General features: G+C 40.4%; 4 protein-coding genes across 4 annotated transcripts; 2 read left to right on the top strand and 2 right to left on the bottom strand.

Moving 5' to 3' along the window:
• Positions 1–28,272: 28,272 nt before the first annotated feature.
• Positions 28,273–29,862, top strand: ankrd34c (ankyrin repeat domain 34C; the record flags this gene model as incomplete). The annotated part of the gene is made up of 1 exon (XM_083917196.1): positions 28,273–29,862. One exon carries the CDS (start codon positions 28,273–28,275, stop codon positions 29,860–29,862), a length of 1,590 nt encoding a protein of 529 aa, XP_083773322.1.
• Positions 29,863–30,571: 709 nt separating this feature from the next.
• LOC310949343 (retinol dehydrogenase 13-like) lies at positions 30,572–34,317 on the bottom strand. Its single transcript, XM_083916771.1, has 7 exons — positions 34,221–34,317; positions 33,344–33,484; positions 33,067–33,258; positions 32,823–32,984; positions 32,602–32,718; positions 32,290–32,494; positions 30,572–31,126 (listed from the first exon to the last, which is right to left on the bottom strand). Exons 1-7 carry the CDS (start codon positions 34,291–34,293, stop codon positions 31,030–31,032), a joined length of 987 nt encoding a protein of 328 aa, XP_083772897.1. The 5' UTR covers positions 34,294–34,317; the 3' UTR covers positions 30,572–31,029.
• Positions 34,318–38,353: 4,036 nt separating this feature from the next.
• Positions 38,354–50,370, top strand: idh2 (isocitrate dehydrogenase (NADP(+)) 2). The gene is made up of 11 exons (XM_083917274.1): positions 38,354–38,573; positions 43,793–43,884; positions 44,344–44,509; positions 45,233–45,393; positions 45,524–45,667; positions 46,825–46,961; positions 47,225–47,376; positions 47,530–47,642; positions 47,920–48,017; positions 48,099–48,191; positions 49,963–50,370. The coding sequence occupies exons 1-11, from the start codon at positions 38,456–38,458 to the stop codon at positions 50,045–50,047; spliced, it is 1,359 nt and encodes a 452-aa protein (XP_083773400.1). The 5' UTR covers positions 38,354–38,455; the 3' UTR covers positions 50,048–50,370.
• A 211-nt stretch (positions 50,371–50,581) lies between these two features.
• On the bottom strand, positions 50,582–57,281 carry znf710a (zinc finger protein 710a; the record flags this gene model as incomplete). Its single annotated transcript, XM_083916187.1, has 5 exons — positions 50,582–52,149; positions 52,556–52,730; positions 52,832–53,023; positions 53,712–55,187; positions 57,237–57,281. The coding sequence occupies 5 exons, from the start codon at positions 57,279–57,281 to the stop codon at positions 51,980–51,982; spliced, it is 2,058 nt and encodes a 685-aa protein (XP_083772313.1). The 3' UTR covers positions 50,582–51,979.
• Between the last annotated feature and the right edge of the window lie 14,808 nt (positions 57,282–72,089).

The following is a 72,089-nucleotide window of genomic DNA, read 5'->3' as shown; positions in this document are numbered from 1 at the left end:
GAGAAGGCGTAATTAACAGCAAATGTGACACTGCAGAAATATTTTATTTGCGCATATAAATTAAAAGTCTGTCTTAGAGTTTTGAGTTAAAAGACCTGAGCACATCAGTTCTGCTCTACTGTTACAGAGCAATTCATAACAGATGTTGTATGCTTCAAGTGGAAGACGCTTCAAAAGATTACACAATGAGACAAGCTAATCCTTTTTATTATTTTAAAACCTTTGTGTTGGACATACAGCAGTGTGAATGCTTGTGTTTCCATTAAATTGTTATTCTTTATGATGATGTCCTTGGTCTGATTTTTGTAAAACTGTTGCTGTATGCTGTTTTTGTTGTACTTGTACTGTTTATATTGTTTTTATTCTTTATATGTATATTGTTATCAGGGTGTCCTTGAAAAAGAGAGCTTGCTCTCAATGTCCCTCTTGGCTTTAAACCCCCAAAACCTTTAAGTGTAATCAGCTGAAAAACCTTGGAAATAATTAAAAATCTCCATGAACACCATGAAGAAGGTCACAACAAACTGGCAGTGACATTTCCTTTGAAGATGAGATGTGATGTTGTTAGAAATTAACAACATTGATAACACACCTTGAAACCATCCATAATTGAATCCGTGATGAATTAAAAGCTGCTGCTGCTGAGCGGAGAGCCTCAGGGGTGGCTTTCTTATTTCATAATGACGTGTGATGTCCACTTGTGTTGAATGTGTTGCTACCCAGTTTGTTTCCTTTATGCCTCTTAAATATTCATCTCGTAGCCTGTATTTGCTTCTCTCCAGAATTGCAGCCTCATCATGTGGTAGTAATGAGCCTGGTGGCCCCAACCCAGCTGATGGTCGACTTGACGCTGCCATCTAGTGGTCATGCAAAAGGAGCAAGTCTTGGTAGGAATCAGCCAACAAACATGCTAAACTATTACTGTATCTAGCAGTGATTAGCAGGTTGTTAACAACTGGTTTATAACACACCATAATGTAGTTGTGTAAAAGGACATTTCCAGTGTTTGTCAATGTATTCGAAACTGTATGAAGCTTCCATAACATGTGTATGAGCAGTTAATGTTTACTTGATAATAAATTTGTACTGTATATAAATACATCTTGATGAGTGTAACATAGTTGTAAACATTTAAATGCAATGTTTATACTAGGCTAAACACATCATAAATGCTCATCAGTTATGGATGTGCTGACAAATGCAAAAGTTGAAGTTGGTAACTTTCTATGAAAAATGTTTTTTTCTTTACATTTGCTCTCACTATATCCTGACCGTGCAATGAGACAGATGATCTGTGAAAAATAAATGTATCTTTACCTACTCCTTCTGCTTCTTTCTGCTCCCAGAGCCTTCTCTGTATGTGTGCACCTAATGGCATCAGCTAGTTTCCACTAGGCACAGCCGAGGGGTAGCAGGATCAAGACTCCTCTGAACGCTGATCAACTGAGAAACTAGGCAGTGGTAATCAAATATGAATAAAGAGTCTGTTACTGTTTTGCCTACTTCTGTCATAAAGTGTTTTCAGAAACATATTTTAGTGTACTGTTTAGCTATAAAATTAAAAAGTTTGTGACCAAGTCGAGCAAAAAAAAAGCTCCATCGACCGGCTGAACAGTTAGTTTCACAGAATCTCATTGTGCTGTCAGGATATTGTGACAGTTTCAGCAAATGTGAAAAAAACATTCCTTACAGAAAGTTATCAACTATAGCTTTACCTTTGCTCAACTTTAATTGTTTAAAAAAGGGTGTTGTACTGGTGGTACTATATTTTCTAGAATGTACTTTTCTTTATTAATTATGATACCTTTTTTTTTTTTTAGTAAATATTTTTTTATCTTCACTGGTGACCCTTTATAAGCAAACAAATATACAAAGCTAAAACAGCAATAGACCATCATCAGGGATATCCCACCATCCCCCTCCCACTTCTATCCGCCTTCATCCCACTGTGTGACGAGTCAGTTTATCAGTACACATGCATGTATGTTTCTGATTGAACCGTCATCTATCACCTGGATCAGCGTAAAATACTTGTAACATAACAAAAATAATCAACGATAGTGGATGGTGTCATATTTTTACAATTACAAGTCTGTTGTTTCGTACTAATGAAGACATTACCCTCATTCCCTCTCTCTTTCTTTCTGGTCATGAAATGCATAACATTTCCTGTAACAGCCATTTCGTTGTCATGGACACAGATAGAAAAAAAAAAGAAGACAGAAAAAAGAAAACATCATCTGTGTCCATAGCAACTGAGTCAAGTTTAGTGCTGCCAAAAATGGTTTAGGCAAAAGTCTTCTCAGAGATGTGAGATATGTGTTTTAGATGCCAGCGCCTTGCATGGCACATTCAGCTGCCAGTAAACAAATCTTAGGCATTCAACACTGCACTATTATCACAAGCAGATATATTCAACAGCACCTTGTCTGACAGAACATAGAGATCAAATCAAAATACTGCTGTTAGGTAAACACTAACACTGTTAGGACACAAAGGGCATACAAATCTATCCACAGTGATAATGTTTTTTTAGTTTTTTTTTTAAAGACAATTATCACTGTTGCTTTATGCTGAGAATTGATAAATGGCAGCCTCCTGTTGGTGCTCAGTCAGAGAAAAATAAGCCTTTTTTCCCTAAAAAACAGAGCAAGGCATCCTCAGGAAGCCTCTATTCCCCTTTAGAAATCTTAGTCAACTACTATAAATAGAAAGCATCCATGATGCCCTCTGCTGGAGATTAATTTGAGCCACTGACGTGCACTGCACTGTATTCTGGAGCATCGAGCAATGCTGCAGGGCTGCTCACATACTGGTGATGTTCATGTACATAAGACTATGCTGCTTGTTTCATGCAAAATTAATCACAAGGCCAGCGCTTGTTAATTTCACATTGCCGCATTGATTGGCTGTGTCTGTGTGAATGTTGAAAGCAAGCTTGTTTCAAGATGAAGACATTTTCCCACATGCATGCCTTCATCGTCCTGTAGTCAGCCAATCCCCAAGCTTCCCCTGCTCTCTCTCTCAGGGCGTTATTAGTGGGAATTACCTGGTCTTGGGAAAGCCTAATAATCAAGCCTCCACTAAACTCTCTGCCTCTTTTGTTTGCAGACAAAATAGCACAATGGTCTGTCTTAAACTAATCATCTGTTGTTGTTTAACAACTGGCAATCACGACCCAGGAGGACGCAGCGGGTGTCCAAGGTCACTCCAGGCTCCATCCGTTGGGATGTAACCTCTTTAGGCCAGCTGAGGAAGAGACAGGGAAGATAAATAGTGATATGTGGTAATGGTTGGATGTGGAGCTAATTTGTTTCACCAAATGTGGTGGGAATCAGGAAGCTTCTGGCCTTTTGTTGTGGTCAGATTAGGACTAACACATACAGGTTCTAATAACATTTCTACAGAGATGAATTAAAAAAATGTTTGCAGATCATGCACTACCTATTCTGGTTGCAAATAACTACAATTCTCAAAAATGTTAAATTCAGAAGTGGTTGTGAGTCCAGAAACACTACAGCCTTCCAGCAATATGTGATGATGTGTGCGCTGACCTCTTGTTCATACATTGTGATCCATCGTCCCCAGGGCGGGTAAGAGGAGGGGAGACGGTCTTTGTCATGTCAGTGTGGGGAGGACGCAACCTTTAAAAAGTGTAGTACTGATTCAATACTGTGTGTGTGTGTGTGTGTGTGTGTGTGTGTGTGTGTGTGTGTGTGTGTGTGTGTGTGTGTGTGTGTGTGTGTGTGTGTGTGTGTGTGTGTGTATGTGTGTGTGTGTGTGTGTGTGTTCGTGCATATGTGTGTGCGTGTGTCTGTCAGTTAGTAAGACATAGAAAAGGTAAAACCAGACTGGTATAAAACTGTTGGAAACAGAAGGACAGACAAGAGTAAAAAAAATAATTTAAGTGTGTGTGTGTGTGCGTGTGTGTGTGTGTGTGTGTGTGTGTGTGTGTGTGTGTGTGTGTGTGTGTGTGTGTGTGTGTGTGTGTGTTTGTTTAGACAGACGACCCTGCCCCTCCCTACTCTGAATTGTGTGTGTGTCTGTGTGTGTGTGTTTGTGTGATGGCCCCGGTGCTGCTGATGGTGGGAATGCAGTGCAGCTAATCCCAGAGGAGAGCAGAGCACTGCAGAGGAGATGCTTGGCAGATCTCCTCTCATCCGTGTGACTGATGTTGGCGGCTGGTGTGGAGAAGAAATCCGGAACTGGATCAGAAAGCGAGCCAGCCGTGTTTAATTTGCACGAGACTTTTCACACCGAGGGGAGGAACTAGGCAGAGATAAGCAACACCAAAGCATACAGAGACGTCTGCTGTCCTTCCTCTGCCAACTGCATGCCCAGGAGAGACTAAAGATAACAAGCGGAGGGGTCAGAGGGTGTCAGTGTACTGGCTGGGAAGCCATCCTGTTTGATTCTCGTTTAAAAGCCTGTGTTGCACTGAAAGGTGACCACTAAACTTTAAAGAGACTTTTTTCTCATTTTAAAAGATAGTAGACAACTGTTGTATCCTGATGTCTAAACACCACTTTCACAGAAAAAGCTAGCTGCTTTTAAGATAACGAATAATGAACCTCAGTGAATTATTTGTGTATGATATTTAGGATGTACTGCAGTTTGGATTTAAACTTGATTGAATCAAGCACCTTAACGGATTCCCTGCATAGTTTATACTCATATTTCAACCTAATTGATAGAATTATTTTTGCGAATGTGTGAACAATTATGATATCAGGGCACTGACACGTCCATACTACACAGCATTTCAGAATATAAAGGGACAATAATCAAATGTTGTAGATAAAAGTTATGAAATGCTTCGCAGCTGTTTAAGAATAAAGAAAAAAGCTTCTTAAGGAACTGACTTTACCCCTAACAATATCAGTTGTATATCACCAAAGTGTTGTCTGAGATTCTTGAAGAAAACTTTGTTTTTGTCGCGTGCCTCCATGGTGAACAAAGAATCCAAAAACTGAGAAAATAGTTGATGAATTGAATAAATACGTGGCCACATTTAATTAGAGCAAAACTATATTGAAACATCTGTTTACAAACTCTCATACAACTCTTGCAGTTTAATCCGAATCTCGTTTATCCAGTCGCATTTTCGCTAAAACCTTACTTTTTATAACATTTCCACATTAACAGTCTCACGCTTGCACAGGTGTGCTACTTGCTACATATGTACAAGATGAGTAATGCATATACACATGATCATTTTTGAGGGTGACGTATTCCTTTAAGCAGAAAAAACATTATTTTCAACATTCATCTATAACTTTCTCTTCTCAGATTATTATTAGTTGTGTATGTTGTAAACATCTCATTTTATCTTTAACAAGTTGGGTTTTGAACCCATGATTTACTGTTTTATCCGTGCTTTACTGCAAAGCACCTTGGAACACTGTTTTTGAAAAGTACAATGAAGTTATTACTATTATCATCCAGTCAGCCATTGCGCCACAATGACTTGACAAAGCACAGACCAGGAGTGAAAAGATACTCATTTTCGACCAGTAAGAGACAGGACAGCGGGAGGGATGAGGTGTGGCCAGAGTGACATAAAACTGCTCATGGGACGTGTCCTCAAAGTTACTCAGCCTGTTGGACGAATGCTTAATGGACGCTGAGCTGTGTTAACATGAGGGGACAGACGGACAGACAGTGCAGCTGGATGCCATTTTGGTTCTGATGGTGAAGTGATGAAGCGATCTGCTTCTTCTGAGGACATTTGTGTTCATCGGCGTTAAACTGTGGACAGACAAAACTTTTTGGACGACCTTTACTGATGATAATATGAAGACTGAGTGAGACTTTTAAAAAAAGGTTTTTATTTGACCGTTGCTAAGGTCCCTTTATGTTTTTCATTATTGCTTTATTAAAAAATGCTGTTCAGGTTATAATGTTGTCGAGCACATCTCCTTATCACTTTTCCAGCCCAGCTATCTATCAAATATTTGTTGGACGGAGAACTGATAAGGGTATGTGTCTGACACTTTCCATCACTGATAACTGGACACAATATGCTGAGTAAAAAGTTCATTATATGAACAAGTACCTGGGTCATTGGGACGACCAGGTTGTAACCTTCTCAAGTTTCACTTTTAATCTTCAAAAATATTGCATCAATGAACGGCTTTATTGGGCCACCTTTGTTTCTCTGTTCCCCTTATCTGTCATTGTACCGTATCATTGCTGAGACATCATAAATTTAATATATATGAAGTTATTGTTTTTTTTATTTAGGAATACCATATGTATGGATATCAAACCATCTAAAAACCAGTTTAGAGTCCAATTTAAGAATCTTTTGTATTGATTTTGGCATTTAGGAGACACAAGAGTTCAGACAGAAGCTATTTGCTTATGCACGTTTGTTCAGTTCTAAACAGCATCCGTATATTGAGTATGTAGTTAAGTTCATTTCAGTTCATTTTGACTTAATGTTTCATGTAAGTATTTTTTTCTTCATCATCGAGGAGATTGACTAAACCTTCATTACTTGAGCCGCTACTCCTGAAATGCTTTCTATCAAGTAACCTTCTTATAGCACAAGTTACAGCAAGCTAAACAGGGTAATTTAAAGAAATAAAAAGTGGGTTTAGGGATTATACTTTGCTAATATGCACACTAAAATAAATAATTTACTACCATATTTAAATCCTTGCAAAGTGTTTACTGCATTTTTAATTTCAAAATGAAAAGTTTTTGTTCCATCTGGTCTAATGTAAATGATTGACTTACATATAGTATGTAGAAATGTACCACTATCTACCATTTCAGTGCATATTCTCACACAACAATGGTGAAGAAACAGCCACGATTAAAAGATGAATCAACTAAACATGTTTTAGAGAGCTGTACATGCCCTTTCCTGCCTTTCACATGCCCAGTATAAAGAAGAAATACAAAAAAATATGGAAACATTTTGAAGCTATGAAATGCACATTCTGTTTTTAGTTCCTTGTTTGAAAAAAATGCTGCAAAATGCTGGTTTGCACACACTGTAACAATGTTGCACTGCACCTTTAATTGCAAAGTCGAAACATTTCACTAAATCAAAATTGTAATTTAGTCCCATATTCACACAGCTTCAAACAGAATGCTTTCACCAACCTTTTTTTCAGACTTGATGAAGCCAAATTGTGGCTGAAACATTTTTGTATTTTTCTTTGTACATTTACAATAAAGCCCTGCGCTCTCTTTTCCCTAAACATGATTAATGTGATCAATATGCCGTGGCAATAAAATCTAAACATGTAATCATATGTCTAACATATCTGTGCATCACGTGTCTTATAATATGATGCTTAAAGAAATGCAACAATACACATATCATAGAAATTGTATGAGTTTTAGAAATACATACAGAAAGGACTCCTGTACTGATATCTGGATTTTAGAGCCTGCAGCTGCATCAGTCAACACAAGAGGGTATGGTTCCACTACTTTTGCAGAGCAGCTCATTTGTCATCAGATACAGGTGGAGTAGATGTTGAACACAACAATGATACACCCCAAAGCGTCTTTAATGACATCCCTGAGAGGAGTGAATGCAATCAAATTAGATTAAAAAAAGTAATACAATGGCCATTAATCATGTCAAATATGCAAGGTCAACAAATGTCACCTGAAGTTGATCTGTGGAACAGGGCGGACTTTAGGCTCAGGGATTATTAACCTGTGCTTTAAGCATCCTCATCTGTCAAGTAAAGGACCCTCCTGCCTGATTTGTTTGCAAAACCTATAAGGGAACACGCTGCTGCGCTTTGATGGGCAAGATATAGCTTTTGGATTTTCTAAGAATAGCCCTTATAATTATATTTACAATAAGGCCAGTGGGATATTGTGTGCAGCTTTGAAAATAAAACACAAAAATGAGATGCAAAGATGGAGTGCATGTTTAGTTATAAAAAAGTGGAGTAAAAGATTAAAGTGTAATACACCTTCTAATGGGATAAACAAAGACACCTCATTTCATTTAACGCTAATGCAGCAACACAAAGCAATGATGCTGCTTTGAAGTATTGTTTTTGACTCTTCTGCCATCCTGCTGCCATTATAGGCAATGATGACTGTGTTTATAACTGTGTTTATATAAGCATAACAATAACTGGGTTTCTCTTTTAACCTTTCTCTCAACTTTTCAATTACACAAAAGTATTACCAAAAACCCCGGTAAATAGATAGCCTGGCATATTAAAAACAAATAAAGGGATGATCTCAACTTTAAAAAGGTGATGCTGTCCCTAAACACCACTGCCACAGTTAACAGTCACATGCGACATAATGTTTCCTTTAATAGGAAAACATGATGTGAAAAACCGTGTTGGGAAGCGTCAGCTCATCCTTTTCCTATTCTTCCGGTAACTATGGAAACTATATATTTTAATCAAGAACTTGATTTTTAATTGCTGACACGTTCTGGGATACATTTGTGATTTTTGCATTTACAGCGATGTATATTTCTAAAAACAAACTTGTTTACCGACACTGTCTGTCAGCGAAGGTCACAACGAGTTTATTTGTGAAAGGAATAATCGCAGAAAACAGGATCCTCTCTCAAAGCGTGAGTAACTCAACGATAAAAAGCTGTTTCACTAAATAACTGCCATCTCTACCTTACTGATGGCTTTTATCCACATGTGTTCTGTAGGTTCTTTGCGGCTGCATGTGCGTGTTTCTAATTAAAGATTGACTGTTTGATGACGACATAAGGAAAGGTATTGGGAGAGAGGTGTTCTGTGATCTGAGGTCGTCAATACATCTAAAGCTCTCTCTTTAATTAGACACAAAGACGAAAACCCATCACCATGACGACACAATGAAAAAGACAGAGGCGAAGGAAAGATTGGTTGGTGTGCATCTTTAGAAGCAGAAAGGGCACTGTATATCACCATACATTTGGCTGTAATTTTGTGACACGATCTCTGTATCCTATTAATATCTGCGGCTAATTTATTTTGACATGGTCTTCAAATCAGCTGCGTGCCACATAGTGACACAGGGTGTCCTCTTGACGGGATGGCAGCTCCACACTGGTCAAAATATAGAACAGTTAATGAGATATGATTATGTCCAGGATATTGAATAGATGAAAAATGGCCTGCTCATATTTTTTTAAAGAGGAAAAGAGGGGGAGACATGAAGCGCACCTTAAATTGAGTGGGTAGCACATCCCCATCATCTCGAGTTATAACACCAGACCTCCCACTGAAGCTTGGAGCTCCCCTCCACCATCTGTTGCCATGTGCTGAGTGTTTACCCAGGCATCTACTGCCTCAAATGCCACAGTGCCACAAAACCAGCCCTTTCAGAACGGCATCATCCACACACCAGCCAACCACAGGGGACAGGCTGAATGACAGATCTCATTGAAACAATCCCGGGGTGGGTTCAGGACACCCGGAGAAGGAGCCCAGCAATTAATTTTTGGAGAGCAGCACTGTGCCTTTTGGGACTGGTTTGTATCCATCTGCTTGGTATGGAGCTCAGCAGTTACTATGGCCTGACACGCGGCAAGGCGACTCTTGGCACTAATTGCTGCAAGCTCTTACGTCAAAGTCTTTCTCACAGGAGGAATCTATGATACCGAAGATAATGCTGTGGGGCTGGGACTCTACGACAATGCAGAATGCCTTGTCCACCTCTCATATAAATAAAGTGAGGATACACACCAAACCAGGAATCAATCTATCATTCATTAGTTGAATCATCATTGGAAAACTGTGTACAGTAACTCCATGATAAATTCTTGTTAAAGTAATTTCCCTCAAATAAAATGGGAGATTTGGGGCTCCCAAGTTGTCCCCAGCTGCTCTGTGTCACTGTGTTTGCATTTTTCCCTCCTTGAAATGCCACAGGATGCTGACAAGACCTGTGAAGGTGGCTCGTGAGAGGTTCGCCAGTGACATCTTCATGCCTCTATGCATCAGCTTTGACAGGAAGTCGGGCAAAGTGCTAATAAGAGATGTGCTGCCATATGCGGGCATATTATTATTATTATTATTCATTATTTCATATTAGAGTAGATGGTATGTAGATCCACTACCATCAATTTGAATGTATGGGTGAATGTGACAAGTGTGAAAGCGCCTTGAGTAGTCAGATGATTAGAAAGCCACTGTATAAGTACAAGTCCATTTACCATTTACCACCAAAAAAGCAGTGGAATGGATAAAACAATTTAATCTTTTCTTACCATTTTTTTCAAAAGCCTACTCTCCATTGTGTTTTATTGGACAGTCTAACTGAGAGTAATTGACCAAAGCCTTCCCCTTAAGGTTACATGGCCTTTGTCATTCACCTTATTGATGTTTCACAACCCAAAAGGAGGAATCAAGTGACCTTTCAATTGTGTACTACAAACACAGGACAAGTGAACAAAACAGTGTAAGGCCTTCAATGTATAGAGAAAGATCATATGCTGAATATTTTTTTAAGCTGTGATACGTACAGTTTCAACTCAGAAATGTAACAGAAAAGTCACATGTCACTTATTTCAGCGGTGTTACAAAGGTAGCTGGGACTGCATAATCAGTAGGTGTTCTTGCTGAACAGCAGCCACCATGGCAACAAGTGGTGATTACAGGATAATGACAAATGCTAAAACATAATGTTACACTAGCAAAAAGAAAGAAGATAGTGGAATCAGTGAACAGGCTCAGTAACCCTAATGTCCTTTACAGAGCACTATGAATGTCTGCAAACATTAGCTAACATTAGCCCCCTTACCGGTCATCCTGACGTCACCCAAGGTTTCTGAAGAGCCACAGTGAAGCATAATGTAGGTGGCTCTGACCGTCGCCATCTTGGCAATACCTGGCTCTGCCTGATCCAGACTGATCCAAAAATGAGCAAAGAGGTGGAGCGTGGATGGAGCAGAGGCGGGCCGAATGAAGCCTACAATCTATGCTCGCCTCCTTGGATGGAACCAGCATGTCACTCAAAGTGGCAATGCCCGAAATTAGGCTATGCATAACTCTACGCCTTAATATAATTTACATGGGTCAGGTATTTAAAATTCTACCCCCTACATGTCATGAAAAGGGAAATTAGCTGTTGCGACCAAAACCGTTTTTTGTACCAGACTGAAAATATATATTTCTGCTTTAAAGTTGGACATTCTTACATTGGTGTCTATGGGGATTGACTCGCTTTTGGAGCCAGACTCAAGTGGCTATTCGAGGAAGTGCAGTTTTGGGCATTTCCACATTGGCTTTATTTTTTAGCCCCGTAGCTAACCGCTTGATCATTCCAGACCAGGTGGTTCTGTTCCTGTAGCTATAAACCTCCTGAGTGTAATCAACACAGAAAAGGTGTTTTATCACCAAATATTTCAGCTTTTCATTTGTAAAAGGAAGAGTGTGTTATTTCTCATCTTAAAGGGTTCATATTCTCACTTAAATAACTGGAGCAATGTATTTTGAAGATATTTAATCTACTCTCATTGATATAAATGGAACTGACAAAATAATTGAAACACATCTCTCTGTATAATGCAACACAATTTAAGAGCAACACATCCCCCAAATTTAACATACAGTGGAATCAACATCTCTGGAAAACATCTTCATCAGAAGCTGAATATTATAACCTTCAAGAAGGAAGGATTTATAGCAGGACTGTTGTGTGAGACTGCAATAGTTTTAGACCTGCGTGCTGAAGTTCCATCGAAAACAATCACAATGATGCCAGCTGTACCTCCAACAACAAGAGCCTCATCATTTGATGTCATATTTGGGTGTGAAGTAGCTCTGTGGGAAGAGTGTTGGCACAAGACTTAAACACCTCCTCCCTCTCTTTTAAACATTAACCAGCCTATAAATAAAAACAGCGCATATCCCAGCATCTTCAATCATGTCTAAAAGACATGTCTGAGGCAGCTAATCAAGAATGCTTGACTTCACCTCATCCCTCCACATGTATTCATTGTCACATTCAAGAAAAGCTCACGTGGAAGAGCCAAAGTAGATCTGCACGTACTCACTACTCCTGTTTCTTCTTTGTACGTAATATCTGCAGTAGCATGCAGTTTTTTTGACACTCATCAGCTTTTCAAAATGTATCAGCACTTAAAGACTGCTGGAAAAATGCTTAGTTTTTTAAATAAACTGTGGCCTTGCACAGCAAATCAGTGAACATATTGCCAGCAAGAATATACCCATGTTTTTTATGTCTAAGGCCCTGTTTACACGACAACGCTCCCGGGTGAAAACGGCAAAATATTTAATCAGATGTGCCTTTCGGTTAGACGGCGACAGCGTTTTTTGGGGCTTAAAATGCAAAAAAGTGAAACCACCCTCCAGAGTGGAAATCTTAAGGACGCTCCACCGTTGTGTTTCTGTGTAAAGGGGTAAAAACGCAAAAGTGTGCTCTGATCTGCTCACGCTGGCTCACGTCGCGTAAGTGTTTACGTAACATCCACGCGCAGAAAACAGGTAAACAATAACAAACATGTTGGACTATTTCCATCAGCCGGACATTCAAGTTGCCTGGTTGGGAGGCTGCAGATCCCTGTCACACTGTACGGCGTCCTGCTTCTCCACTAGGGAGAGAAGTAGGAAGTTTTGCATGACATGGAATAAAAACTAGTGCCCTTGAATACAGCCGTCTATGGGAACGAATGTGTCAACAGAGCCGCCATCTTGGGTTGCGCCTCCTTTAAATGAACGAATGACAGTAGAGCCAAGGAAACACACCAAATTAAATCATCCTAAATCAACACATTTGAGAGGCGATTTCTTTTGTCCAGGTTCGTTACAAGTGTAAGACTAGTATTTAAACAGGGGGTGGGTAAAATGATAAGAGAAGCATTTTTGTTGTTGTTGTTGTTGTTTTTTTGCAAAAGGGAGTTTTTTATACAACGTTTAAAACAGCCTTTTACGGTAATATTTACTTTACAATGTAAAACCTGCTCAAAATGAGGCGTCACCATGAGATTGTGCTGATTTTTTACCTGTTTGAACAATGTTTCATCTTAAGCTGCTGCCAAGTGCGCTTCTCCCCCGTGGGAATGCACCTAAATGAAATAAATTAATAGACTACCACTCAAGCAGTATCCCCTGTGATATTACTGTGATTGCAAAGGACTACATTTAAACTTATGCACTGACCCGAGCAGCAATGTTCTCCCACGCCGTCTCCCTCTCTTTTGCTGCTGCAGCAGTGTTACACTTTCATCTACAAACGTGCTCAAACGCACCGTATGAGCGCATTAATATTTCCAATTCCAGTGGTAGCGTAGCCCTCCTCTTCCCCGTTGCCATGGTGACTCGTCGAATCAGGGCTCCATTGATGCTGTCTTTCTTTACTTGTGGTGCACGCGCTTAACTCCAGGTCAAACTACTCCGAGTTGATAAAACTAGCTCAAATCAGCTGTTCTGGAACCGAAAACTCAGAGTTTCCTATCTCAGAGTAGATCAACTCAGAGTTCAGGGTTAGACTCAGAGTTTGCTGAACCTGCTTCGTGGACATTATTGTGACCGACCTGTAACCCATCAACATCCAGTTTAGGTTTGGATAACAGGCTAAACAGCTCTGTACTGACGGGCATTTGGATGATTTGTAGAGAACTATAGACAATGTACACAATGTATTTTATAAGCAAAGGTTTTTTTAAATATATTTTTTACATTTAATATGAAAGATGAATAGCCATTTGTGTGATACATTTCACCCTCATTAGGGCTGTTAAGAAATGTTAAAGAAACAGTTCAACATTTTACGAAAAAGGCTTGATCATTTTCTGGTCCAGAATTAAACAGGCTAATCAATTCAGCTTATTCTAGCATAAGGACTGGAAGCATAGACTGTCTAAAGATGGACAGCTGAAAGTGATCATCTCTTTGACTAATGTATTTTTGTAGGCCAAGCTGAATATCAGCATCGACCTGGTTCCATCAACAAAAAGCAAATGTGATTTTTCACACACAGCTTAGAAAATTCATGAGTGGGGCATTTACTGTTATGTCAAAGAGCACAATGTGGAAATCTCTTAAGCCTGTGTTAACCAGAGATGTTATTTTAATGATCTTACAAAAAAGAACATTCAAATAAAAACCAAAAAACAATGACTTTGCTTAAAAACGTCAGACTTTTTGGAAATTCTCAACGACAGGATAAAGACAGCTGGAATTCATGTGACGGTGTATTGAAGCATGCATCGACTGATCAATGAGGGTTGATGATATGTTGTGTTTTCTATTCAAGGAAACAGTAATAATAAGACTCTGATGTGCAGCAGTCTTCTTGTTATTTGCCAAATGTCACGTTTGAAAAGTAAAAGGTCTTTAGATTAATATTTGTGTGAGAGAAGTGTAATGACAGCTTTGGCAACACATCATTATCCAACAAAAGATGCCTAAAAAAATGAAATTTTTTTTTCTATTTGGGTATTATCACCACAACAATTGAGTGTAACACCATGAGTGTTTTGCTATTTTCGAGCCTGCGTGTGATGCAGAGCTGCTGTTTGCAGGAACAGATTGTATTGTGAGCTTGCTCGCTCTGCGTGTTTCTTGGTGGTCTCGGCTGGATGTGTGGTGCAGCGTGGTGGTCATCTTCCCTCAGAGACATGATCAGAGCGCTGCTTCTCTCTAATGATGCTATTCTGGGCTGACTCACCTCCCAGCTGACAGACAGTGCTTTATTAGTTTCTTCAGGATAAACGTCTGCCTCTCCACCCCTTCCAAAGCCACATCTCGAGGGTCACTGACGGCATTGTCCTTTATTTGGTTTATTTATAAACCCTGTCCCTGTGCCTCGCTGAGCTTCTCCACACACCTGGCTGTGCATGGCTGATCAAATTGATTGAGCCAAACCTCTGCTAACAATGTGCGCTCAACAACAACAGCAGCGTGCCTTGAACACCTCAAATCCAGTCTTATCTTCTTTTTTTAAATGTCGTCACAACTAATGTCAAACATATCTCTGGCGTCAAATGTCAGCTACCCAATGCGCCATGTTGAGATAAAGGATATGTTTAGACAGTTATGAAATCCTTTATTGTGCTTGTGACGTTATCAAAACAAAAATCTATATTACTCTTTCTCTGCAAAAACTTGACAATACATGTAACACACAAGGGCGCTACATAATGCATATATATATATATATATATAACTTAATAGTAAATAGTACTAAATAGTTTGACAGAGCAGCCGAGAGCCTTTAAAACTTTTCTCAGTACATATTATTGTGTTATTTTTATCTTATGCAGTCGTAAAAAAAAAGGTTCAATAATTAAAACAAGTGTAAAGGTGTCATATGCAAAGGAGAGCAATCCTGTCTCTGTAACAGGGTTTCGAAAATGCCACTGTGGGACCAATATGTCAGATTTTGAGAGACATAAATGACGCGGATCTTTATAGTTGTTTGTGATTGAACTCGATCGACTTACTTTTCACAAGTCTACAGAGAGAGAGAGAGAAAGTGGCTGCATTTTCACCATGTTTTATGTTTGATATAAGTCAAGGGAAGTGTCCAAAGAAAATAATAATAACTCTGGGGAGGCCAAGCAACAGCATCAGTCGTTTCAGGAAGTGCCACCCAACAACATATGTTTGTGTTTAACCAAAATCTCCACTGGAAAGCATGAAATATTCTCAGTATCTAAGCTACTTTGGGATTAACTGAAAAGAGGTCGATCGTAGCGATGCTCCTACAGAGAATTATCACCTGAATCTGCAGCTTTATAGAGACTCAACTCATTGTTTAGTGATCTAGCTCACAACTTTACTGTTTTGGTTCACTTTCACGGCTCTCATTGTGTCATTGTGTCAAGGAAACACATGGAATTAAATCATCATAAATCAGCACATTTGAGAGGCGATTTCTTTTGTCCAGGTCCGTTACAAGTGTCAGACTAGTATTTAAACAGGGGATGGGTAAAATGATAGAGAAGCATTTTTGTTGTTGTTGTTGTTGTTGTTGTTGTTAACATAGCCTACGTTTATGTTCAAAACTTAATGCCCATTGACAATTTTTCACATTCACACAAACTCTTAAAATCACAGGCTAGTTTGGTGAAGCCTAAAAAATGTTACTAAACAACCTTTCCGTACATTTTCTAGGAGTTAGTCTGTGCCAGTCTGCACCTTGGATAGCAGCTTAACAGCTCTGTACTGAAGGGCATATGGATGATTTGTAGAGAACTATAGACAATGTACACAATGTATTTTATTAAACAATATATATTTTTACATTTAATATGAAAGATGAACAGCCATTTACCTGCAGGGCAGGTTTTTACACACAGAATACACATTTGATTGTAATATTTACACCTCATTGTGTCATTTTCAGCGAAAAAGCTCTAAAAATCCACTATGCACTACCAGCACAGAATTAAATGGCAGACAGGCACAGTTCTGGTGAACATAATGGAACATTTAACAGAAAAACAGTGAATATTGGACTATTCATCAGGCAGACATAAACATGACTCAAGATGAGTTGCTCCCTAACTGCTAGATGTGTGAAATAAGCAACTGCTTGCTAACAAGTTCACCATATCAACTTTAAAGATGATTTGTCAATGTTTGTGCATTTTTATCAACGGGATATCACGCTTATCTTGCACAGCCGCTGAATTATCACAATAACAGGAGATCACACCAAAATTGTTGGTTAACATGTCACACGAACATCCATCTTCTCAGCCTTCAAGTAGGTGATTGTGAAACAGCCAATCAGTATCCTGTGAGGAGCTACTGGCAGTTGAGGAGGGAGGGGGAACAGTATGGTGACAATGACACGTATGCCGACTGCTCGTTCAAAACAACGATGGCTGCTCCTAAAGTGGTTAGCATAGATGCTGCATTAGCATCCGTTTGATCAGAACTGGTGAGTTTTCTTCACTGAAAGAAGAGAAGGGTTTTCTCTCTTCTTCTGATTGACTTAAGCAAGCGTTTGTTAGACAGATGGTTTATCCAATCACCTGCCAGGTATGTTTTGAATGTGCCTGCCCTTTCCCAATCAGTTTCCAATGACGCCTTCTCAAATGGTTCTGTGAAACAAACCCTCTGATGAGTCAGATTAATGTTACATTACATTAAGTTTATTCTAAATCTATTAAAAACAAAGTACAAGGGAAAGAGAAAAAAGCCCGGCTGTATCTACACATTCACTGGTTATTTTGGGTTGATTTTTTCTTTCGGATGACCCCATTCAAGTACCATCCAAAGTCCCTCATGGATTGAGCTCTCTAGTCGGCTGTCTTGGATTGGGAATCCAATAAATCATCCCTAAAAATACACATACAAGACATTGTTCCCTTTCGCTGACTAGTTTACACCGGTAACATTTCAGTTGAGGCATTTGGGCTTTAAAAGAGCAATTAGATCAATAGTATCAGCAGGAGGACCAGGAACTCAGCATGGCTACTTACATATTTATTTAGGGCACATCCCCTCCATCTGTGCCTGTGCCAACAGCTACACTGTAAAACAGCCATGTCTTCTCATGACTGTGGAGGTGTAACACTTGTAATTCAACAGATATTTAACTGGCACCGAAAGGTTCATAACCAGTAAAACTTGAATTAACATTTTCCAATTTTGCCAATATTCCTACATTTAAATTGTAATTGTCAAGATCACAGTGGCTGAGAATAGATTTAAGTTCTGCAGATGAAGTGGTTTTTGATAAATCGCAGGTTTGGAGCTGTGTAGACACTGCGCAACTGCAGTGTGTGCAATTGATTTCACAGTGATGACCCAAAATCTTCCTCCCCTGATATTTACTTACCAATTTAGGCACAAAGATAACCCCAGCTGGCTGTGAGCACAAGATGAGTGCATATTTCTAAGAGAGCTGTACCCAGAGCAGTGATAACCGTGCCAAGACAATGTCTTCATGAAGCTCAAAAACACCTTAACTGCTGTTTTGTTGCACAGCCGCTGCAGATTATGCTTTGGGACCATTTTGGCAAGGCACACTTGTACAGTGAAAAGCTTGGTGAACCCTTTGATCGGCGCTAACGAAATCAGATTCCCACTCCAATCAGCATTCAGTGCATCCTATTGAATAAAGAGTAGCATCGCAGGTTGAGTCTGAGGGCAACACACAGCTAATGTGCTGCCAGAGGAGAAAAATAATATGGTTGTCAATAGAAAAATCACTTTTCTTTATTCATTTCTGAAGTGTCTTAAAATGAAATTAATGTTTTTTTTTATGTCTTTATTATATATGTTTACAACACATTCAATTTTATGTAATAGTAGAATAAATAGATTTTACACTGTACAAGTTACAAGTTCTTAACTTAAACACAGGAACTAATATTTACACAATTTCTGCAACATTCGTCAGACCTTGTATTAAGAGGAGTCACAACAGGAGAGAAGATGATAAACATGAGTCACCACATTGTGATACTGACACAATCGTGCCATGGAAAACATCCCAGCACTCTGGGTGTCTCCAACGCCACGGGATGTGTGTCTTCGGAAAGGCGGCTTAAAAGGAAAAGAGGATTGTAAATCCTCCAGAATAAGACCCCAACAATAGTTATAAAGTTTAAAATTAGCATATAATGAAACATCAGGGATGTGGTGTTAAAATAAATAAAGCAGAAATATCAGTAAGCCCGGAAGAGGAGCAAGAGGAAAATGAATTTTATATTCCCCCCTGAAGCCAGTTTTGAGGTCAAAGCAAAGATGAGGTTGATCCAATCCTTTCCTTGTGTGACCCTGCAGAATGAAGTAGTGCCCTGGTTTAGCTCCATAGTGAGCAGATAGGAAGTCTTTATCTGGACAGCGCAGTATACCTTTGAAAACCTTTCAAACGCAAGACACAATGCCGTCATCCGACCACACAACATATTGCTCTCAAAATGTGCCAACTGGAGCTCTCACTAGAGCCAAACTAAACACAATCCTCTTCACACAAATGCTGGGAGAGCCCAGAGTAATGAAAAGGGCCTACACTTCACTTCATCCTCGTCTGCTCAAAGACTGAATCATTAAAATGATTTGTTGTTGTTGTTTTTGGTTTTCTTAGGATTTGGTAGAGACCAACAACCTAAAAAAGGGACTGAATATTAGACTCACATTCATCAGGTAGCCAGAAACACAACTCCTAATGAATGATAATGTTGCTCCGTGTTTGCTGGATGTGTAAATAAGAAACCGCTTTGCTAACACATTCATCAACAATATGTCAGTGTTGTGTTTTCATTCTCCAAGAGGTGAGAAAAGAAAAATCAATAATTCAATAATAGCTTTAATGGTGACGTATGGCTCTGATGATGGTTTCAGAGATTTCATTCATATATGATTAGTTGGACATCAAGCAGCTCATGTCCACTTCAGTCTGCATGAACGTTTATTGCCACATTCTGTATTGTATTGTCCCTTTTATATGTTTCAGAAATTAATATGAATTCATATTTAATTTGACTTCATTTGGCTTCTCTGTACAGAAGTTGTTTTTTCCAATGATGGTGTCATTAGATATATTCTGTCCAATTAGATCACATTTAAAGTAAATTTCAGAATTTATTTTCTTATTTTCACATTACTGTATTTAATGATGCCTGTATACGTATAAGGCCCTGAAAACCTATTTTCTCAATGTGCTATAAGAACACAGAACTTTCAGCTCAGTTACAAACAGATTTGGTTGTTTTTCATGAAGGGTTTATGTATTTTGTGTTTTGATTGAAATGGGTGGGACGACGATAGATAAAAAGGTTATGTATGTTTCGGCGCGGTTATAAAAATTGTCGCAGTCCCGATGGCGCCGATTAGAGTTTTTAAAGTTGGGGTGGGAAGATTTATTTATTTATTTATTTTTTTTCATCATTAGGCAAAGAATTCTCTTATAACTTTTTTCCAAATTCTGGGGGGGGGGGGTTTGTGCCTTTTCCAGAAAGCTTTCTACCCAAGCTTTAAAAAATGCCCGTTGCCTTTTTAGTCAGAAATACTTAATGTTAAATATTTAAATTTGAAACCAAGACTTTTTACAATAGTTTGTTGAATAAAAGCATATTCCATTCCTGTTCCACAGATGACGCCACTCAAGCACTGGTCTAATTGAGTACAAGAAATTTCAGTCTGTTTTCTGTACATCAGGCCTACCTGCTTCCACAGCTCTCTTAGTGCACACTTCACAGCTTCATTGCACCTTCTGACCTGCTGAATAATGACTCAAGTGCCTGGCTAAAATAATAACAGCAAGCTCCATCTATTTTGATTCTCTTCATCTTACCTACAGGTCAACTGGGCAGCCAGGATTTAAGCTCTCAAAGCAGACTCTCTCCTTTAAAACCCTCTTCTGTGGTTACTAACAATTAATGACATTTCAATGCTTTTAAAGTGACTGTAGATGAGTTTGAAACACACAGCATCTCCGGCTGCTGTGTCTACTTAGAGAGGTGAACTCCCTCTGGGATGTGGAGTGCTGTGAGGCAGAGATAACTGGTTCTTATCTCGATCTGCTCAGTCAGGTATGAGAGCTCCTGGCCCAGGGGAGCACAAGCGGGGATCTCAGCTCTTTGGGCCTCACAAGCACACTGGGAACCAGGATGGAGATGGATTTTCCTTCTCTTTAACTTAGCGCTGTGTATTTTAATTATGCCTATTATCTTCCTCGCAGCAAGTATTTTTTGCCAACAGGCAAGCAGCCAGATCACTGTGGTGGTGTATCATTGTCATGCCTATTTTGAAATAAAATCAGACAGGAAGAGGGATTAAAAACCAGGAGAGTTGTGACTCAAGCAGAGAGAGCCCTCGCTCGCTCTACCTCCTGTTGGAAACGCTGATACCAGTCCTGCCTGGTCTGTGTGTGCAAACAGCAGGATACAAACACAAGCAGCTCAGCCAATTGTGTCATCTAAACCATGGATTTTGAGACTAAGAGAGTATGGGAGAGATACACAGGTGATACTATGCTTTCAACACCGGGATGCCGATTTATTGGTTGTTAAGACTTCTTGTTTGCCAGAACATGCAGTCATTTGACATCAACATTTAAACAAAACAACATCTTAAATATGAGGTAACCTTTAGGTCTGTTCAGATCAACAACTGCTTATCGACACGACTATGACTGACTGAACAATATGGAAATTTTAACCCATGCAACTGTGGTTTTAGGGATGGTAATGTTAGTCCGTTGGTCTATCACTTTGGTCCAGACTGGAATACAACAACTCATCAACTTTTGGATGGACTGGCATGAATTTTCATACAGACATCAATGGCCCACAGTATAAGTCCTACTGACTTTGGTGATCCCCTGATGTTTTTGCTTGTACCATTTATGGTTTTGAGTGAAATGTCTCAACACTTATTGACTTATATTAGATAATCATTTCTGTAATTCCTCTGGTACCCATAGTGCCATCATCAATCACCCGCCATGTATTTTTCTAATCAGTTTCTAATGACGGCTCCTCCTCTGACAAATCAGGTTATTATAATTGACCAGATACCTGCAAAACTGAAGACATTCCCATTATTTATTGCTTTACTAAAATGGTAAACATGGAATGCTAAACATCAGCACCGCTATGACTAAGTAGGATGTTTAAAACATAGCATTTTCAGTCTCAAACTGGATACAAGAGCAAACCAGAAAGTATGCACGAGAGCGGTTAATCTCTGAGGAGTTGGAATGCATTCAGTGTGACAGCTTTCATTGTCTCACAGCTCCTTTATTTTAGCACCAAGCAATAATTACTGACTTGTGTTTGTCCTCTGGTACCTGCCAGCTCTTCCCACCTCCTAACACAGCTGATCAGATCGAGCTGCAGCAATGCACTTGTCCCATTTTCTTGCCACTTGCCACATTTTCTTATCAGGAACCTGAAGACAATTCAGCTCTCTAAATCTCATTTCCATTCACCAGTAGTTTCTCATTGGAGCAGGATTATGGCTGATTAAATGTATTAGAGAAGATATATAAAGAGATGTAAAGCTCAGACTACTATAGGTCTATTCGGTTCATTCAGTTGATCAGTGAATAATTATGCACCCAGTGGAGCATGATTCAGTCTTACATTAATAGGAGGCAGGTAATCTGCCTTGCAGCCATATTTATGAAGTTTCAGATCTATTGTTAGTTCTGTCACCTAGAGGACTCATTTTGCAGAGGCCTGGATGATCCTGTTTGGTCCTGTCATGTCTGATTCTGCAGATGAGCCCTGACATCCTCAAGGATGAACAGGAATGATTCGACGTCACTGACAACAACAGACACAGAAAAAGCTCTTTCCTCACCTTGTGCTGCAGAGGAGGTGTATTTTGGTCAGAGTGCCTCATGTGTCAAAGACGTCACAGTCTCAGGGGTGTGAACCGCGAGCAGTGAAGTTCTCAGAACATCCACTCATCCACGCTGATGTACCCACATACTCTCACAGACCAAAACTTCTGACAGATGCCGCTCTGAAACTGTGATGAAGTCACAGCTCAAAACACTGAAATTTATTTAAGTAGCGTCAACGTTTTGTAACTTATTCTACAAATCTGTAACTAATACAGTTATAAAATACTATAAATGCAGTTATTAAAGGTTTAGATAGAAAGAATTTTAAAACACAAAAGTGTTGAATGCCCAGCAATCATAATACACATCAGTAAACATCCCTAGATGTTTATTGATGCCTGTGTATTTTCTCTTTAGTGTTCCATTAGATACCTTATTTGATAGCAGGGAGAGTTTCTGCTGTCCGCTCGATGGGGAGCAGACGCAAGCTTTTGATTTGGTGGTGTGAACAGAGGTGTGACAGATCCTTCCAAAGCATCAATTTTGCCTCTAAGTACTTCTGCAGTTTGTGAGGCGGCTGTACAGAAGCCCAAACTCTGCTCGAAACTGCACATGATAAATTGAGGAAACACTTATCGATTTAGAGCACAGGAGGAAACACGATCATGAAACATGAAGAAAAAAGTGGGAGCGCATGAGTGTTGGATAGTGATGTTAAAATTCATAATGATGTTAACAGTACTGTCATCTGTGGATATATCTTGACCACTTGATTACTGACAATACTACGCCATTAAGGCGCCTCCTATTCCAATATCCCATTAAAGGCTCCTTTAACAACTCCTAATAAGTGGGGTACAGAGTTGATAAGCAACCAATTATGAAGCTTCAGGCCTCCTGCTTCATTAGAAGGATGTTGAGCTAAAACAGAAAATTCAACACGGAGGACATCAAAGTGCCCACTCTGCAAAATGAGTAACAAACTCCTTATTAGATATGCACCAATCTCCTAGGATACAGCCGACATACACAATGATCACCCAGCAAAATTGTAGCCTGTATAATGCGCTTGAATAATGCTTTTGAATAATGCTCTACTCAATTACTGCAAGGGCTGGTGCTGGTTTGCACCACGAGATGTGAAAGAACAGAAAGAGAGATGAGGCTGAGGAGGAGTGAAACCATTTCAAGATTCCGAGTATGAGAAAGTATCACTTCTCAATATGAAAAGATCAAAGTGTCTGAAAATGTGTTATATTTCCTGGGACATAATCATGAGTGGATGAGTTTGAAAAAATAATAATAACTTGCAGCATATGTGAGGGGTGGCAGGTTTTTAAACTGCACTGGAGGCCTTTTTTTCCCTTAATCTGCAGAGGTAGGAGGGAGGCATGGAGCAGTCCGGTGCAAGCTGCAGCAGGGTTCATGCTAGTTTATCGCCGTCGCAGCCCACACATCCGCTTGATACAATCGCAGAGACACCAAATGCCATGAAAATGTCAAACTCCGGCACAGAGGAAGAAGCACAAACAACAACAGAGGATATTCACTGTGGAAAAATCAACTTCTGTGTCGAAATGAAAACAGAGTTGTCAAGATGGGAATGATGGCCAGGATGAAAAAAGATCTCCCTCGTGAGTTTTTTATATGAAAACAACTTGTGTGGATTTTTCTATATCAAACACAGCAGCAGGGTGATTATGACTGAAGAATGAGATTAGCGCTGCAGGACAGTGAAGATGTATCTGCAATCTATTCAAATACCAAAATACAGTTCTCTAATATTAAATAGTCAACAACATCGTAGAAAATGATATTCTGTAGGTCATTATTCAGTCCTCTAAATGACAGTTTGACAATTTGGGAAATGCACTTTTTTTGCTTTCTTGACAAGAGTGAGATGAGAAGATTGATGCCATTTCTGTACGCTAAATACAAAGCTACTGCCACCAGACGGAAAACTTAGCTTAGCACAAAGACTGGAAAAAGGAGACGGACTGGACAGAACCAAGCATTAAGGTTATGTTTTTCAAATATTAGTGTTCCCTGTTTTATTTTGTATTCTCGCCCTGTGTCTTGTTTCAGGTAAATTCTCAGCCTGCCCAAGTGTATTTATATATAAATATATATATATATTGCTCATTATGTCCCTAAGAGGACAAACTAATAACTACTTTTATGAGTAGATTTATTTCAACATAAATCTGTGTTTTACAAGATCTATTTTACAAAATAAACTAATCTGTTGACAGCCCTCTTACCTACCCTGCCTTGATTAGTTTTACCCGTCCTTCATTACCCTTCCTCCCTTGTGTATTTAGTCTGTGTGCTCCCCTTTGTCCGTCAGGTTGCCTTCGTTGCTTTAGTTTAGTTTTTCCTAGTGTTTTATGGACCTATTGAATCCTCTCTTTCTGCTGGTGCCAGTGTTTTGGTACAGTTTTTTATGCTAAGCTAACTTATGGCAGTCCAAGCAATGTGTGCTCATCAGAGTCAGGTTGTGTTCATTTTTTTTGATGTTTTTGTAAAATATTCAATATGTTGGTTTTGACCGTCGACCCCGTCAGAAAGGTTTGTGACAGTGTTTTGAAGTGTGAAATGTGTTATTAACCACCAGCCAATTCAAATTCAAATCAGTGGTTAACAACACATCTTTCTGTAGTGTGACAAACTCAGATTCCACTTGTATCATTGCTTTACACACAATGTTTTTTTTGTTTTTTTTAAATGATTCATGATTATATTGTTAGTCAAAGTGTAATAATACAAAGAGTGTGACATATCAGTACAAACATTTCTCAAAGATGCACTGATATCATTTAGGCCAGATATTTAATCAGCATGAGATTTTAAAATATAAAGATGGTCTGGTTACAGGATGATTAAATCCAGCTTTTATTCATTGGAGTAGGTTTCCTGTTGCCGTTGCTGTTTGGGAGACATTGTGATCCAACTCTAAATTCGATAACTGTTGATAACTTCTACATGTACTTTGTTAGACTCTATAAATAGTCTCCAAGCTACTGTAGTCGGTTGAGTTAAAAACCTCACAATGCAGACTGAAGGAAAGGTTATATTTAGAAAGGAAGGGAGGAAGCGGAGCAGCTGCGATGTAAGATATCTGAAAATGGAAACTGTTCCCAGGGGTGACAGCGCTTATTCTCTCCACTTTAATTATTTATTTTCCCTTTAATAGACCGCCGATGACAGCATCATTGGGGCAAAGATCACGCTGTACGAGGACTGCTGACGTTCATGTGGCTCCCAGTGCTAATCAATGTGACTAAACCAGTGAGCTTGGGTCTGGTCCCTGGTCCATCATGCCCGTGTGGACATTAGGTCTGCCCATGATACAGGTCATTTCCAATCAAGTGCACAAAAAATCCACATCATACACCATTTAAATAACAGTTGTACTTTAGGTAGTCTATGCCCAACAGCACTGAGGCAACCAGTTCTTAGAACAAAAACTGCATATGTTGCAGGTTCCTTCAGAACATCTGCTCACTTCAAGATATCAAACAATACTATATAGAAGTATTTTACATAAAATAATATTTTTGATTCAATCAAGACCAGATTTTTGCACAGACATCCCTAAAATAAAATATCTCTTGAATGGGGGTGATGTATTCTTTTGACTTGGATGGCAACTATATGTGCTGTTTTATAAAACCACCTTCTCAATGTGACATGTAAACAACATGTCCCCCGGGGGCTGAGAAGGCAATCACAGGTGAGAAATCACTGCCAGCATTGATGACTGGAGTCCTGAGACGTCAAGTATTTGGATGGGTCATAAAGTGATTAGTCCCAGTCTCAGAGGAAAAGAGCAGGGGTCAAAGACTAATGATTGGAATTGGTGGTGGTGGTGGTGGTGGTGGTGGTGGTGATGACGGTGGTGATGGCTGCTTACTTGTGCAAGTGGGGGGAAAAACACTTCCATCCAAAAGAATTTGAGTAAATGCCACTAAAGCCTCACAGTCCTCGGTGGAATGTTATGTGTCTGATTTACCTGTTCCTTGCAGGGCTGAGAACATCGCTGTTCTCATTAGAAACTGCTTCTGTGCTGTCTCATAGCAACCTAAAAATAGAAATGTCCCTATTAGGCTGTATAGCTGCGATGGCTGCTACAAGTTTTGGCCTCTTTAATTGTGCAGTAAATATATATATATAGAGAGAGAAGTGTGAAATATGTATCTCTTCATTTATTGAGCAGTGAAGCCAATCAGAGGCACACCTGGTTGGAGTTTTGCATAAATAAGATCAAATTATTAGGTGATGCTATGTTATGGAAACAATCAATGCTTGTAAAATATGATATCTGATTCTAATGTATAAGGAAGAATGAATGTACCATAATGGCATTTCCTGCCAGAAGCAGTGTGATGGTGACGTAGAACAGATTCCTTTGCCATATTTTACAGCTGAATTGTCTTCCCTGTGCCCTTTATTACATGGCAGATAGGGAGCCTGTCTTTATTCTTCACAACTGGCACTGATGTTCCACATCGCAGACAGATTAAATCTTATTTATAGCACAGGCTTACTATGTGAGGCATGGATTCACACAAGAAAAAACAAACATAAAAGACTGAACAGCAACAATTGTTATTCCCTCGTTTCCATAATGCTACAAATTGTCCTTTGAAATGATTCAAATAAAATACACACACGCAGAACATGTACATGTATTTGGGATGTGCTGCATATATGAAGATCAGGACAGAGGTTTTTCATCAGTAGCCAGTTATTTTGGTCGACTCTGACGTCAAGAGATTACACGTTTCATTCAACAAGCAAGAAAGTAAGTTATTTATAACCCGCAACATCTCCAGGTTGTGATCCTTGAGTGCGCAGTGAAAGGAATACTCCCCATTGGACTGATGTAGTGAGCCTCCATAACAAAAGCCACACAGCTCATGTGCTATGGTGCCAGAGAGGTACGGCGCCCTGTAACCTAAACTAGGACGCGTCGATGGGAACAGTCGCGGCTGAAAAATTAGGGATATTGCGAATAACTGAAACAAACTTTCTCTTTTGAATCCTTAATTTCCCCCCGATTTCTTCCCTCTTACATGAAAGCGATGGATACTTTGAACGTGGAAAACCTCTCTTCTGACCAGGTAAGAGAAATAGCTGACATTAAGTTGCTCTGCGAAATGATTTAACGACCAAATTATTAGAAACGATGGTTAATTCATTCAACTTTAGTTCGTTATCTTGCGACGCTGCTTTCTTCATCTTAGAGGAGGCTGGCAAAATATATTTACCTATTACATTATACTTAACATAACATGTTTGCAGACTATGATGTCGTGTAAATCAACAATTACATGATAAACAAAATGTCAAATGCAGGATTGAATGGAGAATTAGACGACAAACACATTTGTAATGGAGCGCTTTTCTGTCGCCAAGTTATCCAAAATGAGGACCATGGACAGCGACTCTTACGCCTCACAGGGTGCCGATATTTAATGTCGCCTGTCTAAGCAGATGGTTGTCTCTATTTTGATTTTAGGTATAAAAAAAACACCTTGACGTACATTGGTTTAGACATATTTTTTGAAAATGATGAACAAGGTTGATGTTTTTGCGCACTTACAGGCTGATGGGGGCTTTGGTTCGTCGTTCTTCGTCGCCTCCATAACTATGACGAAAAAAAAATGTCTTGACAAAGATAACAAGATAAACTTTGGTTTTTATATATCATGTATTTGTTTGGACATCTAACAGGTGATGTCCATGCTGTCTCCTGCTTAGGCATGAGTAGTTTCCACTATCATCAAAACCTTTTTTTTACGAATTACTTTTATCTGAAACATTATATAAATGATATATTTTCCATATCAGACATATGTAACAGTAAGTTATATTTACAACCTTTAAGTTGTAACAGACTGCCACCTGCTGGTTGTGATGATTTGGTAACACATGACAGGAACAAACGATATGAGTCTAAAATGACAAAACATTTTCAATGTTAGCTGAACTTTATTCAATGATTTGTTCAAAGGGCTGTGAGCTGTAAGTTCAACACCGAGAAGATCCGTGATTGGCTGAGAGATGGCAGATATACTGGAGCTGCGGACGGATGGAAACTCACTCCTGAAGGCAGTATGGCTCAGACGCTTAAGACTAACCAGGCTCCTGTTGGAAGGAGGTGCATATATCAACGAGAGCAACGAACGTGGAGAGACGCCGCTGATGGTGGCCTGCATGTCGACTCACACTGACCAACAGAGTTCGTGCAAGTCAAAACTGGTGAAATATTTGCTGGACAACCAGGCAGACCCCAACATACAGGACAAAGCTGGAAGAACAGCTCTGATGCAAGCCTGCATTCACAAGGCTGGACATGAGGTGGTGGATCACCTGCTGAGCAATGGAGCTGATCCCAGTCTGGAGGACAGGAGCGGGGCCTCAGCCCTAGTCTACGCCATCAATGCAAATGATAAGGAGACACTGAAACGGCTCTTGGACGCATGCAAAGCTAAAGGCAAGGAGGTCATCATAATAACCACAGACAAGTCACCATCTGGCACAAAAACTACCAAACAGTACCTAAATGTCCCCCCATCACCAGAACTGGACGAGAGGTCCTCCCCAACATTCTGCACCTCTCCATCTGATATTAATGTCACTGCATCCCCCACATCTGAGGAAGAGCAACAAAACACAGTGTTCAGTTTTCAGACTAAGCTGAAAACATCTAGCTCAGCTTCAAAGCTTGCCAACGGGCCCACGTCTCCAACACGCCGAACCGCAAACCCCAAACGTGCACGTTTGCCTCAGCTGAAGAGGCTGCAGTCAGAGCCTTGGGGTCTGATTGCACCCTCAGTCTTGGCTGCAGCCGCCGCCCATGAGGAGAGTAAGAAAGCCAGCTCTGATGACGATGTTGTTGCAGGAGTAAATGGACTCTCTCTGACTAAGAGGTCAGCTTTATCTCGACAGAGCAGTGTGGATGGGAAGGACAGCTTATTCCCACTGGTGGGCGAACAACCCTGCAAAATGACAACCTCGCTATCAGTTCCTCCTACATCCAAAGCGTCATATGAGAGATCTCTAGGCCAGCACCAGCCGCTGGCACGGCGCAGTACTGTGCCCACAGAGCAGGAGAGCAGCAGCTGTAGCAGTGGACTCGTCAGTCTGAGAGACACAATGCATAGGAGACGTCTGGGGAACGATCACTATGACTCAGACTCACAGCTCTACTCAGACTCTGCTATGTTAGACTCTCCTAAGATTCCAGTGGAGCGAAGAAAACTTAACACTTCTCCACTAGCGATGTTGACCAGCTCAAGAGAATCTCTAGACAGCAACGCCAGCCCGTCCTCTCCCAGCACAGCACACAGGCGTGCACCTGGCCTCCTGGAGAGGAGAGGCTCAGGCACACTGCTGCTGGACCACATCTCCCACACCAGGCCTGGCCACCTGCCCCCTCTCAACATCAACCCCAACCCCCCCATTCCTGACATCGGGGCTAGTAGCAAGCCCTCTTCACCTCTGTCCACAGGTATTAGATCTATAGCTCCTGTAGCACCAAACACACCAAAGAGAGGTGGCCTCAAGTCCAAGAAGAAACTTGTGAGAAGGCACTCTATGCAAGTGGAGCAGATGAAACAGCTTTCTGATTTTGAAGAGCTGGCGCATTAGTTAGTGATGGTGTATATGCAGCACATATTGTGGGAGTAGAAATGTTAACATAAAATTGTCAGAAAGTAAATCCGTAGGTTCAGATGTGTAGACTCACAGCCATCTAGATGTTGAATAATGTATAATTTATAATATATATATAAATATTGAATCTAAGCAATATAGATAGACTTCCTCCCTGTGTTACACCCAATCTTAAGGATTATTCTCTGACATCACAACATCTGCTGTATATGTATAACAGTTTTGAATGTAAATGCCAAGACACGGTACTATTCCTCTGAACTAGCTCTCTTACATGAAAATGTAACGCGTAGGGAACATACAGGGTCCATTTGTAGCCAGCAGGCCACTTGAGTGCACATTGTGCATATGTAATTAGCACCATTAATTGACTTTCTTTTGAAAAGAAATATGTGATGCACTTGTCTGAGATGTAGCTTTGAGTTAGGTGAAAATTGACTGTTTGTAGCAGATTTGTACAAAGTGCCTTCAAGATAAAGAAACCTAAAAAAAAGTGGACAGATACATTTAATGTATTAGAAGCATTTTTAATTCATGATGATGTAACCAAAATGTGTTTAATTTCAATATTGTTAGTTTCTTGGACTCAGAATACACGTGATGTGAATGAATGAAAAATATGCCTTAAGAAACAGGTACAACGATGGGCTATGTATAACAGCACTTTATTGCCCAGAAGGAAAAAAAAATGGAAATGTTGCTATTAACAGTGTTACAAAAACCTTCAAAGCACACACAATTCTTATATGATGAAATCGAGTAACACTGAATGACATTCAAGCCCTTAGTCAACACAGACATGTGAAATTTGTCAATTAAAATGTCATTTCACGCTAATGGCAATCAACACTAAAGATCGTACAGCTTCCATGTACCTTACCTGTGAAGCGTTGCTTCTGTTTAAGAAAAAAAACAAAAACATAATGAAATCCATAGTATTTTTGCAAGTAGTTTGTTGTATATTCTGAATAAATGTCTATCACTTGTGAATTTCTGTCTGTTTACTCATTTGTCACGTTAGGTAGGAGCTCAGCTGATAGTAGCCACACAGCTGCTCATTAGAACGAGCGCTAGTCCTTCCTCGGGCCACTTGGCAGTCCTTTGGAACAATGAAGATGACGATCATCATCGATGTCACTGTGATTATGTCAGACAGACCATAGAGGCACTCAGATCCCACAGCTTCTTGGCAGCTTCATCATCCAGACCCTGGGGGGCCGCTGTTTTAGGGGCGCAGTCGCTGTAATCAGTGCAGAATTCAGTGTTAAACATGTGAGTCGATCCGTTACTACTGTGCTGATTTAGTCAGAAGAGCATGTTCTCATTCAGGATACAACAATGGATAAAAATGGGAATCACACAGGAACTTACAATACAGGGATACTGCACTATTTTGTTCCAAGACATTGATGGCAATTTAGACAATTCTGTGATAAGCATCATATTGACAGGAGACAGGAGAAAAATATACCACTGCCAGCCAAATAGATTCCCCACAAAACAGAATAAATTCATGTTTTGTATTTATTAGCCTCAAATTCCCCATATTCCCAGAGTTTGCCTGTTTGTCACTAGGATAGACTACAGAAAAACTACTGGTTCCGATTTTCATGAAACGTGGTGGAAGGGTAAAGCGTTGGCTACAGAAGAACCCATTCAATATGGAGCAGTTTCTGAATCGCAGGGTGAATGCATTAATTATTATTCACTTTTGCTACCATTGTGATATGGGGCATTTGTGCTGCATTCATGTGGTGTCAGAATAATGGAATATTCCACATTTTGGAATAGGGCATGCCTTGGTGGAGACCAGTGCTCTCTAAGTCCTTCAAGTCTTGTTTTGTTATAGAGAATAATGCACTACTAAAGCACAATATCCACTGACTTGATAGGGCCCTTCAGTTGATACCTGTTTAATTAGATGACCTTGATGCCCAGTCATGAAAATCATCTCTGTGCTAAAATCTATTTTTTTTTTAAACAGATCAATATTTTTCACACAACAGTAGTTATATCAAATGGCTACTGTGTTGTATGTGTAATATGAAAGGGGTCACTTCCAAACCCAAAGATAATTATAATCCCCTTCAGCTCTATAGGAACCTGGCTTTTAGCTTAGTTACCCTCTCAGGCAGCTGCAAAAAGCTCTGATAAGCACACTGTATGGTACCCGGCCTGCACCAAACGGCAAGTTTGTGACCAGCAGGTGTGGAGCATTTAGCAGCTAATACTGGACAAACATTCATCAGCAAAAGAAGTTAACAGGGGCCTAGCACCACAATTGACTGGACATGACTTTAGTAGAACATACAGCAATATGGGTGCCAGTGTATCGCCATTGAATCTCAATATATTGAGCTATTTTGTATAGTAGCTACCATTTACTGATTTACATTGACTAACCTGTAGTAGAGTCCACTTTCATTCTGCAGGCTTTCCTCCACAGCGCAGTAGATGGTGGTCTGAGCACCTTCTGTTGGAGACTTGATGAGGAACATGAGTGGTGTATATACAACTCTCTTCCACAGGGGAATTGTAGGCCAGAAGTGTCGGCCGAGCTCCGTCCGGATTACTCCAGGGTGAAGGCTGTATGTTGTTACTCCGGTACCTGCAAAGTGACAAGACATAGGGTACAATGTATCCACCTTATTCACACAACTTAAGAGTATACATACTGCATGGTGTCTTGTGTGAGGTATAGAAGGGTTTTAATACCTTGCAGCCTGTTTGCCAGCTCCCTTGTAAAGAGGACATTAGCTAATTTACTTTGTCCATAGCTTTTCCGAGGGCGGTAATCTTTCTCCTGATGTATGTCATCGAAATAGATTTGACCTGTTGAGTCAAAGCAGTATTCACAGACGCGGTGTTTAATATCTTCACTGAAAGGAATGGGTTAACATCTCTTGAAGTGAATTAGGAAAAGAGAAAAACGGCACCTCTTTCATGAGCTAAACTGGAGACGTTGACGATGCGGCTCGGAGCAGACTTCTTCAGGAGATCCAACAGACAGTTTGTTAAAAGGAAGTGGCCCAGGTGGTTCACACCAAACTGCATTTCAAAGCCATCTTCAGTCTGCCATTTTGGACAGCTCATAACACCTAAAAGTATTTTTTTTCAAAGTCTAAAAGCGGTTGGAAAATGATCACAGCATCAAGGTTAAGATGTGATTTATGCATCTACCTGCATTGTTGATGAGAACATCCAGCCTCTCTTCACTCGCTAGGACATCTTTGGCTAGTTGTCTCACCGACTGTAGAGACGCCAAGTCCAACTTTTTGACCACAACGTTTTCATTTCCGCTCCTCTTCCTCACCTCTTCTGCAGCTTTATTAGCTCTGTCCATGTCTCTACAGGCCAGAATGACTCTCGCGCCTGAAACACAGAAGGAAATCTTGTATTTTTCAAATTAAATCAGATATTTAAAGGCTACAATATGAAACATGGATAAGTGACTAACCCCTTCTAGCCAGGTCAACAGCGGTTTCTTTGCCGATCCCAGTGTTTCCTCCGGTGATCAAGATGGTCTTTCCGTCCAACGAGGCCTTGCTGCGACACACTCCACCTGCCATCCATTTCTTCACACCAAAAAGTCCCACTCCTGGAAGAGAGTCCACACAGTTAAAAAACCTCTCCAGCTTCCATAGACAACTGAGGAAACTATTCACAGGACTGCAGCTTTCTGTTTTGTCCCAAAAATATTATCAAATGTCAAAGTTTTAAAATTCAAACTACTGGCAGGTATTTATGAATTACAGTAAACGTACATATTTCAAGCAAAAATGCCAAATATTTTCGTCTTCTCCTCAAAGTAAATCATTTTCTATTTCCTAATCACTCTACATGGTCTTCATGAAAACAAGTTATTTTAAGATATCAACTTTAGATCTGGTAAAATAGTGATGGCCATTATTTTCAATATTTTCTAATCCATTCATCAATTGACTTCATGACTGGAACACATTTGTGTATTAGACTGATTCTACAAAAACTGTACCAAGTCTTTTTGTGTTTATTGTCAAATGAATCCGTCTATATGTGTCTATTAATAACATAATTTACATCATCTACCATACAGACTACAATCAAGGCAATGGTCAAATCAGACAGATACCTATACTGAAACTGCACATTGTTCATTCAACCTATGGGCTAGTTAATTTGCAGTTTTGATAATTCCGTTATTACAGGAGAACAAAGCAGAAAAGGAACATGTCAAATGATTTCCAAAAACAAGTTGTTTGAATTTTAAATTAATACATTTTGACATTATGTATATAAATAGCACATACACACAGACACACGAGTCTATCAAAGCTAGTGGTTGTAGGTTTTACCTGTTACCGTCACCACAGCAATAGTTTTCGGATACTGGAAAACAAATGATCGCATTGCTGTGAAGGTCTGCATTGTCCTATATTTTTACAGTATTTAACTGAATTAAACCTTTCCCTGTTTATGTCCGATCACAGCGTCCCCACTGTATTTGTGTTTGAATACGGCCTCTTCCTTATTATGAGTTACAAAAACACCGCAAACTAGCATCCAGAAATGCCCTTAAAACCAGCTACATAACACAGTCTTCCTCCAGGAAGTACCGCCTACCGCCAGCCCATAGACGATTCCTATTGGTTCTTAATATTATAGTCTAAAATGCATTTTCAAGAAAGCTTTAAAAACTGTGAAGCTACTGTATATTGATATCTGATTGCTCTGGGCTTCAGATATATAATACACAAATTAATATAATGATAATAATAATAATAATAATAATAATAATAATAATAATAATAATAATAATAATAATAATAACAATAATAAGAATATGTGAATAGCACTTTTAATACAGGAAATACAGTTCAAAGTTCACGTTGAAAACCTTAAATTTTAAAAAGCGAGTAAAAGCAAGTAAAAATAATGAACAGTTACAAAATAGATAAATAAATATATGTAAATGAATTACAAATATAACAGTAATAACAGCAGTCATTATAACCATAACGAGTGCAACCAGTATCATCTTAACAATTATAGTTTTCAAATATTGAGCGAAGTGAAAATATTTTTTTAAAGGAAGTGTTAAGTAACAGAAAGGCTACAAATGTGGGTTTAACAGTCTTTGTTTTGTTTTTTGGTCTTACCAGGGTGTGTCTTTGCATCGTATTACCTGAGTAGTCAGGGGGCAACACATTACAAGTACAGTAATCTTAAATCCTCAAAGCAATTTGTACGCATCTGACCAGGCTGGGACTGGTCCTAAGTCCCAGTCCCAGCCTGGTCAGATGCGTACATGAACCGATGAAGCCTCTTGGATGAGAGATGAAACGTCTTCCTAGACAAATAACCAGTCCAGTTGCTTTTGACTGAAATTGCTTTGAGGATAACGATGACCTGGAGGAATGAGAACATTCACAGGAGTAATCTTAAAATGTCTTCTAAAACGTACTGGACGCCAAAACAACTCAATACACATGCATTATATTATACATTGTCATCTTGCGTTGGGATTTAGGCATCTAAATTAAATTAAGTAGGCTACTGCTGTACACTGCTTCAAGATACATGTCCCTCTGGGAACAATAAAGTTGTAATTGAAGTTGGAAGTTGAATTCATAATCTCAAATTAAATGGGGCACAACATACAAATCCACCAGTAGAGGTCCCTGTAGACTCACCAACACAGTCCCAGTGCCTTCTATGGGAGTCCAGTAGATGAAGCGCATCATATGTTTTAGGTTTTGTATCCACAGTTATCAATCAAGTCTAAGAACACTAGGAAAGTACTTTGTACAGAACCAAATTATATCCTAAACTCCTACGAGCAAGAGCACATTATGATGCGCCCCTGCTGCTGTATGAGCAGACAAAAGAAGAAGCTGCACCACGATGACAGTAATAATAGTATTACACCCTCAGATCTGAATCAGAGCTGCAGCCAAGCAACTGACTCTTGACTTAAAACATTTACTTCCTTGCTTATTGATTAGGGTAAAGTTTTAATGTGTCGGCTCAATATGTCGCCCCCCTTTCAGTGGAGTAGTGCGAGTCTGGAGAAGGACTAACCACAGAGCTTTGACCTTGGGGTTTATAGGGTGACATCTGAGAGTGACTGAAGGGGGACAGCATGTAGACACTGTTGTCATACCAAAGGGTCAAAGGTTGCTGTAGAAAGTCAGAACATTATGTAACTGCTGCTGTCCCCAGTCTGACCGCAATAACCTGCTTTACAGTCTCTCATCATGTGAGGGACAAAACTGAACAGAACAGCTGATCTCCTCTATAATGTTATAAACATAAATGGAAGAAAGTGATATTTTTCATACAGCTCAAGATGTTGTATGTTTATATACATTTATAGAGGGCTGTTGCATGTCGGACCTTTGTTAATGCAGGCCCCCTATTCTCAAATTAAAGTGTGCTTCAGAGGTGACCTGTTTGTCTCTGTGCTGGCTCACCACCAAGCTCATCATGTGACTGCACTGCTGCACACTTTCCAATCTCTCTCCCAGTATGGTAACCTTCCTCTGCTAAAATTAGAGGGCCCTCTGCCGAGACTTTTTGGAATGTAACTATCCTGTACCCATCCTGCAGATGAGAGGGGATGTCGTTAAATGTTTTAAATGTTAACTCTTGCTCCACCATAAGAAGTCTAGAAAGAAATCTTACTAATAAAACAAACGCTGTAAGGTTAGGCTACAAAACAAATATTGCTCTGGGCAAATATCTTTATTTGTTAGCAGTCTCCAATCTTAATGTAATGTGTTCTTCTTCTCCCCCCACAGTAGCACACATACATTAGTTTGTTTGCTAAATATGTAAACATTTTCATCAAAGTTCAATAAACACATGTATCACATTATAATGTTACACATTGTCCATCTTCCTGAACTGTTTTCTGTATTTGTAACCAGGTAAACAGCTGTCTGCAAGTCCTGTATATTTGCTATAATATTTGATCAGTTAGTATGAATGTTTTTGCATTCTATGAACGTAATGTAAGTACAAGTTCACTTTTATTTATATAGCACAGTTAAAAAGACCTGTAACAGTCACCCAAAGTGCTTCACAGAGCAGAGACAAAAACAAAAAAGAACGCTGGTACAAGAAACAGGAAAAACATGCAGATCATCACACATACTCACACACAAATGCATGAAGCACCTCCATATACAAACATATGTGCAGACATACACATACGCATATGTGCACGGCTACAGTAGTCTGTAAATGCACATTGACATTTTAAACAAAAAATTCATTAAATCTGTTATATTGAGTTTGAGCAGAGTCTTCAAAGTTGTTTCCTGTTGTTTTGTTTTATTTTTATTTTTCCTTTAAAATGCCCAAATCATTGCATATCTAAAGTTTTTGTGTGTAACAGCAAGAATATCTTCACACATATTGGGAGCGATTCCACAGTGTGGGTCTGCTGGGCTTGTTAGGGGAGAAATCAAGAACCTACAAACAATGCAGATATCTTCAACAGGTGGTCCTCAGAGATGCTCCAGGGGGTCAGTTTTGTTTTTTTTCAATCATGAAAATATGCATCAACATGAATACAGTATATTATTAGCAAAGATAAAGCGGCCTATTTGTGAAATTAAGAAACATTTGGGGGCGGCAGTAGCTCAGTCCATAGGTGACTTGGCTGGGAACTGTAGGGTCGCTGGTTCAAGTCACAGTGTGGACCATGTATGGAGCGTGGACTGGTGGCTGGAGAGGTGCCAGTTCATCTCCTGGGCACTGCCGAGGTGCTGTTGAGCAAGGCACCGAACCCCCAACTGCTCGGGGCGCTGGTCACTGGCAGCCCCCTCGCTCTAACATCTCTCCTTAATTGCATGTATAGGTCCTGTTTGTGCATGTGTGTATTTCGGGCCTGTGTGTGTAACATGTATAGTGTAACATGTATAGTATAACATGTAGAGTGAAAAAATTCAATTTCCCCGTGCGGGATAAATAAAGTAATTCTTCTCCCTTCTTCTTCTATTTAATTTACACAGCACTAATGGAAAACTTACTGGTCTCAGGTAAGGTAGCCACTGTATTCACATGAAGGCCTATGTTTAACATAAAAACATGATGTTTAAATACACGTCACTATGTCAGTAATTATTATTTTTATACTTTAGTATTGTATGCATCATAAAAAGGTATGTGTATAGGCTACGGTATGTAGTAGGGAGTTCCCGCTCTGTCCATCTGTCAACTGTGGGTCGTTGGCCTAAAAAACGTTAAAGACCCAAGATATAACGTCTTTGCAGTCGTTATGGCAACCGGTGACCTTTTCTTGGGGTCACCATCCTGCCGTGAGTGCTCAGCCTGTTGTCTGGAGGAGAGGCTGCAGAGTTCAACCCTCTATTTGTCTCGGGACTGGGGCCCTCCTCTCTGGTTCTGCGGCGCTGACGTAGCAACCAGCGTGTCCCGCCGGTGAGGTGAAGAAGGGCGGTGCTGCCTGCCTCCTCTGCTGCCGCTCGCTATATTGCTGAGAGCCTCAGTGCGTTTTTCCCCTCTCTGCTCTGAGCTTCGTCGAGTACAAACCTCAAACGTGAACCGGGCCACAGGGAAAAGAAACATGGCCGGATATTTGAAAGTCCTCAGCTCTCTTTCGAGATCCGCCGCTGCTATTTCCAGAAACCCCGCTGCAGTGCTTGCACCGGCTGCAAACTGCCAGACTTTGCAACAAAGGAACTGTGAGTGAGAGAGTTAATAACCTCAGCATCGTTATGGTGACGCTTTACTCAAGCTTTATATTAAGATAGGGTATTTAAATGTATCTTAGCAACGCTCCAACTGCCAGCCGTTAGAAGCAGTTAGAAGCCGTTGTTCGGGCGAGCTACGTGGCTAACGTTATGTTAGCCGACTGGGATGCTGTTAATTGTGTTAATGGTTTTCTAAGCTTAGAGGCAAAGATGCTCTAAACGCTCCCCGGTGTCCTAATGGTTGTTTAATACCGGGGTCGAGGGCCGGTTGTTTATCCAGGGGCTGTAAACGTCGAGAGAGATGAGGGCCGAGAAAGAGAACCGGGTCAGCCGGGGAGAGAGAGAGATCTGTCTTTGTCTCCCCCATCCAAAGTTTGAGGAGCACTTGATGACAACGGTGAAGATATTTGTGTTGTCACATAAATTAATGAACCGTTAACGGTCAAAATGCTACCAACATAACAAATATGACCGGGCAAGCTTCCATTTCCCTCACAAAGCGGAGAAATACCCCGGGCGTAAACTGGCAGCAGATGAATAAAAACGAATCTTTTTTGGGCTCTCTGTGCGGACATTTAGTTTCTCGTCGACACGGTCTTTGTCACTCAAAATGAAGTTAAATCAGCAGTCAAGCCAAACTCAAATTGAGGAACTGCTCCTCAGCCATCATGTCATTAGTGCGACCATGACTTGGAAAAGTTTTTGCCAAGGTCAGCCGTCGCATACGAGACTCCGCTATAGAGAGCAATGGCTGCCGCTGCCGGTGCTCGTCCTACATAACGTTTTTCCAATCTGGGTTACATTCACAGTGCACATTAACCCACATTGACTCTTGCATTACGACTTTAGGGGGGCACGGGGATTAGTGCTTCGTGTTGCTTTCATACTGGCTGTAAACGTTTCACTTTTATAACAGTGCTGAGCCACCAGCATTAGTTGTCTGTGTTTTTTTTATCACGTGGGCTCTGCAGACTTTCCAGAATTTCATACATCAGGGATTTCTAACTATATATATATATATTAGCTCTTGTGTTGTAGAAACATGTCTCCATGCATCCCCGAACTAGCACCACCAAGTTAGTGTTTACAAAGCAAGTGGGTCAGGTGAAGGGCACTTTGTCTCTGGAGGTGATTGAATCCACTTGTAATTTGAGCTTTGTAGCACACCTAGCTGTCAGTGGTGAATGATAGTAGCCTAGTTTACCATTTCTATGCTATTTAACAGATATAAAAACACAATGTAGTCATACAGGTTCCTTCAACAGGTGTAGAATCTTTTAACATACACCTGAGGCATTGTTGCTTAGTTTTGGTCTTCCTTCAGAAATCATCATGGATACTCATCAGTATGCCAAAAGTATTATTGAGAGTCACACTGCTTGTTCTTTTCTTTTTTGCAGTCACAGTTTGCATTGCCTTTGCTGACAGCTGTTTACTACAGTTGCCGACCCTTTTAAGTTTCATAGTGCTCATAAAATTGACACGTGGTTTCTTAGCGGAGAAGAGGAGGTTTCCAAGAGAAGGTGTAATGCTCCTGTGAGTCTCCAACTTTAGGTTGTAATCTTTGAAAGCTTGCCTTCCAGCTACCTTTTTTTTCTGTCAGTATGGTTCAACAGCTCATTATCTGACCTTCTCACAAACAACTTGCCTGCAGTTTGGATTTAGTCATTTTGTTTACCTGGTGAATGTCTTTTCTCGGTGTAGGATTAAAACTAAAGGGGTTTACGGCTCGCCTCCCTCTGTGAAAAGTTAACCAGAGAGGCTCCATAGACAAAGGTTATTGTGGTCATCTTGTAAAGTCACATATTGCTGTAGGCCGTCTTTGGCTGCTTGCTCTTAATGTATTTAGCACAAGTAATCTTGAGCTGTAGTAAAGATCTCAATATTCAACGTCATAGTAGTTTAGTTCTCACATAAATTGTAAATACCATATGCCGCAGGGTATTTTCAACTGCTAAATACTGAAAGCTGGCACTGAAATCTAGACCAGATTACCAGTTTTGTTTACTAACGCTGTCTTCAGATATTCACTGATTTTAAATAGATTTTTTTTACACTGCATTCAGGTACATTCTTTACAGCTCTGTGAGTAAAAAACAACATTCAGGGGTGGCCGGTGGCACAGTGGTTGGAACAGTCGCCCCATGTAAAGAGGCTGAAGGTCCTTGAGGCAGCTGCCGCAAGTTTAATGCCGACCTGCGGCCCTTTGCTGCATGTCTCCCCCTCTCTCTGACCCCATGATGACAGTAATAAGTATTACACACTCAGATCTGTCCTATCTAATAAAAAGCTTGAAAACTGCCAATATAATGAATATAATACTTACCGGCAAAGAAAAGTATTGTTTTGATATCTGTTCTGAAACCAAAGCATCACATCTGTACTGGTTTTAAAACATTTTTAATGGCACCGATCCCTGTCCCAAGTTATGCCTAGACTGTATGTAGCAATTGTTTTTAAATTCTCTGATTTCCATCGCTTTAGCATTTTATTTTATATGGAGACAGCTGTTATCAACATTCTAGGCTATGGATTATAATATGATTTGCTGTGTAATTCTGCCATTTGTAGACACTTGGTTGGTTGTATTTCCAGTCATTTCTGTCACTGACTGGCTCCATCTAAAGCTACTGGTGCGGCGGGGGGAAGAAATCTTACAGGTTTATCTCTAATGCATGTGTGAATGGTGTGGCAGGCAGACCCACATGACTCTTATTCAGCCTGCTCTTCAGCGTCCAGTTTGTGATGCATTCAAACGTTACATAACCTACTCAGCTCCCTCCTTCGCTGCCCTCCCCCCACACTGTTGTAGTAGAGCTGTGTTTTAGATTCAGATTTAGGTTGGCTGAATCAGAAATCGTGCCACGACAGTAGTTGGCACACCCATGATGCACCCCGGCAGAGACTGTACTGTGCCGATAGCAGATTGATGAGGATGTCGAGACATATTCTTTTACTAAATTAACAAAATCCAGTTTGGCTTCTCTGCTCATGGGGCAAGCACCGTGTTTTCCCTGACTATAACCGTAACACACAATTGTTAATATTTTTACTTCCAAACAATTTCAGAGTGACAGCGTTTTGGAAAAGCTGAATTATAGTGTTAGTGTAACATGTTGGTGACTAATAGGCGGGGTGGCAGCTAACAACTACTTTCATTGTTCGATCGATTAATCATTTGGTTTATAAAATGGTTAAAATGGCCATCAAAATGTTCTAAAGACCAATGTTGCATCTTCAAATTGTGTTTGTCCAGCCAACAATACAAACCCCCAAACGTTTAAATTATCATCAAATTTCATTAAGAAAAGAAGCACATCCTTACAATTGATAATAACTATGGGATATTTGGCTTTTTTTTCTTGTCTTGCACATTTAATCAATTATAAAATATAGTTGGCTGTCAATCAACAAGCTGTTTCAAGTCTAATAATAGTCTTTATACAAGGCATAGAAGTTATTGTTAACTCACCAGAACCAGTAACTCTGAGCTAATACTTTTGCTTTTTGTAATTTCTTTGTCTGTGTCATGCTTTTGAGAAACTTAGTTTTTACACAGAGGTCACACAACTGTCTTTGCTGTGAGGTTATTTTCAGTGCTTCATGGTCACCATGTGCCTGAAGTCGGCAGGGCTCATGTATCATGTTGAACAGCATGGGAACAGAGCAGAGGCTGTTTTGACAGGTGTTGCCGATCCCAACCAGGTCCAATGTCTTCACAAACCCAAGTGGGTTTGTGAAGACATTGGATCTAGTTTGTATTAAATTAATTTAATAAGGATATATGTTAGTTGTATTCCACCAAGCTCCTTATGTTTACTTGCATTATTCTGGGAAGGCTTTTGCTAGTAACGGGGGAGCATTAACTTGGCTGAGAAATCTAATAGTCACTTGATCCTCTGCACCTCCCCCTGTACTTTTCTTTTCACTGAAAAGTCCCGCTGGCAGGACTCTCACACACTGAGCAGAATGAGAGCAGATATGATTAGAGATACTAATCTACATCAGTCCAACTGGGAAGCAAAGATTGTAAACATCATTGTTGGTGTAAAAATAAAGGCACATTTTGAGTTGTTGTTTAAAATCACTTATTCTGAAAGTGTTTGTTTTTAAACATAAAATACTAGACACATTTTAAGAACTACACTCTGCATGCCAAGCGGTTTTTTTTTTTTTTTTGTTTGTAGAGTAAAAATGCAATGCATATTAGGAATTAAATCTTTTTAGCAGTGATTCAACTATAGACCTTGAATTTATAATTTTTGGATGGGTTGCAACTACAGATTACACCTAGCCTGTGGAATTTTTGGCGACTAGTTGTACTAAGTAGCAGTGTTTTAGTAATCGGGTCCCTATTTGTTTGTAAAACATGCACGAGTGTAATGCTAACAGTTAAGAACTGCCAACAAATCACAATGGTATGCATCCAAGCTTATCGGTCAGCATGACTGCAAACTCGTGGAAGAAGGAAACATCAACAAAAAGGAAAGCTGTACAAATATTCTCTGATTTTAATCTGTAGTGTTCAGACTCGCAGATATCACCAGTTGAGATGATGGGGTTTTTTCCATCACACAAAATTGATTCAGAATCAATGAGGCAATCGATAAAGAATCAGACTGATGAGCAGAAACAGTCAATGTAATCTCAATTCCCATTCCTAGCAATGCTTCAAAAACATAACAAGCAAAATGCAGCAGAGAAGACTGCTACCCAGCTAGTAATTCTCCTGTACTGTTTGTTTAGTTGTTTTTTTAAGGGAAATTATGAATGTGTTGTCCTTTTGAGGTGACAATCCTTTGTACATTTCTCAAACAACTATACAGTAAAACATTGATTTAATAAAAAAAGTATTCATATAAGTATTTTGGTTGGTAGGACAAAAGATATTTGTCACCTTGGACATTTTTTACTGTTATTTATACATGTCATAGAATAAACAATTGAGAGAATAATCAGCAGATTCATTGAGAATGGAAATAATTGTAACCATAGCACTACTGGCTTAGGTATTATCTGGCAAATGTAAAGGACACAGGACGTAGAAGACAGATGCCTGGCCTCTGCAGCCTAAAAATAGGTTTAATTTTTTTTCCAAACACTGTGGTTTCCCGTGTTGGAGTGTTGCGCTGCAGTTTTTCTTTCCTAAATAAATAAATGAATTAGCATTTTGTTGTGAATTAAATGCTGGTTTTACTTTTAATTGACAGATGCTGACAAACGCATCAAAGTGGCCCAGCCAGTGGTAGAGATGGACGGAGATGAGATGACCAGGATCATCTGGGAGTTCATCAAAGAGAAGGTGATAAAATAGCTTCCAGGAGTAGAGGGGTAAACGCACACACACTGATTCTCAGTCTCAAAGGACAACGTGCTCGTGCTGTCTGACTGCCTATTTTTATATCGCAGACTGACACGTGGATATGAGAAGGGGGGGTTGTGGAAGATTATGTATGCATGCTCGGGGGGAGGGACTTTGGTGATGTTTCATTCAGTCACTGGCTGATTGCCTCTGTTGAGAGCAGATGGCTCTGAAAGAGAACATGGAGAATCGTGAGATAGAAATCCCTGAATGTTTCCGAGTTGTACTGTTCCAACAGTGGATGTGTAATTCATAAATCATACAGTTGCAAATCACATACACACGTTTTAAAATATATTGTATAGTATAGTTTAACATTTTTAGTCTTTCTAGGCCGCAAAACAGTGTAGATGCTTTATTGAACGTTAGGTGCTAATATGTGTTTTTGTTGTCTTTTAGCTCATCCTGAACAATGTTGATGTTGAGCTGAAGTATTATGACCTGGGTCTGCCATACCGTGACCAGACTGATGACCAGGTCACCATCGACTCTGCCCTGGCCACTTTGAAGTATAATGTGGCCGTTAAATGTGCCACCATCACGCCCGACGAAGCCAGAGTAGAAGGTCTGTAACAAGTATGTGCTAGCCTGTGTTGTTGTGCATTTCTACTTTCAGAGCAGTTCCCATTGCTTCGCAGCAGGAATTATTTTTCCTGCACTTTGTAATCGCTGATGTTTACAAGTAATATCAAAGGTCCAGTCAAATGGGTCAGACATCGAAATTTTGGGATGCGCAGGCAGATTTTTCTTCTTTTTTTGTAATATTAAGTAACGCAAGGTATTGGCTTAAAGCCTAGCTTGGTTAAGAAACAGTCACTAAAGCAGTCTATCACAAAAGAAAAAGTTAAAAATCTTCCATTCACTTTCTGTTTACCAATATACGTTTTCATTTACGACAATGAAAATGTGTGCAAACTGGCAACAGCCGTATCTGCACTGAGCATGCTGCATTTTTGATCAGCATTCTTAAAATTGCAAATAATTTCCCAGTTTAAATAATTTCCCAGTCTGGGATCATTAAAGTAATTCTATTCTATTGTTATCAAAAGCATTTACTGCCAGTGAACTATTAGAGGCCAACCTATATGTTGGCTAGGCTAAATGTGTCAGCCAATAAACAAGAAGAAACTCAAGTACAGAGTTGAAACATTGTCTCCCTTCTATAATGTCATGACAAGTTAATTTTTTGAACTTCAAAATGTGCAGTGTTAGAAAAACAGATGTAATGAAATGTCAACAACAAGCCAGAACATGATTTTCTGACAGTAATTTCTGTTTTGATATTTAGAGTTCAGCCTGAAGAAGATGTGGAAAAGCCCCAATGGTACCATCAGGAACATCCTCGGCGGCACCGTCTTCCGTGAGCCAATCATTTGCAACAACATTCCCAGGCTTGTCACAGGCTGGACGCAGCCAATCACCATCGGCAGACACGCCTTCGGTGATCAGGTGAGTCTCCTCTAAATGCTAAAGAGAATTCAGTTTGCAGGAATAATTGTTTTGCCCCTTGGGGCCAAAGTAACAACACATCAGGTTCCGGGATTGATAGAAAAGTTAATAAAATGTTCTGTGTCTACAGTACAGAGCAACAGACTTTGTTGTGGACCAGCCCGGCAAATTCAAGATGATCTTCTCACCTGCTGATGGCAGTGCAGGCAAGGAGTGGGAGGTCTATGACTTTCCCGCAGGGGGCTGTGGAATGGGCATGTACAACACAGATGAGGTGAGTGTGTGCTTCTGTTCAAAGGATAACACTGCCATATTTTCAACAAGTCCCATTTAAAAAAAATAAAAAATAAAACCAGCAACAACAATGTGTTAGTCCCCCCATCTCAATATGTTTGACCACTATACTGTGTCCATGGCACTCAGCCCCAAGCCAATTTGTTCCTGCTGTAGACGTAAATCTTGAAAAGTAAGTCAGGAATTCATACTCGAAGAGGCTAATTTCCATAAAACCGCTAGACACTGTAGTTTTAAGCTAATGTCAACGGTGTATTTGTTGTGTGTTATTTCCACTGCAGATTTGGTGTGCTAGCGAAGGTTTGTAGCAGCAGGATGGTGTATATGTGATCAACTCAAAATAAACAATCCCATGTTCATAATGAGGACCATGGTCACCCGGTGTTATGGTGGGACTTATTGAGTTCAACAACAATGGAGCTCTATGGCACAGAGGAACACGATCAAACAGGCTTTAACACAGAAAATCCTTTTGATTGGCATTTTTGTTTTTTTGTTTTTTTTCAATGGGATTTGTCAACAGTAAGAACTGACTTTGCCTTTTTCCTCATTTTAACACACGAGTTGCTTCTGAGCTCTAAAAAGATCTTAAGGGAAGATTGTGTCCTAAAAGCCACTTTCTGGGTAAAAGAAATGATCCTGCATACCAAGTAAGATGCTTCTCAGATGGAAAGGCCTTTGCAAATAAAATGCTGTAGATGAAAGCTTCAGAAAGTGTGCCTTTCTTTTTGTTGCTTTAAAAGGTGTATTTTTTTCTGCTGAGAGGAATACAAAATAATATAAACTTTCTTAATTATTGCCTGTCATTCCAATGTCTACCCCCAATCCCGATCCATTTAGCTGTATGTAGTAGTACTTAAGCAACTTTTGAATTATATCACTTTTTCGTGCTTAAAGAAAAGTGCTCTTACATTATACCCCAAGGCTTTTTTTGTAGAATTTGTACAGTAGTCGATGCAGTAGACTAACCTCTTTTTATCCTGCTTTGCTACTGTTTTGTTTGCCTTCATCAGCGCGGGTCTGTTTGATTTAATAACATCAGAGGTCATAGTAGATGACTTTCAACTTGTCAAGGGGAAGGTTGTTAACCCCTGTACTACTGATAAAGCTTACATGTTTGTTTTCTAAACCCAACAGTCTATCACGGGCTTTGCCCACAGTTGCTTCCAGTATGCTATTGGCAAGAAGTGGCCACTGTACATGAGCACAAAGAACACCATTCTTAAAGCCTATGATGGCAGATTTAAAGACATCTTCGAGGATATCTTTCAAAAGTGAGTATCTGTCTTTTTTGTAATGTACAAATAGAAACATGCACCTTTTTTTTGGTAACATGCCTTTTTGCTTTTTCATTGCTAAAGTAGAACACAGTAAAAATACTAAATATTTAATGAAAAAAAACTTAAAAAATGTATGTTTATGTTGTAACAATATTTAGGATTTGTTCCAATATTATAGAAAAGTTAAACTAAACCTAGTTGTAAAACGAGGTTAAAAAAGAAGCTGTAATTTAACACGTTGTCCCTGCTTCCTACAGGCATTACAAACCTGAGTTTGACAAACTGAAGATCTGGTATGAGCACAGGCTTATTGATGATATGGTCGCCCAAGTGCTGAAGTCTTCTGGAGCCTTTGTGTGGGCTTGCAAGAACTACGACGGAGATGTTCAGTCCGACATCCTTGCACAGGGTGAGATATTTGGAAAGCAAAACAACTACTGCTGCTTCTTGGGGACATTTTGTTAACAAACTAATGAAACCTAATAAGCAATCCTGCCCGTTTTTGAGCAGATATGGGCTGCATTAATGAAGGTGTCGTGCATCTTGTGTTTCCTGTTTTTAGGCTTTGGCTCTCTGGGATTGATGACATCAGTTCTTGTGTGCCCTGATGGCAAGACTATTGAGGCTGAGGCCGCCCATGGCACTGTGACCAGGCACTACCGCGAGCACCAGAAGGTAACTAACAATCTTTATCAATTTCATGACTGTGTATTGGAAACCATTTAAAGTGCACTGAAATAAAACATGTGTGAAGCCAAATTATGGTCTTGCAAACACACTGTAAAATATGTTGGGTTGTACTGCCATCATCTGGTGAAAATTGAGATTGAAATGTATGCCTAGATGCCCTAAACAAATACATTATGCTTAACATTCGCAATAATTAAAAATGTTCAAGTTCTGTTTAATACTTTTGAAAAAAGGCTAATATTATTTTCAACTCTGCCTTAAGGGAAGGCCGACCAGCACCAACCCCATTGCCAGTATTTTTGCCTGGACCAGGGGCCTGGAGCATCGTGGCAAACTTGATGGCAATCCCGACCTTATCAAGTAAGTTAGGTTGCTTGTTTAGTAATCTTACAGACCCTGCGATGACAAATTCCTTTTCTAAATGCCTTTGTTGATCTGCAGGTTCTCCCAGACTCTGGAGAGGGTGTGTGTTGAGACTGTTGAGAGCGGTACGATGACTAAGGACCTTGCAGGCTGCATCCACGGCCTGTCCAAGTAAGTTGATTTTGTGTTTGATTACTTATGTTACCGAGAACGAACAAAGACATCAACAAACTTCGTAAAACGGATTCATTACGCAGACACTCGTAGTATACCCTTGATATACATTATATTAGAGCACATCAACCAGAGTTCTTTTTTCTTTTCTTTTTTTCTCACGTTCAATTTGAATGGCGTCATCAGTGATTCAAAAATTTGTCTGAACTATAACAAACCTAACTGTTTTGGAGTCACTGCATGCATGGTTACATAAAGGTATTTTACCTGGGAGGCTTCTGAAGATGTGGGGAAGGGTTCGGCCCAAGAGAGTTCTAAAAATAGTGAATGGAAAGCTCTTCATCTATCTATCTATTTATGGGACTTGATGCCTAAAATATGTAGAATGAAATGAGTGCAGCTATTATTCCTGCTTGTGTCATTACAAACGTGGGAAGTCCCGACATTTTATGGGATCCACGAAGGGGGAATAAGATTCAATGTGGGGTTATTTTGTCAAAGGAAATCGGATAATGTAAAATTCAGTACCATCAAAATGAAAATATAAATGGCAATTATTTTGATCATCACTTGGTCATTTAAGTAACTTTTTGAAAAGTAAAAGGTGAAATGCCAAACCTAACATAGTTCCAACATCTTAGTTTGGAAGATTTGTTGCTTTTCTCTGTTCCACATCATTTTAATTTGAAAACCTTTAGACAAGACAAGCTTTCTGAAGATTACACCTTGAGCTGTAGAAAATTGTAAATGCTTATTTTCCACAATTTTCTGATTTTTATTCACCAAACTATTCGATAAAATAATCAGTCACACAGAAACTCATTAAAAACGTCCTAATTTGAAGTATGTATCGATTTAGTTCTTTGAGTATCTTTGTGTTTTAGGACATTAAGCCTATAATGGCATCCAAAAATAAATTAATAATTGGTGCTTTCACTGGTAGATTGTTTTTTTAGACTTTGATATATATTCTCTTTGATTTAACTACTACATCAGTCTGAGACATTGACATAAGACATGCTGATATCTATCCAGTCTGGTTTTCTGTGGACAATGGGGTATATATTTTTTTCAAAGTAGTGTTTTCATTAATGTTTAGTTTGTTTGTTAGCGGGAGAAAAAAAATGTATTAGTCTCAGTCCAGATCAAAACATGAAACCATGAGATTTTAAAGGACTCTTATTATTGTGAAATATTAATCAAGGGGGCATTTTTGATAATTTCTCATTAATTCATTTCTCATGAATGATGAAGAACAAACTGCAGACGTGTTGTGTGATTATAGATCCAGGTACAGAAAAAAAAAATTCTAAGCATTTGATTAAAAACTTTAACTAAACAGTTGCATAACCCTGGTGGAGTTATGTGATGTCTTGTTCAACTTGTTTCTGCACATGATTGTACGATATTAGCTGCTAGTATTGGCTCACATACTCCCTTGAAGACATATTGACTGTTGCTTTCATCAATGCAGCTCACACATCTGCCAAATATTGCTTGTTATGTTTCTCATTTAAGACACTAGAGGCATATACAGGACATCAATTTCTTTCCTTCTTAAAAAATGATATATATATATATATATATACTGTGTTTAAAGTTTCTTGTGCGGTTCATTTTTCCCATTCTGTTTAAATAATAATAATGGTGATGTAGTTGTTTTTAACAAATAATAGACTACTGATTGTAGTGCTACGGTATTGTCTGTTTTTTCCTAAATTATGGCACTGAATTTTCTGATCTGCTATTTCTCGTCTTTCCTTCTCAGTGTCAAGCTGAACGAGCACTACGTCAATACCACAGACTTCCTCGACGCCATCAAGACAAATCTGGATAAAGCCCTCGGCAAGTAAAGGACTTGAAAGAATAGTTACCCTGGAGATGGCAATGTCACTCATCTGTTTTGTACCTCATTTTTAACTTAAAAGGTCAATAAATCCACTTGTATTTCGCTTGAAGGAAAAAAAGTACTGTCTATAGGATTATAGTGTTCTATTAGGGTATCAAATAGTTGAAAACTGTACTTCCACCTGATGCCTCCCTAACAATCTGTCCCACTATTTGCAAGGTTTTATTTTTGTAATGTGAAGTAATGTATTCAATACTGTAAAATGCCTTGGGCAGGATTGAAGCCTCTGTCAAACATCTTTGCAAATAAATCACGTGTTTGACCTACTATTGGTATTTTCTGTTTCTTTTGTTTGAAAGCAAACAAAGGTCAACAATTTTAAAGGTAAATAAATTTATTATTTTACAGTATTGTTTGGTACACAACATTGTACATACATTTCTATCCACATGTCTCCACACTAATGTCTAATACAGAAAGCCATTTAAGCTGAACATCTTCCCTTTTTTGTATCATCACTAAAACAGTGATGGAATGAACACAGAAGCTGAAAAACTCACAAAATTGAGCATTTTTATTTTAAATGCGCTATATCAACATCGCAGATGGACACCTTGTTTTGCAGGTTACACGTTTGAAAAGCTAAGCACTGGGAAACTGAATATATTGAGCATTTCCCAAATCATTTTCCACAAGGTCCATGGCCCTGTCACATGTTGGGAGGCTGTCGTTCATCACTTGAGACCAGTGTACAGCATGATGGATGGCATGCTCTTGCAGACACACTGGGGCACTTAATATTTGTGTCTTGAGTTTTTTTGGGACACTTCTTGTTGGGATTCATCCATAAAACAACAGAACCGCAAAATGAATGCTGGGTTAGATTTGCTTTTGAAAAAATGCTGCAGTCTCGTGAAGGCCTAGGTGGGGGAAAATGGTGAGATTTGTTGAAAGAGAAGCTGTACCACGGTCTGTTCTCTGTGGTAATCTTTTGAGGAGATCTACAGATGGGTGGGAGGGGAACCTGAATGTAATTTCACGAGGTCTGCGATTGGACCCCAAGAAATCCAATGTCCCAGCTCAACACAACAAGGAAAAGAGTCTCACAGTCCCTGTAGCTGCGAGATTTGATCCAATTCTTTGGTAAAGGGGTCCTACCATTTTAAAAAGGGTATTTTGATTAGCATCTTAAAACATTCCACAGAAACAATTACATTCATAGACTAAAGATCAATACAGGGTGATGCTTGTTAATGCAGAAACTTAAAAAGTAGCCACAGTGGTCCTCAGTGCAACGCACTGATTGCAGTACCAGCCAACATACAAGAGGACTGATACATTCTGTACAGTAATATACAATAAAACACAGATTGCAAATCCAATGAAATTAAAATAATTCCCCAGACTTCAAATTCCATTTATCACAGTATAAATCAAAGTGAATTATTAACCTCTGCAACTTGATAAGCTTTGGCAAGTGAAATGAACTGTTCCCTTCTTTAACCCTTCACATTAGTTTACCCCAGCAGACAGGGAGACCGGGATTGTCTGAATGACTAAGTGCAGTATAATATCACCATAACCTTTCAAGCTTGTAGTTAAAAGTGTGCTTTTTAAATTCGGCTCAGATGATGACATCTGTTTATATAGATTCATTTTACCTCAATTCTCCTGTTTACACTTAAGTTTCCTCATATAATATATTTATTCAGTAGATTTGCTGTGTTTTAGAGATGAAAAATATGTAATAAAGTAAAAAGTATACATTTCCAAATTCGATTTGTGACTCCAGTGCATATGAATGTGCAGTTTGCTGGGTTCCTTTGCACCCTTGAAGAACAACCCGAGCACTATGCCTTTTTAAAAGCAAAAAAAAAATGAAAGTCCTGTTTTCATAAGTTCACACTTATATTCAATATGGGGTCATTTCAATAATTCATGCAGTGCTGAAGCGTCCTGCACCCTTCCCATAGGTGCTGTAATACTCCATTTGAGATAGTTTAGCAATGTCTGGTGTGTTGTTGTTGTTAGCACGGTTTTCTCGCTCGCTAAATTCAAAGCTCTCATCTTCGTAGTCCTCTTGGCCTTCTGTGTCTTGGGGCGGTTCTGATGAAGGAAGCAAATACACAAATATGATCCCACTCTGTCCTCAACAGAAAGCTCTTCCTAAAGACACATGGCCTCATTGTGGACAGCCAGTAGATTGCCCCTCCTCCTCTGCTTCAGTATCAGTCTCGACTGATAGAGACAGGCATGTCTAATCCAGGCACTGCTATATTTACTAAACACATAGGGAAGGAGTGACAGAGAAACATCACAACACTTGGCCACTTGATTACAGTACATGCTGAGTCAAAGTGCATTAGGAGCAGACTGAGTGACAATAATGCGACATGAAGCGCACCGAGCAGTGCCACTAGGAAATTTGCCACACATAACCCATCAACAAATTGTCAAATGTCATTCAGGAGTTTAATCTATTTCATATCGTGCAATCAATGGAAATATTCACCATGTCCATCTATTGAGGTGTCCATGATGCCGTGTTTGACCTTCATGTGTCGGCTGAGGTTGCCCTTCAGGTTGAACTTGCTGGTGCAGTAAGGACACTTAAAAGGCTTGCTGCCGGCGTGGAGGTGCATGTGGCCGAGGAGGTTGTACATTCTGTTAAAAGACTTTCCGCACACCTGAGAGACAAAAGCGTAATAGTCAGTACCCTTCCCCACTCCATCAAACTGGGACCCAGTTTTTTTGTTTCTTGAAGTAAAACTCCACTTGCTTTACTCACCTTGCATTTGAAAGGCTTGACCGGCAGGTGGACTATCATGTGCGTTTTAAGGGTCTGCTTCTGGACAAAGGTCTTGAAGCAGACGTGGCACTGGAAGGGCCTCACACTGGCATGGATCAACATGTGTCTCTTCAGGTTGGCAGATAGGGTGAACTCTCTGGCACAGACGTCACACTTGAATTCTTTCATACCCTGCGGAAACAAAAAGAGGTTGGGCCTTTTTCATTAATTTGGCTATATATATATGGTTTAGAGGGAAATAAATAATGAGTCATATGGAGAAAAGCATTTTCACATTCTGGCTTTTGATCCAGCACATGTAGATTACAATAGCCCCCCCAAGTGTTGAAACAGCCTATCAATGGAAAGAATAAACTTTTTTTTTGTTTCAGTGTTTATTTAACTTTTATTTTTAACAAAGGCAAATGCCATGAGGAGAATGTTTTTTTTCCTATATAATAAAACAGACTATATAATGCAATGGAAAGAAAGGCCAGGATGATTCATCAGACACAAAGGGAAGTAGCTCTGCGAACGACATGCAACACAAAACACATGCAAGTGGGGGGTTGGACCACACAAAAAAACCCTCAAAGCTTTTGAAAGCTATGTTTACAAAGCAACTGGTTTTGGAGGAAAGGCTGTGGTGCAAATGTGCAATATACCCTCCCATTTTTCCATGAGGAATCATATGGAGCACTGAAGCTAAACTTCTTTCATTATAGGTTTATCTTGATAAAACATTTTTTTTGTTAAATAAAGCTTTAGTATGTGCAGTCGCATTCGGCCTTTCTATTCTGCATTTTGTTTTGAACATACACACTGGTGCACATATTTTGGTTTTCAGTGGCTTAAGTGTGAGGGTTTGCGCTGTCAGTACCTTGTGAGTGAGGGCGTGTTGTCTGAGGTGGTGGATCTGGACAAACTCCATGCCGCACTCGGGGCAAACGTAGGGCCGCACGTTCTGGTGCTTCATCAAGTGGTTCTGCAGCTGGCTGCGGTAAGCAAAAGACTTGTGGCACTCTGTGCACTGGTATGTGGTCGGGCCCTGGTGGCTGGCCAGGTGGCGCTTCAGGTGCGCATAGGTTGGGAACTCAAGACCACACTGGGTGCAGACATGGCACTGGCCGTTCTCGTGTTTGTTCTCGTGGGTCCTGAGCTCGCTGGGGTAGGCAAAGCCACGACCACAGAAACGGCAGCTGTAGGGCTTGATGTCTGAATGCTGCAGCATGTGCCTCTTCAGGTGACTGGTCTGTGTGAAGGCCTTCTCACAAACAGTGCACTTGTGAGGTCTGGTTCCCTGGTGTGTGAGCAGGTGAGTTTGGAGGTGGCTCGGCTGCTTGAAGAGCTTTCCACAGTGTAGACATTCATGGGGCTTTATTCCATTATGGCCCAGAATATGAGTGACCAGATTATATTTGGATGTGTATGACTTCTCACACATGCGGCACTTCCAGCGTTTCAGACCCTCTCCCACATCTACGCAGTAAGACTCGTCGATCTGCACGTTGATGTCAAGCCGGTCGATCTGCATCCGCCTTGCAAGACCCTCTGGGTCTGACCAGAGCATGGCCTGGCCGTTCTCCTCATACTCTCCGGGCAGAGCCATGTCAGTGGACTCATAGGCCACCTCATTGGACTCGTAATAGCGACTCTCCAGAGGACTGCCATTGTCACCACTGGTCTTGAGGTTTAGTGCCTCTTCCTCTTCCTCCACCACCAGCTCTTCTTCCTTCCCCTCTCTTTCTCTACTAGTGTTTTCTTCTTCCTGTTCTGGCTGTCCGTCTGTTTGTGGCCTTGGTGTATCACTCACACATGAGAGACAGTTTCCACAGGCCTGTTCCTCTTTCAGAGTTCCTTGTTTGGTGACTGGATCCTCTGACTTACTGGGACTTCGCCTGCTGTTCATATGAATGCAGGAAGGAGGGGTATCAGACTCAAGCCGTTCACCTTTAACCTGAGCCTGTGGACTTGCTACTTTGTGTGGGTGACCCTCATCACTCCTGGGCCTCTTGGTCCTCCCTCTGGGCCCAGGCCGTCTTCTCTCACTGCAGTGGGGCTGGGGCTCTGACTCCCCAGATGGCTCAGCCAGGTAGTCTCCATTGGCCCCTATAAGCTGATCAGCATACTCATACTCCATAGCCTCAGGTGGAGGAGGGGGGCACTCTCTGGGCTCCCCCGTGTAAAAACCATTAGGAGCAATGGTGGCCCCAAAGATTTCATTCTGGGAGATGAGGCCAAGAACGGCAGCCTGAGCCAGAGACAGCACCACCACAGGCTCCGTCTGCGTGCCTACATCCATGTGGCTCTCAGTCATCTTGGGGTAGGTCCGCACCAAGCGACTACTCTCCTCCTCCTGAAGGAAAACACAGAAAAAATAAGTTTTAAAAAAATGAACTCGAAGAAATAATATGTCTGTGTGTGTGTTTTTTATTACGCCATTGTTACAAACCCTGCCTTACACAATGTTTCCTCATATAACCTCATTTCCCCATTGTAGCCTCATGATATTGGTTACCTTTTTATTAATACAAACACAAGGTTTTGTGTTTGCCACAATATTGAAATTATCATATGATTTATTTTTTTTAAATCTAGACTGACAGCAAAAACTACACAATCTTCATCTCCTAGGGCTTGGGAAGAGTATTAAGATGTTTTTCAGGGTTACTCTGTGATAGCCGCATTCGTACTATGCCTCGTTTCTTTGGTCTGAATCCATAGAACATTTGATTGGGGAGATAAGGCAGATCTGTGTTAGCGCCCCGCTTCCTTCCTTGACAGGCTTTAGAATAACAAAGAACATAACAAGGGATGCAGGTCCAGCCAGGAAGTTGACTTCCGTGGACTGTCCTCGGCACTTCCTGTGGCGTCCTGGGGCAGCCTGGCTGACCAAAGTTAGCTCATCGCCAGTTCTATCTGTCCCATTCATGAGGAGCAAAACGTCACAGCTCCGCATTCACCGTAACTGACTTCATAATGCATGTCACACTGGGCTTCCTTAACAAGATGATATATGCCGGCAGGCAGTCTCATATCCATAACAAACATTCAATTGAGCTTCGAGCTTATTCTGTATTCCAGACTGATGCATACTTGCTAACATAATTGTATGGTTCGGAAGTGTTTCAGACCCACATGCACATGTTTACCCCGCTGTCTGTAAAAGCGGAACCGTGAAACTATGAGGAAGAAATTGTGGTACAGCCAAACTGGCTTGCTGTGGTAAGGAGAAGTGAGTATTGTGAGCCACTGGTTTCAGGTTATTTCTCAGCATGGATCTGAGCGGTAGGAAAATGTATAGAGAGGAGCTCTCTGACCCCTACTTTCTTTTCAGACTACACTCAGTCTTCCCTCTGTGCCATACGCATCAGCAAGAGCTGCTTCCTTTCTTGACACAGTACTGAGAGAAAGAGTGGATGGAGAAAAGGGAAAAAAGAGGAGATGGAGAAGGAATAAAGGTGTGTGTTTGTGTGTGTGTGTGTGTGTGTGTGTGTGTGTGTGTGTGTGTGTGTGTGTGTCAGTGTGTGTTGGGAGATGGGAGTAGACCTGGATGCCCTGATAACCACGTCATTTATAATTACTGCTTTTAAAGTAGTCAGACAGAGACAGACTGTGTGTTTGTGAGAAAGAAAAGGAAAGAGACTGGGTGTGTATTTGAAAGCATGTGTGTGTGAGAGAGAAAAGAGAGGGAGGGAGGTATGGAGAGAAGGAGAAAGAGCTGTGGGCGGGGGAGGAGTGGAGGGAGGGAGGGAGGGAGACAGAGAGAGAAATGAGATGGAGGGGCTGAAAGATAAAGAAAGAGGGGAGGAGAGGGAGGGGAGGGAAGGGGAAGGAGAGATTGAGTGAGCATGTGAGAGGAGGGAAGAGAGAAAGGAAAAGGAGAGGGAGGGGGTGTGCAGGGGGATGTTGGTAAGGGGGGGCGGAGAGAGACAGAAAGACAGAGTGAGTGAGTGAGTGAGTGAGAGAGAGAGAAAGAGGGGAAGGAGGGAGGGAGGGAAGGAGGGGGAGCTGGAGAAAGAAGAAAAAGCACAGCAAAATGAAAGGCTGACAAAATGAAAGAGAAAAAGACAAATGACAAGGAGAAAGAGAAGGTAGGGTAGAAATTGTAAGAGTCCGTACTTTCACATTTAAAGTTGCATCTGAGAGACACCTAAGGACAAACAATTAGAGCAGCAGCAGAAAAACGTGCGGCAGAGATAGAAACACAACTCTTATCTTTTTTAAAAAAGATGTTCCCACTGCGGTATACTCATATGAATGTGAAAAGTAATCACGCTTCCCCTCACACTCACACACAGAATAGAGTGTATACCTCACTAACAAACTGCTAAACAAGTAGCCCCCAACAACCCACTACCCCAGCAGCAACACATCTTTCTCCATCTTTAGGTTACAAACTCACCACATTGTTCCTGGAGTGATGTTTGAGGTGTTTCAGGGATCTCATCCTTCAGGAGAAATGAGTGGAGTAAAAAAATCCACCTCCTATTTATATCTGTGGGAGAGTGGGGCGGTCCCACGGCTCATCCTCCTCCTACTGTTGCTGTTATCAGAACTGACTGTGCCTGCCCCCCCCCCCCCACCAGTCCTCCACCCCACCACACACACACACACACACACACACACACACACACACACACACACACACACACACACACACACACACACACACACACACACACACACAGACACACACACACACACACACACACACACACACACACACACACAGCATCACCCCATTTCTTTCTCTTCCTCCCACCCTCTCCTTCCCATCTCACTTCTCTTTCTCTCCTCTTTTCTCTTACAAACACACACACACACACACACACACACACACACACACACACACACACACACACACACACACACATCTTATCTTCCTTTCTCACTACATACAATTCAGCATGACCCTTCAACACACATTTCTCTTGAAGGCACACAGAGACACAAGCTCTATCTTTTCTTGATCACTCTTTATACTTTGCATTTCCTTTTTTATGAGCGTGTGCTCAAACGCACAGACAGTTATAAAATCTAATCAGTAGTTTCTCTCTGTGCGTGCACACATATATATGTGAATTTACGCACGCAAAAACATGGTTATATATATGTATGTATGCAGGCACACATAGAGGCACGTACACACTTTTCACAACACACACTAACACTCAGAGAGACTATGGGTGGAGGTGCGTCTGTCAGCCGCAAAACAGTCAGACAGATAATGTCTGAGAAATGCTCAAATTTGAACTTTCCGGAGACCGTGTAGTTTGCTGCCATTATTTCTAGATTCAAACTAATTAACTATTGAGACAGCCTGAAGTATACTGTCTGAGAAATTCAGAAGAAAAAGAAAAAAAATGAGTGACAAAAGAAAAGAGAAGGAGAAAGAAAGGAGAGAAAAGCAGTTAGGATAGAGGGAGGGAGACAGACGTGGGGGAGAAAGAATAAGGAAGAAAGAAGCAGAGGGAGGGGGAGTGAAGCTGAGTGGAGGAAGAGGACGAGTGGGGGGGTAGTTGTGGTGGGGGGGGGGGTGAGAGAGACAGAAAGAAAAAGGGAGAGAGGAAAGAGTCGGGGTGGGGGAGGGAAGAAGAGAATGCAGCAAAAAGGAGGAAGAAGGGAAAGGAGAGACGGGGGAGGTGGGTGGAGGGGGGGTGGTGCTGAGGCATAAGAAAGGATGTGGCAAAAGAAAGAGAAAGAAAGAATAAAAGAGAGAGAAAAGAAGGGGGGAGTGGTAGAGACGGGGAGGGAGGGAGGGAGGGGGGCTGGGGATGGGAAAAGAGATAGAGGGAGGGTTGAAAGAAAATGCACTGAAAGGAAAGAAGGAGAGAGAAAAAGAGAGAAGAAAAAAGGGGGATGGTGGAGTGTGAAAATAAAAAAGAAGAGTCCATCAGCAAGAGAAAAGAGAAAGGGGAGGGGGTGGTGGAGGGGGGGGTGCAGAATGAAGAAGAGAAGGAGGAGGTGGAGGAGGGAGGGGGGAAGTGGGGGGGGGAGAGCAAAGGGAATGGAGAGAGGAAAGGAGATAGAGAGACAGAGAGAGTGAGGAAAAGGAAAAACAGCAAGGGAAGACATTAACTATTGAACTTCCAGATTTCTTTCAGGCTGTGTTAAGAAACAGTGCGGCAGAGTACCTGCGGGCTAAGTACAGGTTATGCGCTTAAGTAGCCGGCACTGAAGATGATCCTGATAATTAGACAGGTATTCTATTATACCGGAGCTTTACCTTACCACGTTTTAACTAGTAAACACAGCGGGGGGTGTTTGAGAAATGCTTGTATAGGTGCAGGCGAGTGCGACAAACACTGTGTGGACACATGCCAATTGTGTCTGTAAGGCTGAGGACTGTGCATAAACATTTCCTACTAAATAACAGGAAAGGGCAAACCTTGAAAACCTTGATCAATCATCAGCGGCTGGGAGTGCTGCGAGAATGAGAAAGATAGAGAGAAAGGGGAGCGGAGGGGGGGGAGGATGAGGAGGAGGAGGAGGTGGAGGGAGAGATAGGGAATGAGAGTGAGCGTGAGGGAGGAAGGGGAGGGAGAGAGAAAGAGAAAGATTGAGTGAGGGTGTGAGTGAGGGGGAGAGATAGCAGGAAGTCGAGGGAGAGAATGGGAGAGAAAATAGAAGGAGAGCAAGGGAAGAAACAAAGAGATAAGAGGCTGAAAGACAAAGAAACCACATGGAAGAAACAACAAGGGACACGTACATAAAACAACACAGAACTAGCCTATGGGGAAAATGAAAAAGACACAGACAACAAAAGTTTAGGGAAGAAATACACTGGCTCCTTTCCAGGCCTGAATCTTCATAAAAACCTGCTCGCTTGTCCATTTACTTTGGGCACATTTGCATGTGTGTGTGTTTGTGTGTGTCTGTGGAGGGGGGGCTACGGAAAACTAATAGTTGGAAAGGCTGTGGTGGATAATAAGCGTAAAATTCCAGTTCTTAGATTAAACAGGTTCCTATGAGCATGTGAGAAAGAGAGAGGGAAGTAAACCTTTGCCCTGCTCTCAAGTGTACTAACCCTCAACTGGGATTTCACATGTGTGTTTGTGTGTGGTGGCGTGTGCACATTTGTCTGATGTCTAAGATCAGGGACGAGCACACGCACCACTGACACCAACATGTTTTCAGTTCTCCACAGCCCAGAAACGACACACTTCTGACACCAGTTGTACGTATGACCTACTGTAATTCTACCAGCGACTTCTTGTCCGTTTTCTAAACCAAGGCCTGGTTCTGTGCGTTGTTTGTCTATAGGAGGACAACCATGCAGTGCTATGTCACATCCTCGGTGTGATATAGGTCAAAGTTATAACTTTTTTCCCCAGCAAGAGGAAGAGAGCAATATATATATATATATATATATATATATATATATATAGAGAGAGAGAGGGGGGGGGGGGGGGGGGGGTATGAAGGGACAGATTCAGCTATCAGCTGTCTGTTTTACCCCTGAGAAAAGCTCAATGAATCATAAAACTACAGAAGAGTCATTGATGACAACTCCCTATTTTCTTTCTTTTTTTTCTGGTTAAAAAGAATGTGAGTACACACTCCAAGAAATTCAAATGACAATATACTGGAGAAGCTGTAGGTTAGTCTCTCTATATAGCCTACACACACACACACACACACACACACACACACACACACACACACACACACAGACACACAGACACACACACACACACACACACACACACACACACACACACACACACACACACACACACACACACACGCACACACACACACACACACACACACCTCAGTGTTCTTGCTGTACGTTAGTGAGCTCACATTGTCAGTGTTGTTTCTTCATCCAGCCCAGTGACAGGCTGCATACAGCCCGAGTTTGCCCTGACTGTCTGTGTGAGACGCTGTGCTGGGTGATGGCTATACTTCAACCTGCTTTCACTGTGAGGCAAACTGTGAGTGTGTGTAGGGTTGTTATAGCTACAGTGTTCAGGTGAAGATTTTCTTATGATCAGAAGAGAGAGGAATCAGTTTGCTCTGTGTTTTGAACTTTGAGTCATTGGACTGATGTTGATGTGTTAGCCGTCCTTTCCTCTCAGACCTGTGTCTAAAAAGGCAGAAAGCCAACACGCCTTCTGTTATTTCCAGTGCTGGATCACTCTCACCTCTGCACGGCATGCTGATATAATAGTAAGTCTCAAGCATGATTAGCTGTTGTAATTAAGCTTTCAGGAAAAGAAAAAAAAAGCACAGCAGGCTTTTCATAAGCACAGAACAGATAATCACACAGCTTGAATCTAAGCAATGCAGATGGAATATAGCAAAACTGTATAAAAAAGCAGCCACACCCTAGTCGCACGCCTCCAGCTTCTTCCATTAAGGTCAGTCAGAACAGACTGGCCACATACAGGAGAACACAAACTGGAGAAAAAAAAAACACATCAGTCTTTATCAGTATTGCCTCCCTCACTGCTGCGAAGGAGAGCAACTTTAAATGTGAAGCATATATGATTAGTAAAGGTAGACTACGATAGGTGAAGGATTTGCGACTTCAAGCTAATTAACAAACAAGAATTTGCAGTCTGTTCTGCATTTGTTTCAATATTAAGGGTTTCCATTTTTGCTTGTATATTTAAAACAATCAAGTCTTAAATGCACTCAACAAATCATTCTTACGCACACCGCAAGACGGGATGCAGAGATGGCAACAAAAAAAAAACTAAATAAAAGATTCCTCTCCTCATTTTGTAGTGGGGGTACTAAATGGAAAGACAGAATATTAGCAATGAAATAGCTCTGCTTGGAGACAACATTGGAGAAAGGAGTGTGGGGAGAGCTTGAAAAAAAACCCGACTGAATATAAAGGAGAAAAGACAGAGTTGAGGGAGGAGAGGAGAAGAGCATTCAGCAAGGAGGATATAAAAGGAACAGAGAGGGGGGCGAGGGAGTGAGACAGAGAGCTATGGAAGGAAAAAGAGTAAGAGAGAGAGAGAGAGAGCGAGAAAAAGAGGGGGGCATGGGAGAGCAAGAGAGAGGAGGAGAGAGAGATCAAGAGAAAGAGGGAGGAGGGAGGGAGGGAGGGGGAGCGAGTGAGAGAAACAGAGACAGAGGACGAAAGAGAAAGACAGAGAGGAGAGAAAAACAGAGAGGGGGAAGGGAGAAAGAGGGATAGCCACAAGAGACTCAAAAACCACAGAATAAAAACCCTCTGTCTGTCTGTAACTCTATATAGATATACAAATATGAATCCTAATATATGGGCACATTGCATTTATTCAGCGGGAAAGGATAGTCAACGGCACAGAATTCAACATGCACCTCAAGTTCATTCAATAAGTCAGCAAACACAATGTAGGACCACGGAGAACTCATATCTTCTTATCAGGAATGCAGTTTTTCATTGCAGTAGAGGTGGGAGAGGAATCTTACCAAGGTACTTTATCCTATTTTAGTCGCTCTGAAGTCTCTTCCTGCTATGTGATTCATGGAAAAGTATGCTTATAAAATATATACTGTGCAGTCTCACCGTACTCTCGCTCTGTATAGGTGCTGAAATCTGTGTGCGACAGACAGACATATACATAAAGGAAAGACATGATTTGGACCATCGTGCGAGTGTCCTACATAGTGAAATGGCCCCAGATTTACTCAAGGTGAGGCCCACAATGAACCCCAGAAGCCTATTAACACTAGAGGTCTCTGGAGTGCCTTATATGTTGGTTAGAGGCGACCACATTCAAACTGGCTACAACAGGCAGTGGGGACACAGCCACTGTCCCTCTATGGCCGTCACTCCTTTGTATTATTCCTCCACCTCCCGGTAACAAATTTCAGTCGGAATTACTTTTCTTTCGTCCAAGTTTCATTCTTTTAAATCAAACCCTTTGTCTATCTCTTCTTTTGTACCTTCCTCCTGTTTCCATGGTTACCTCTCTCTCTGCTCTGTACACTATCTATCTCTTCCTCCGTTTCCCTCTCTGTCTCTCTCACTCTGTTCTTATCTTTCTCATTTTGCTTTCATCTCTGCCTCCCTTCCTCCTGCTTTATCCCACACCCTCCTCACTCCGGCTTTTATCTCTCTTCACTTTCATCTGTCTTTCACCTTTCTCTCCCCTTCAAGCCTGCCATTCCATCATGCTGGTTTTTGGTTCTTACTTATAGAGAGAAAGTTTTATCGGTTTCCCTGTCAATTCTGCATTTTTAATCATTTCCAATTTATCCAACCCACTTTCAATGCCATTGAGTCATGCATTAAATTGTCATGGGCAGAATGTGTGAGTGTGTGTGTGACTGTGAGATGGAAAGCATAGGTGCAGGAGGCTGGAGTCTATTTTTTTTTTTTTTACTATCATAAAGAAAGAGGAATGATTTCTGTCATGATATCTGGAGATTAACTGGCTGCTGTGGTTTTGTCTTTGAGGAGTGTAGTAATGGATTCCCCCCCCATGTTATTTTGCCATTTTCATATCAACAGCTACAGTGCGTCAACAAATTTACAAACAGGCGCTTATGATTTTATTATTTTTGATTTACTAGTGGACTACGCTCGTGCTTATCTGCGTGGAGTCCCACCGAGACCGAAGACGTTGAGGAGGTAGTGCTCCTCGACATGGGGCTGCCTCCTGTAAGGTAGCCTGTCATTTCTCTGCAGTGATGAAGATGTTCTTGTGAAGCACAAATGCCTCCCTCTATGCACCTCAGTTGGGATATAATCGTATTCACACACAGCTGTGGTTGGTTTAACGCACCACCACATCATGTGTCACCATGTGATACCGCACACTGAACTAACACCGCTTAACCACAAACAGAGATGGAACACAGAGGGTCTTCACAACATGCCCATTGGTATTTAATCATGACAATCATGACTAAAGAACATGTGTGTATGTGTGTGTCTGTTGGCCTAATACCAATTCACTGCAGGGTTGTCATCCATGGTGGTATACATAGGAGGGGGAGTGTGTCTTCAAGTCAGTGACAAACTCATTCCAAGAGACACTGCATGTGGTGTGGGAGGAAGTTTTGTTCTGCAGCTTTGACTGAAACTAACCTCCCTCCCCTCTCCCTCTCCCTCGCCTTCCCCTTCCCCTTAAAGTACCACAACTATTCAGAAAAGAGAATAAAGAAAACCTGAATAGAGGAAGAGAAAAAAAAAATGGGGTCCCAAGGCGAGAAAGAAGAGAAAAACAATGAAAGAAAACAGAATAAAAAGCAGCCAAAGAAAAAAAGAGGAAGGAGAGAAAGAAGGACAGAGAGACGGAGAGGAGACAGAAAAAGATACAGAGCGAAAGGAGCATAAAGCAGGGAGAGAAAAGCATAGCACAAAAAAAAAAAAATCAAGGAAAAAAAAAACTGAAAGCTCTGAAAGACAGGAACATTTCAGTGGAAATAAATTGTAAGAAGAAAATTGGGGGAGGAATATATCGGAGGAAAAGGTTTATGTGGAATTGCTCAAAATGGGTTTGAAAAATCACTAATTACAGAAGAGATTGTGCAAATAAAAGACTATTAAAGATAAGCTTTTTAAAAAATGTTTTTGTGTTATTACTAAATTAGACTGGCTGAAGCTCTTGTTTTCAATTACAATAAGGAAAGACAAAAGAGCAGACAAACCATACATACACACATGATTTGACTGTAAGAAACAGTTCGTATTACGTCAACAGAGAACCAAACAGATTTGACCTTTTAAATTTAGAATATAATTTGACCTCCCTGCATTTTACTTCACATTACTCATCATCAGTGCGTCCGCCAGAACACTTTCATTATCATCATTATCGATGCAAGGTGCGTTTTCACCAGAGATAATATATAATCTGTAATGTGTATGTTGCAGGAATGAGTTTTTTGTTTGGACCACAGTGTGTAATTTGTACTGCATTAATACATATAATTCGTATTAAAAAGCACTTTTTCTTGGATTTTTGTTACATTACAATGTTTTTACAATAAAAATCACGGCAAAACATGATTTGACAATGACAAATAGGCCATAATAACTGCTCAGAGTTTAACTGTAGCTTAGCACAAACACTGGGAACAGAGGGAAACCACTAGCAAAAGGTGACACAATCTGCTGCTAGCACCTCTAAAGTGAATAAACATACTTTATCTTGTTTCTGCTTGAACAAAGCTGAAGTGTAACATTTGTCACAATGCAGTTTTACGGGGGTAATGTACCTTCGTCCCCACTACTTGCCTGGCAACCTCATGGTGACAACAAGACTCTAAAGCTATTAAACGAAGGCTAGGACATGGTATTACACAGGTGCAATATAGAGCTGCGATGTTGGAGGATAACAGCAGACGGGGCTAGAAATAAAGGGATGGTTTCCGCTCAGGTGCTCTTTGGGTGTGCTTTTTTTGGATAAGCTCGAAGGGATGGAAGACAATATAGTTTCTTCTTCTTTATTTTTGTATAAAATGTTTTTCTGACACAAGGCCGACTGCGGACACCTCAGTGAAACGAGTTAATCACCCACCATGTTGTCTGATAGTGCACCAGCTATTGAGGCTTTCGGCAAGGTCGTACCCCAATGATATGACGCAATATGACGCCATGACTTCTGTTTTTAACCTCCTTGCAAGACTCACTAAGCAGACATAATGGCGACCAAGCTTCAGAGGATCTGATAGGTGTGAATATTTTTCCTTATTTTTTTACAGAGTCAGGCTGACTGTTTCCAGTCTTTGTGTTAAGCTGCTGGTATAGCTTCATATTTACTTCAGAGACACAAGAGTTGATCTTCGTACAAACTCTTTGCAAGAAACCGGACAAGTATAGTTCCCAAAATAGTCGTCCCCTTACTAACACATACATTTCCATTAAAAATAGAAGATACATTCTTGTTTTCCATGAAATACCATTATTGTTATACATCTCACTTATTCCCTAATTGATTTTACGTACATGACTGCAGCCCCTCCATCTGACTAAGGTAATTATGGTGCTTAGTTCTCAGTGTATGTTGCCTGCAGGAGGTTAACTCTGTCGACTGGCACCAGTGATGTCATGATCAAGAATCTGATACTAGGTATCAGCAAAACAATCTGTAATTGAAAACACTGACCTTCCAGCTCTACTCTAGCAAAGATGCATGTGACAAACAATAATAATTGTGTTGGCCAATATGAAAGATCATGTAATGAGTGGCTACAGCTATGTGCTCCTTCTACACACTGCAGATATAATCTACATTTTAGCCCATCATGTGTTAAACACATGTCATAATGGGTAAATTGAGCTTCATGTATTCTTTAAATTGAAATTATTGAATTAGCAAGTCCTGGGGCCAACTGAAAAACAAATGTTATTGAAAATGTCAAAAAAACATATAATAAAACAGTAAAAGGCACATATTATTACCCTGGGTATAGCAATAGTACAGTGAGCACCATTACTTCCATTTAAGTAATGCAAGGTGAGACCAGTTTGTTACAGACATTCTTGGGACATTTTAAATGGGGTCTGTGTTTTTTATAGATATAACAGTTAATTTTGATCCTTGATTACTTAGTACCATAATATAGATTTTGCATATTTCTGAATACATATTCGTGCAGCAAAAATAACCTCATTCCAAAAGGGTTAAGGAGCTACAAAGGAGGCTGTATTGAACTCGTTTATTGTAATGCCTTTAGAGATATTTTGACAGAACTGTAGGCTTTTTCAATATTATGTTGGCAGAAAAATACATTTGAAAAAGGGTCAACTGTGCTATTGGGAGAAAAATGTGGGAAACAGCAGTCATTGAGTTTGTCTAACACGAAATATGAATATAACACATGAATACTGTTTCGCTGTTGCCCCATAAGAACACATTTTTTCCCTACCAGTACTAGCTACGCTGCTCTTGATTCAAATACATCACATTGCATTCTGTTTATTGTAACCTTTGTGTAACCGCATAAAAACACACAGGGAAACCAGATTAAAGGATAAACATGCCGAGGATCATTTGAAAGATTGGCGAGTAAGCTCTGTTTCTTGATCTTAAATCAAATAACCCGGTTAAAGTTGTCTCATCTGAGTTGCACACAACAGTGTACGCAAGCTACTGTGATCACGAAAAAATATTGCATGTAAATGGACAGATGTTTATGTACAGTATGTGTTCAAGGCTTACTCACAGGTTGTGTGAATTTTGTGATCATGCACACAGTGGTTTCACTGTGATGCTTCATCGCTGACTGGACTAGAGCTTAGCATTGTCCTCTGCTGCTGTTCCTCGTCTGCTTCCAGGTTAAAACTATGACTGTATGATAAGTGGCACCCTCCAGGCTTGGAAAATATAGCCAATGTGGAAGTGTCAAATACTGCATTCCCTCAAATGGCCACTTGAGGCTTGCTCCAAATGTGAGTCAAACCCGAAAGACCCTCATGTTAAAATGTCCAATTTTTCAATTCAATTTTTTTCCATTCATGACAAATATACAGGGGTTAATTTCTATACAACTCACACGTTTTAATGATATTATTGCATAAGGTTAAGTGCTTGAACCTTTGTGTGACAGGTGGGTGCCATCACGAGTGGCACGCAGAGACTGTAGGCTTCCTTCGGTCCGCCTCAGCTCCATCAACCAACTACTTCCTTGCCCATTTTGGATTAGCCGGGAGCAGGCGGAGTCAGGCAGTGCCAAGAGGATGGAAAGAAACATAATGTAATCTGAGTAATGTTTCTTATTAACGGGATGAGCAAATGTTTTAATAAACATACCTAGTAAGTTGCAAAATGCTCATAAAGAATATTTTTTCGCAAAATGTTCACCAACAGCGTATTTCAAAGTTTCCTGCGCTCTGTCCACCCTCAATCCACCCCGATCACCTACCACTGCTTGTCTGTAGTACAATAACATAGCACTTCATACACTAAAAAAAACATTGCAAGAGAACATTATCCTGGCAGAATTTATATGCACAAAAATATGGTTCAATTAATCTAAATGTTTTTTCACTTCCATTTACATACACCGTGGCATACTATTATGAGGGGAATATAATATAATAATATATATATATATATATATATATATATAATATAACAAGGACTGAATGAAGAAGTACATCAGGGAAACTTCCAACTTTAGCCAGCTGACCAACTAACACACATATTCCTTATTTTACAAAACTTCAGGCATCTTTGATGAACTCTCTGTCTTATAATGTAATAGTTTGATTTTAAAAGATGCACACAATGGATAACGTAACTTATCAACATTCATTTTACAAAAGACATTCAGCCAGTAGTACTAGCCAGTAAATTTCATCTGTGCTTCCAAATGATTGCAGTTAACTTTAAAACATGACGACCAGTTGGCTTAACATCCAGTTTGCCTGAGGCAAAGTTACCATGATCACTCAATTTGGTCTGTGAGAGAGGAATTGGCATTATACTGGGAAACAGATTGGCAGAAGGTCCTCCATGTACCTTAAGATCTTATTGTAACATCATCACTTAGCAACTCAAACAAAGCAGATGAGAGTGCATGCTGAAGTGTGAGGAGCATGTGCAGAAACGTGTGTTATATGTAAAGCTCTGTCTAATTTGTTGTTGTCTTACTCAGCAAGATCAAGTTTGTCGAATGTACCGCCTGACCACGTCTAAAGTCAAAAGGGTTTATAGCTGCTCCAATCAGCCACACTGGCAGGCGAGGCAAAAAGCTTGCCATTATCCAGACTCCTTCTGGTTGCGTCACAGTTCCTCGCTGATCTCTGTGAACTCTGTGTTTTTTTTGTGAGTCTTTCCGATGACACATTGAATTGTGCCCATGGAATAAGCATGCACACTTTGTAAGGCTGTCCCCAGAGGCATTCTTGGTGTTGCACTCAGTTGTATTCATAAAATGAGACAGGACTACTTGTGTGAAGAATGACAAAGGAGAGCTTGAGAGAAAAGTTCAATCCCTGCCTACTTTCTCACCTCCATACACCTGGCCAGTTGCTGTATGAAGTGAGTATACTTTGTGGATTGTCAGATTTGGATGGTTAACTGTTGGGAAAGTATTTGAAGCCACCAACACCTTTTGGAAAGTAGGTCAGAAGCACAAGGGTTCAGTATGAGAGATCAAGTCCTAAAGATACTTATGCCTATTATTGGCAAAACTCTCAAGCCAGACTTTTCTTACATGTCACTTCCAATCACTTTCTGTTGCTTCACTTCCTGTCGCCTGTCTTCTTTCAACTGTTTGATGAAAAGTTATGGATGGTACACACCTCGACCACCAGAGCAGTGCTAAGAAACTGATAGCAGTATGTCAATAATGCCACCTGAGCAGAGACAGAAGGGGAAGTTGCGGAGCAGGGGAGGAATTTAGTAGAGAGCGACTGAGCTTGAATCGTCTAGTGGAGTTGTGCACTCATTACAGATGAGATATTTTGGGTTGAGTTTTTTTGCAATGAGTTTAGTATGCACAACACAGAAATTAATCTGATGACCTACAATCAGAAGAGGAAAGAAATCAAGATGGGAGAGCTTTTGGTATGATAGCCCCTTGCCTGCAGATAATTGACTCATATAGGAACTGTCCTGTGCAGTGTATCCACGACTCTTTCATGTTTGCTTCCAAGCGAAACTGTCTGAATAGATAAAAATACTGAAAATAAATGCTCCCCCTGGTTAATAAATAAACATTCAACTTAAGCTCACATTTTTAAGGCAATGGAATTGTGAAGAATGTTGGATGTCTTAAGTTGTTTTGAGTTTTGTATTCTAAGCATACAGCAACCTCTGAAATTGTTTGTAAAGACTGTATGGCCTTCCCCGATACAGCATACAAAAAAAAGAATACTTGGATTAAGCGTGAGAGTCTTATTCACTGTATTTCTATGAAAGATTGCTGTGGCATAGTCATTAAATCATAGCCCAATCAAATCTTAATCACTGGCTGCTGGTACAGAGCATTTTAACAAATGTATTCACCCCTAAAAATATTTTTCCACATAGCATCCAGGGCATGTTTTATCTTTTCATCTTACACTATATACAATGTAAGGATACAGGTTTGGAGACAATAGACTAACTGATGTGCTTCGGCTATACTGTGCTGACACAATTTTGCTTAAGTGACTAGAATATTTATTTCAGATTTATTTTGTATTATTCTCAAAAGCCTACTATCTGTCACTGTCCATATAGTGTGCCAAGGTTTTTGTCAATGATAACATTGCAAATACAAGATGGTGGCTTTACAAATGTTCATTCATTAGTCCGCTGAAATAGCTTTAAAATAGATCAAGTAATACAACTGAAACCGAGTCTAGATAATGCAATCCAAGATTGTGCAGGTATTTCATCCTTCAGGATAAAACAACCATCCTCACAATCTGTTGTCTGAACTATACTGCAGGTAATTCACATTACATATGAGGAGGAAAGAACATCTGCGTATGGTCATATTCAAATTACATTAAATAAAGAAATGTCTCCACAGGTAAAAGTACAGTCTTAACAGTATGGTGTACTAGGTATATATTAAGGATAACTATTTAGGGTACCTTAACTAACTAGTTTCATACAAGATCCAGGATTGATTTGCTAATATACTGTAGAAAAACATGATCAAAGAGACAGAACGATACAAGACTCATATGAATGGCTGGGTGCTGCATATGTAAATGCCCACACATTGACTGGCATGGTACTATGTTAACAAACTAAAGCTCTTGTGAGCTTTAAATTCAAACTAAGGGGACCGCCTTGAACATATTCTATAGCTATGAAATAAAGTAGAACACGGCCAAGGACACCAATAAAGGAGAGTGAATATACTCTAAAACCAGAGGCAAACTGAGTTCAGTAATCCCTCTTGCTTGTATAACACATATTGGCCTGATCTATAAGTTTGACTCAAAATGAACTTTAAAAAATCTTTAAAATCTCTATATACACAATTTTGATGCAAGTGTATTGATCACATCTTAGTGTATATTTGACGTTCAAAATGTCAATCAAATGCCAATTTCTGGCATGTGATTTAATTTTATTGTATAGCCTATTTAACATATCTATGTATTTAAATCCTTGAAAATTAATTTTAATTAATCTTGATGAATGAGCCCTGTCGCCTCACAGCGAGAAGGTTCCAGGTTCGCATCCCGGCCTGGGCCTTTCTGTGTGGAGTTTGCATGTTCTCCCCGTGTCTGCGTGGGTTTCCTCCGGGTTCTCCGGTTTCCTCCCACAGTCCAAAGACGTGCATGTGTTAGGTTAATTGATGACTCTAAAAATGCCCGTAGGTGTGAATGGTTGTCTGTCTCTGTTCGTCTCCATGTGCCCTGTGATAGACTGGCGTCCTGTCCAGGGTGTACCCCGCCTCACGCCCGATGTCAGCTGGGATCGGCTCCAGCAACCCCCGCGACCCCGACCCCGGGATAAGCGGTTGAAGATGAATGAATGAATGAATGAATGAATGAATAATCTTGATGATTTCTCAATGATGTACAACTAAAATTGTGTTTGCATCAATAGTTTTACATCTATGCCTCTCAGGAAAGACGTTGCATCTTATTAACAAACATCATGCATGAGGGTCATGATCAACTTTGTTTGTTTGCTATGACAATGCCTCCAGAGCCAGCTTTGGAAACGGAAAATCCAGGCTTGTGCCAAGTCATAAACAATATAAATTGGGGATATTTACATTTCATTCTAGTCAAATGTCTAGTTGAATGTGGCTTGCACGTAGCTAAAAAAGTAGTGTTTATGCTGTTTATGTGCAGTGAATAATGTTTTGTTATGCCTGGGACATTTGTGGCCAGATGCATTTGACTTTCGAATTTCTTTAAATTTAGCACAAATGTCCACTTGGCCTTAAAGATGGATTGATTAAAAGTTAGAGGTCAAAGGTCGGGGTCACTATGATCTCGCATCCCATTCTGCTGCATGTGATATCTCAGGAACCCCTTGAGGGAATATCTTCGCATTTAGCACAAATGTCCACTGGACCTCCTGATTCGATTTTGGTGATCAAAAACTCACTGTCACATCACAAAATGTGTTCGACCATAACTCATGAATTTCTATGCTAATTATGACAACATTTTACACAAATGTCTAATAGGATAATGCAATGACATTTTTTTATCCAAAAGGTTAAAGGTGCATGATTAAAGGTCAACTTTGTGTGAAATCATTTTGCTTCTTTTGATTATTCAACCCCATATCTCAGGAACAGAAGAAGACACACTTGGTCGGATACTGAATTTGTGACACTAATCTTGAAACTCTGGTGATTCTATAGATCCTCTGTGCTGCCAGGTTGAAGACGTGTG

The sequence above is a fragment of the Echiichthys vipera genome (assembly GCF_963691815.1).
Source record: "Echiichthys vipera genome assembly, chromosome: 7".
NCBI classification, from domain to species: domain Eukaryota; kingdom Metazoa; phylum Chordata; class Actinopteri; order Perciformes; family Trachinidae; genus Echiichthys; species Echiichthys vipera.
The sequence above is the reverse complement of the archived record's forward strand: the minus strand, read 5'-3'. Positions and strand labels throughout refer to the sequence as shown.

Excerpts from the sequence above, each read along its gene's own strand:
- LOC310949343 (XM_083916771.1), bottom strand. The coding sequence starts at position 34,293 with ATGCAGACCTTCACAGCAATGCGATCATTTGTTTTCCAGTATCCGAAA. Across the intron at positions 33,259-33,343 it reads TGTTGACCTGGCTAGAAGGG|GCGCGAGAGTCATTCTGGCC; the intron begins GTTAGTCACTTA and ends TCTGTGTTTCAG. Across the intron at positions 31,127-32,289 it reads GAAAGTGGACTCTACTACAG|CGACTGCGCCCCTAAAACAG; the intron begins GTTAGTCAATGT and ends CACTGATTACAG.
- idh2 (XM_083917274.1), top strand. The coding sequence starts at position 38,456 with ATGGCCGGATATTTGAAAGTCCTCAGCTCTCTTTCGAGATCCGCCGCT. Across the intron at positions 43,885-44,343 it reads GGGAGTTCATCAAAGAGAAG|CTCATCCTGAACAATGTTGA; the intron begins GTGATAAAATAG and ends GTTGTCTTTTAG. Across the intron at positions 47,377-47,529 it reads GTCCGACATCCTTGCACAGG|GCTTTGGCTCTCTGGGATTG; the intron begins GTGAGATATTTG and ends TCCTGTTTTTAG.